Source organism: Salmo salar, chromosome ssa22 (genome assembly GCF_905237065.1).
Source record: "Salmo salar chromosome ssa22, Ssal_v3.1, whole genome shotgun sequence".
Taxonomy (NCBI): domain Eukaryota; kingdom Metazoa; phylum Chordata; class Actinopteri; order Salmoniformes; family Salmonidae; genus Salmo; species Salmo salar.
The window spans coordinates 27,088,283-27,149,230 of record NC_059463.1 but is presented as its reverse complement, the minus strand read 5'-3'; the positions used below and the strand labels follow the sequence as shown (position 1 = coordinate 27,149,230).

The following is a 60,948-nucleotide window of genomic DNA, read 5'->3' as shown; positions in this document are numbered from 1 at the left end:
AGGATCGAGGCAAAGATGAACATAGCAAAGTATAGAGAGATCCTTGATGAAAACCTGCTCCAGAGCGCTCAAGACCTCAGACCTAACCCGATCTACCATCTCTGGAGAGACCTGAAAATATGTGCAGGAACGCTCCACATCCAACTTGACAGAGCTTGAGAGGATCTGCAGAGAAGAATGGAAGAAACTCCCCAAATTCAGGTGTTCAAAGCTTGTAGTGTCATACCCAAGAAGACTCTCTGTGTTCTCTAAAGACACAGGAGACAATAATACAAGAAACAACACTTCTGTAGCTTGTCAACTATGCGTCTGTCTATCCCTGTTCTCTCCTCTCTGCACAGGCCATACAAACGCTTCACACCGCGTGGCCGCTGCCACTCTAACCTGGTGGTCCCAGCGCGCACGACCCACGTGGAGTTCCAGGTCTCCGGCAGCCTCTGGAACTGCCGGTCTGCGGCCAACAAGGCTGAGTTCATCTCAGCCTATGCTACCCTCCAGTCCCTAGACTTCCTGGCGCTGACGGAAACATGGATTACCACAGATAACACTGCTACTCCTACTGCTCTCTCTTCGTCTGCCCACGTGTTCTCGCATACCCCTAGAGCATCGAGCCAGCGGGGTGGTGGCACTGGAATCCTCATCTCTCCCAAGTGGACATTCTCTCTTTCTCCCCTGACCCATCTGTCTATCTCCTCATTTGAATTCCATGCTGTCACAGTTACCAGCCCTTTCAAGCTTAACATCCTTATCATTTATCGCCCTCCAGGTTCCCTTGGAGAGTTCATCAATGAGCTTGACGCCTTGATAAGTTCCTTTCCTGAGGATAGCTCACCTCTCACAGTTCTGGGTGACTTTAACCTCCCCACGTCTACCTTTGACTCATTCCTCTCTGCCTCCTTCTTTCCACTCCTCTCCTCTTTTGACCTCACCCTCTCACCTTCCCCCCCTACTCACAAGGCAGGCAATACGCTTGACCTCATCTTTACTAGATGCTGTTCTTCCACTAATCTCATTGCAACTCCCCTCCAAATCTCCGACCACTACCTTGTATCCTTTTCCCTCTTGCTCTCATCCAACACTTCTCACTCTGCCCCTACTCGGATGGTATTGCGCCGTCCCAACCTTCGCTCTCTCTCTCCCGCTACTCTCTCCTCTTCCATCCTATCATCTCTTCCCTCTGCTCAAACCTTCTCCAACCTATCTCCTGATTCTGCCTCCTCAACCCTCCTCTCCTCCCTTTCTGCATCCTTTGATTTTCTCTGTCCCCTATCCTCCAGGCCGGCTCGGTCCTCCCCTCCTGCTCCGTGGCTCGACGACTCACTACGAGCTCACAGAACAGGGCTCCGGGCAGCCGAGCGGAAATGGAGGAAAACTCGCCTCCCCTGCGGACCTGGCATCCTTTCACTCACTCCTCTCTACATTCTCCTCTTCTGTCTCTGCTGCTAAAGCCACTTTCTACCACTCTAAATTCCAAGCATCTGCCTCTAACCCTAGGAAGCTCTTTGCTACCTTCTCCTCCCTCCTGAATCCTCCTCCCCCTCCCCCCCTCCTCCCTCTCTGCGGATGACTTCGTCAACCATTTTGAAAAGAAGGTTGACGATATCCGATCCTCGTTTGCTAAGTCAAACGACACCGCTGGTCCTGCTCACACTGCCCTACCCTGTGCTTTGACCTCTTTCTCCCCTCTCTCTCCAGATGAAATCTCGCGTCTTGTGACGGCCGGCCGCCCAACAACCTGCCCACTTGACCCTATCCCCTCCTCTCTTCTCCAGACCATTTCCGGAGACCTTCTCCCCTTCCTCACCTCGCTCATCAACTCATCCTTGACCGCTGGCTACGTCCCTTCCGTCTTCAAGAGAGCGAGAGTTGCACCCCTTCTGAAAAAAACCTACACTCGATCCCTCCGATGTCAACAACTACAGACCAGTATCCCTTCTTTCTTTTCTCTCCAAAACTCTTGAACGTGCCGTCCTTGGCCAGCTCTCCTGCTATCTCTCTCAGAATGACCTTCTTGATCCTAATCAGTCAGGTTTCAAGACTGGGCATTCAACTGAAACTGCTCTTCTCTGTGTCACGGAGGCTCTCCGCACTGCTAAAGCTAAATCTCTCTCCTCTGCTCTCATCCTTCTAGACCTATCTGCTGCCTTTGATACTGTGAACCATCAGATCCTCCTCTCCACCCTCTCCGAGTTGGGCATCTCCGGCGCGGCCCACGCTTGGATTGCGTCCTACCTGACAGGTCGCTCCTACCAGGTGGCGTGGCGAGAATCTGTCTCAGCACCATGCGCTCTCACCACTGGTGTCCCCCAGGGCTCTGTTCTAGGCCCTCTCCTATTCTCGCTATACACCAAATCACTTGGCTCTGTCATATCCTCACATGGTCTCTCCTATCATTGCTATGCAGACGACACACAATTAATCTTCTCCTTTCCCCCTTCTGATAACCAGGCGGCGAATCGCATCTCTGCATGTCTGTCAGACATATCAGTGTGGATGACGGATCACCAGCTCAAGCTGAACCTCGGCAAGACGGAGCTGCTCTTCCTCCCGGGGAAGGACTGCCCGTTCCATGATCTCGCCATCACGGTTGACAACTCCCTTGTGTCCTCCTCCCAGAGTGCTAAGAACCTTGGCGTGATCCTTGACAACACCCTGTCGTTCTCCACTAACATCAAGGCGGTGACCCGATCCTGTAGGTTCATGCTCTACAACATTCGCAGAGTACGACCCTGCCTCACACAGGAAGCGGCGCAGGTCCTAATCCAGGCACTTGTCATCTCCCGTCTGGATTACTGCAACTCGCTGTTGGCTGGGCTCCCTGCCTGTGCCATTAAACCCCTACAACTCATCCAGAACGCCGCAGCCCGTCTGGTGTTCAACCTTCCCAAGTTCTCTCACGTCACCCCGCTCCTCCGCTCTCTCCACTGGCTTCCAGTTGAAGCTCGCATCCGCTACAAGACCATGGTGATTGCCTACGGAGCTGTGAAGGGAACGGCACCTCCATACCTTCAGGCTCTGATCAGGCCCTACACCCAAACAAGGGCACTGCGTTCATCCACCACTGGCCTGCTGGCCCCCCTACCTCTGAGGAAGCACAGTTCCCGCTCAGCCCAGTCAAAACTGTTCGCTGCTCTGGCACCCCAATGGTGGAACAAGCTCCCTCACGACGCCAGGACAGCGGAGTCAATCACCACCTTCCGGAGACACCTGAAACCCCACCTCTTTAAGGAATACCTAGGATAGGATAAAGTAATCCTTCTAACCCCCCCCCTTCAAATATTTAGATGCACTATTGTAAAGTGGTTGTTCCACTGGATATCATAAGGTGAATGCACCATTTTGTAAGTTGCTCTGGATAAGAGCGTCTGCTAAATGACTTAAATGTAAATGTAAATGTAAGACTCAATGCTCTAATCGCTGGCAAAGGTGTTTCAACAAATTACTGAGTAAAGGGTCTGAATACTTATGTTAATGTGTTAACCTGTTTTTGCTTTGTCTTTATGGGGTGTTGTGTGTAGATTGATGAGGAAAAATAATATTGAATCAATTTTAGAATAAGGCTGTAACGTAACAATATGTGGAAAAAGTCAAGGGGTCTGAATACTTTCCGAAGGCACTGTATAGACAATCCTGAATAAATCATGATGAGTGAGAAAGTTATAGACGCACAAATGTCATACCGCATCAAAAATGCTATCCTCCCCTGTTATTGTAATGGTGATAGGTTAGCATGTCTTGGGGGTATGATATTTGTGCGTGTAACTTTCTCACTGATTATCATTCTCAATTCATTCAGGATTATCCATAATCATGGTAGCATCCACATTAATGTAGAAGTGTTTAGAAAAATATGATATTCTTATTTACAATAAATGTGACTCCAAAATGACAATATATTATTTACCATTCATTTCTTCTGGGCACAAAATAATCTGAAACAACCAAAAACAAACAGCAAATGCATCCAACAAATGTGTGGAGTCACAAGCTTGATGTAGTCATTGTGTGCTATGAATGTGGGACCAAATACTAAATTTTTTACTACCTTTAATACACATACAAGTGAATTTGGCCCAATACTTTTGATCCCCTAAAATGGGCGGGGGACTATTTACAAAAGTGCTCTAATTTCTAAACGGTTCACCCAATTTGGATAAAAATACTCCCTCAAATTAAGCTGACAGTCTGCACTTAAACTTCATTGTCATTGTTTGATTTCAAATCCAAACTTGGACTATCGAGCCAAAAGAATAAAAAAAATCCTTCAGTGTCCCAATAATTATGGAGGGCACTGTAATTCATATAGGCCTAATAGGTCTGTAGAGCTGTTTTTACTTGCGCACACTATAGCTGGATTGCCCTGTCCTGCCCCTAGGGATCCACCACCCTGCAGCGCCCCAACTCAGCACACCCCACTCAGCTTTAGGATCTTAGTGAAATATTCATTACTGGATTCAGGTGTATTAGGCCAAGGCCAGAGTGACAACAAACAGTATGGCAGACTCCCAAGGCCAGGACCGAGTAGCCCAGCAGCTAGGGATTGCCTAAATAGGCATCACCCCTGATGTGGGCATGTTTTCAAAACAGACTCCTTTTGTTGTACAGTATTCCATATAAGGCATCCAGACCAGTGGAGGCTGCTGAGGGGAGAACGGCTCATAATAATGCCTGGAATGGAGTAAATGGAATGGCATCAAGCACATGGAAACCATGTATTTAATACTGTTCCACCTATTTCACTCCAGCCATTACCAAGAGCCCGTCCTCCCCAAATAAGGTGCCACCAACCTCCTGTAAATGCTAGGTTACACAGTTTCTTCTGATAAGTCTCCAGCATCAACATTTCCAAGCAAACACAAATAGGAAGAAGGGAGAATCTGTAGACATGCTGCGATAAAATAACATATAACATGTGTAACATACTCTACCAGAATTCAGCCAGCCTTCAAAAGAGCATAACATATGCAAATATGTCCCCTTTTGTGTTTTACACCTCCTGCAGAGGAATTACATTTCTGAGTCCATAATATTCATATCTTCTACGGATGGTCTTAAACTGCAGTAATTTATGTCTGAGATTATATGAACATAACTGGGCATTCAAACATATCTGTATCCATTCATTATCATCAATAGTCTCCCAGGTCTTCATCACATTTTTGTTTTACATGTTTTGTGTCATTGGGAAAAGCCTCTATCAACCCTTGATACAGTTTGGAAATCAACTTTTGTCAGACTGCCTTAAAACAGTTTCAATCTTTGAAGCTTCTGGCTTGTCCAGTGTTTTCTGCACAGAGAGAATAAAGTGTTGCTCCTGCAAAAGTTCACCTCAGCGTCGTCACAGACTGGTCTTTCCTGGTTGCCTGGCCCTGCTGTGATCTCTATCACCATCTGATCCTGCTCAGATGAGGCATGACAAAGAATTTCCTTGGTGTACATTTATACTAGCTAACGTTATCCAACTTTTGGCTAGCTCTAATGGTACATCAACAGGCTAAAATTAGTCAAGTTCATTTACTTCTGTTGAAACAGGACAAAACATTTCCATACACACAGTTGTTAGATACTGCTACCTGACATATAGCTAGAGGCTAGAGCTAAACTGGCTGTGGTAGCTACTAGCTAGCAAACTAGTTAATTCACTTCAGACAGAACTTCAGTCGAGAGGGTGTAAAACATGTAACGCATTAGCTAATGCTACATGTCAGTTACACTACTAACTCAGCACTGGGAATATTTTTTTTTCTTCTGTTATGTCAAACAGCAGTTACCTTGCCAGCTACATCAGTCAAATAAAAGTAGCCAGTTTTTGTTCTGCTTGCTTTTGCAAGTCAGAGAAAAGCACAACACACACAGACAACAGCTGCCATCCGCATGGTCTGCACAACGCATCACCGGGGGCAAACTACCTGCCCTCCAGGACACCTACAACACCCGATGTCACAGGAAGGCCAAAAAGATCATCAAGGACAACAACCACCCGAACCACTACCTGTTCACTCCGCTACCATCCAGAAGGTGAGGTCAGTACAGGTGCATCAAAGCTGGGACCGAGAGAGCGAAAAACAGATTCTATCTCAAGGCCATCAAATCAAATCAAATTCAATTAGTCACATTTCTTGTTACTTTTATTTCTTATTCTTATCCGTATTTATTTTAACTGCTTGTTGGTTAGGTAAGGATTTCACTGTAAGGACTACACCTGTTGTATTCGGCGCATGTGACTAATACAGCAGCGCCAAATACAACCTTACAGTGAAATGCTTACTTACCAGCCCCTAACCAATAAATGCAGTTTAAAAGAATACGGATAAGAATAAGAAATAAAAGTAACAGGTAATTTAAGAGAATCAGACTGTTAAACAGCCATCACTAGTGTAACCGATGTGAAATGGCTAGTTAGTTAGCGGTGGTGCACGCTAGTAGCATTTCAATCGGTGACGTCACTCGCTCTGAGACTTGAAGTAGGGTTTCCCCTTGCATCGCAAGGGCCGTGGCTTTTGTGGCGCGATGGGTAACGATGCTTCGTGGGTGTCAGTTGTTGATGTGTGCAAGGGTCCCTGGTTCGAGCCCAGGTTGGGGCGAAGAGAGGGACGGAACCTACACCGTTACACTAGCACAGAGAGGCTGCTGTCTACATACAAACTTGAAATCATTGGCCACTTTAATACTGCCCTACCAAGCAAAAAGGCAGTAACTGCTCATTTGGTCAAAAATGAATACATGCTTGATCATGTGGACAAGTATCCTGCCTCTATTGTATTGTGTTTTGGAGAAAATGGGGGTCATGTTAGCAGTAACTGCATAAAGTTAGTGTGAAACTAAGGTAAATAAAATACATTTTTCTCAGTTCCACACTATGAGCAGTTACTGCCTTTTTGCTTGGTAGGGCAGAATAAATGGAACACTAGTCACTTTAATAATGACTCTTTAATAATGTTTACATGTATTGCATTACTCATCTCATACGTATATACTGTATTCTATACTATCTATTGCATCTTAGCTTATGCCGCTCTGTCATTGCTCATCCATATATTTATATTTATATATTCTTATTCCATTCCATTCCTTATTCCATTAGGTATTTGTTGTGGAATTGTTAGATATTACTTGTTAGATATTGCTGCACTGTCGGAACTAGAAGCACAAGCATTTCGCTACACTCGCAATAACATCTGCTAACCATGTGTATGTTACCAATAAAATTTGATTTGATTTTGATTTGAATAAATACTTTTTTTCTGTTAAATCAAACAGCAGTTATCTTGCCAGATACATCAGTCAAATAATGAGTAGCCAGTTTTTTCACTGCTTGCTTTTACAAATCAGAGAAAAGCACAACACATACAGACAATAGCTGCCTCTGACCGTGTGGTCCAAGATCCAGCCGGCTGATACCGCCAAACAGCCTACCCGACTGCTCTGAGGTGGCGCATGGTCCTAAAGCACACAGATGCCGCTTTTTTTATCACAGTGAAGTGATAAAACTGGGTGGTGGAACAAAATACAATTTCAGAATGTGGTGGGGTCATGTCCCCCTTGTCCCCAGTGAAGTTGTGCCCCTGCACATGACAGCTTTGTGAAAAAGCACTTTATATCAGAGTTGTCTTGAGATGACTATGCATATTTATGACATGAGGCTAGTAGTAAGCATCTCTCTCCATCGAACGCAAGTGGTTGACGTCAACAACCACATCAAATATTTGAAATTGTATTACAATAATTAGAGGTAGCCTATCGACCATTCCAAAGAGAAAAATAGGTAGGAGCTTGACAGCCCACCGTGCTGCTTTGTGGACAACGGCTCCCATTGTTAGGGCGGAGAGACAAGTATCTTGTCAATATACCTATGATCTTTGAGGGGGTGTGGCAAATTTCAAAACTCTTCCCCGAAAGACCGCTTAACTGTGGAGGAGGATGAAACCAAGATTTGGAGGGGGCGGAGGATGGACTTTTGTCTAAAATTGAGAAAATGCCCTAGTTCCCGGCGTATTGCTCTCACCTATCCAGTCTTTTCAGATCTGTGAAGGGAAGTGAACAAGAGTCATTCCAGTTACCAAAAACCCGCACATCTTTAAAGGCCCAGTGCCGTCAAAAACGTGATTTTCCTGTGGTTTATATATATTTCCACTATGAGGTTGGTATAATAGTGTGAAATTGTGAAAATGATGATAATGGAGCATCTATTAGCAACATGGTGACATTCAACCATACATGTTTCAACCGGAATATAGCGAAGAGGATTCAAAACAAAGAGATTTAGCTAACATTAGAAGCTCAGCTACAGCTGCTGCCAGCACCAAGAGGGCAGATGACAAATATGTCATGAATGGAGTTGGGTAGTTAGTTAGCCTGGCACCTGCTAACTTGTTCGCAAACATGTGCAACATCAGCAACTGTAACTAATTTTACTAGCTAGCTATTCAACATAATTGACGAGGGTTGACATTGATTATGACCGTGGACGAATTTCAATCTCACTCAATTATAGGCATGACGCAAGATAGGATTCCCAACAGATGTAAACAACAAGTATGGCATACCTTTTTTTGCCATAAAGTAATCCAACAATATGTGCACCGCCATCGTGTCTATTTCAAGTCTTCTCACTCATTGATTGAGACAGGTCTCTGTCATCATGACATGCAGCACTTTGGGGTGGACACCCACCTGTCTCGATCAATGAGAGAAGACTTGAAATAGACAAGATGTCAGCAAAGATCTTTGGGTAAATCAAATGATCTGGTGTAACAATCAGTACCTACAGTTCTCTGCACTTGTGTGTCTCTACACCTGAGACACAATCGGACACACTGAACTACACTTTTCACATTACACTAAACAAAAATATAAACTCAACATGTAAAGTGTTGGTCCCATGTTTCATGAGCTGAAATAAAAGAACTCAGAAATGTTCCTTATGTTCAAAAAGCTAATTTCTCTCAAATTTGGTTTACATTACTGTTAGTGAACATTTCTCCTTTGCAATGATAATCCATCCACCGGACAGGTGTGGCATATCAAGATGCAGATTAAACAGCATGATCATTACACAGGTGCACCTTTTGGGGACAATAAAAGTCCACTCTAAAATGTGCAGTTTTGTCATACAACACAACGCCACAGATGTCTTAAGTTTTGAGGGAGTGTGCAATTTGCATGCGAACTGCAGGAATGTCCACCAGAGCTGTTGCCAGAGAATGTAACATTAATTTCTCTACCAATAGCCGCCTCCAACGTCGTTTTAGAGAATTTGGCAGTACGTCCAACTGGCCTCACAACCGCAGACCATGTGTATGGCGTTGTGTGAGCGTACGGTTTGCTTATGTCAACGTTGTGGAAAGAGTGCCCTATGTTGGCGGTGGGGTTATGGTATGGGCAGGCATACGCTACGGACAATGAACACAATTGTATTTTATCGGTGGCAATTTGAATGCACAGAAATACTGTGACGAGATCCTGAGACCCATTGCGAGGCCCATTTTTTTAAAGATATCTGTGACTAACAGATGCCTATCTGTATACTCAGTCATGTGAAATCCATAGATTAGGGCCATGTTGAATACCCAGTTCTCTTGAGTTAACATTAAATAATGTACACTTCCCTGTATTTTAGAATTTGATAAACAAACATTCCTTGGATATCAGAATGTATAGCATCTGTTTGATGCTACAGAACCCTGTACAGCTTACATAAATATATTCTGTGAATAGTGTAGACAAATGTTTAAGATTGACATAAAAGATCCATATTTATTTTATGGTGGTCCTAAATCATGGCTATCCAATCCTGTTCCTGGAGAGCTACCGTCCTGTAGGTTTTCACTCCAACCCAAAGCTAGCACACCAGATTCTAATTATTAGCAAGTTAGTTACAACTGGCGTTGGAGTGAAAACCCACAGGAGGGTAGCTCTCCGGGAACAGGATTGGAGAGCCCTGTTCTACAACAGGAGGTTGATGGCACCTTAATTGGGGAGGACGGGCTCATGGTAATGGCTGGAGCGGAATTTGTGGAATTGTATCTAATACATCAAAAACATTGTTTCCATGTGTTTGATTCCATTCCATTCGCTCCGGACATTATTATGAGCCGTTCTCCAGTTAGCCGCCTCCTGTGTGCTCTACATGGTCTTATGCTAAGCCATACTGGCTGCGTTTACACAGGCAGCCCAATTCTGATATTTTTTCAACTAATTGGTCTTAATAGTCAAATCAAATTTTATTAGTCACATGCGCCGAATACAACAGGTGTAGACCTTACAGTGAAATGCTTACTTACGAGCCTCTAACCAACTGCAGTTAAAAAAATATGGATAAGAATAAGAGATAAAAGTAACAAGTAATTAAAGAGCAGCAGTAAAAAATAATACATACAGTGGGCTGCCGGTACAGAGTCAATGTGCGGGAGCACCGGTTAGTTGAGGTAGTATGTACATGTAGGTAGACTTATTAAAGTGACTATGCATAGATGACAACATAGAGTGGCAGTGGTGTGGAGGGGAGGGGCAATGCAAATAGTCTGGGTAGCCATTTGACTAGATGTTCAAGAGTCTTATGGCTTGGTGGTAGAAGCTGTTCAGAAGCATCTTGGATCTAGACTTGGCGCTCCGGTACCGCTTGCCATGCGGCAGCAGAGAGAACAGTCTATGACTAGGGTGGCTGGAGTCTTTGACAATTTTTAGGGCCTTCCTCTGACACCGCCTGGTATAGAGGTCCTGGATGGCAGGAAGCTTGGCCCCAGTGAAGTACTGGGCTGTACGCACTACCCTCTGTAGTGCCTTGCGGTCGGAGGCCGAGCAGTTGCCATACCAGGCAGTGATGCAACCAGTCAGGATGCTCTTGATGGTGCAGCTGTAGAACTTTTTGAGGATCTGAGGACCCATGCCATATCTTTTCAGTCTCCTGAGGGGGGATAGGTTTTGTCGTGCCCGCTTCACTACTGTCTTGGTGTGCTTTGACCATGTTAGTTTGTTGGTGATGTGGACACCAAGGAATCTGAAGCTCTTAACCTGCTCCACTGCAGCCCCGTTGATGAGAATGGAGGCGTGCTTGGTCCTCTTTTTCCTGTAGTCCACAATCATCTCCTTTGTCTTGATCACGTTGAGGGAGAGGTTGTTGTCCTGGCACCACACGGCCAGGTCTCTGACCTCCTCCCTATAGGCTGTCTCGTTGTTGTCGGTGATCAGGCCTACCACTGTTGTGTCAACGGCAAATTGAATGATGGTGTTGGAGTCGTGCCTGGCCGTGCAGTCATGAGTGAACAGGGAGTACAGGAGGGGGCTGAGCACGTTCCCCTGAGGGACCCCTGTGTTGAGGATCAGCGTGGCGGATGTGTTGTTTCCTACCCTTACCACCTGGGGGTGGCCCGTCAGGAAGTCCCGGATCCAGTTGCAGAGGGAGGTGTTTAGTCCCAGGGTCCTTAGCTTATTGATAAGCTTTGAGGACACTATGGTGTTGAACTCTGAGCTGCAGTCAATTAATAGCATTCTCACATAGGTTTTTCCTTTTGTCCAGGTGGGAAAGGGCAGTATGGAGTGCAATAGAGACTGCATCAATAATGGATCTGTTTGGGCGGTATGCAAATTGGAGTGGGTCTAGGGTTTCTGGGATGATGGTGTTGATGTGAACCATGACCAGCCTTTCAAGTACTTCATGGCTACAGATGTGAGTGCTATGGGTCGCTAGTCATTTAGGCAGGTTACCTTAGTGTTCTTGGTTACAGGCACTATGGTGGTCGGCTTAAAACATGTTGGTATTACAGACTCGGACAGGGAGAGGTTGAAAATGTCAGTGAAGACACTTACTAGTTGGTCAGCGCATGCTCGCAGTACATGTCCTGGTAATCCGCCTGGTCCTGCGGCCTTGTGAATGTTGACCTGTCTAAAGGTCTTACTCAAATCGGCTGCGGAGAGCGTGATCACAGTCTTCCAGTACAGCTGGTGCTCTCATGCATGTTTCAGTGTTATTTGCCTCGGAGCGAGCATAGAAGTAGTTTAGCTCGTCTGGTAGGCTCGTGTCACTGAGCAGCTCTCGGCTGTGCTTCCCTTTGTAGTCTGTAGTGGTTTGCAAGCCCTGCCACATCCGACGAGCGTCGAGGACATCTACAGTATTAGGCAATTAGTATTAGGCAATACTGCCTTCTCCTCTTGTGCACCAGAGGCGTGGAATAGCCTACAATCCATGCTTCATCTAGATATGTTAAGTGCCACTGAATGAATTAAACATTTTGATGGGAGACTGTTACAGAGGAGTGTAAATGTTTTTTTTTATGTTGTTGTATTGTATTTGTTATGTATTTATATTCTAGTTTTGTGCCTTTAGGGCACCTGTAACCCCCCCTTGCTTACCTACGTTGAAATGCTTGGAATGTTCTTCCTGTGAAACGCATTAAACAATGCCCACATTAATTTCTACTCCCGTCTCATGTCCTGTCCTTATATTAGTTGTATAAGTAATACAGTGTGCTATACAACAGTATTGTTGTATGCTTTAATTCTGATCACTCCCAGACAGTCTTAGCTAAATTCTTGCTTGAGAAAAGGCTCTCTGCTAAGAAGCTATTTGTTTCGTTTTTACCATTTGAATCGAAAACATTCACAGTTAGGTACTTACTTAATTCTTACCCAGAAATAATTTGATATTGAGATAAAAATGGCTGCATGGACCTTTAAGCGAAGCATACCACCCTGCGTCCCACTGCTAGCTTGCCTCTGAATCTAAGTAGGTTTGGTCCTGGATGGGAGACCAGATGCTGCTGGAAGTGGTGTTGGAGGACCCGTTCTGTCTAAAAAAAATATCATAATGCCCCAGGGCAGTGATTAGGGACATTGCCATGGGTAGGGTGCCATCTTTCGGATGGTGCGTTAAATGGGTACCCTGACTCTCTGTGGTCACTAAAGAGCCCAAGGCACTTATCGTAAGAGTTTGGGTGTCCTGGCTAAATTCCCAATCTGGCCTTCATAACATTATGGACACTTAATAATCCTCAGCTTCCAATGGCTCATTCCTCTCCCCTCCTCTCTCCTGTAACTATTCCCCAGGTCGTTGCAGTAAATGTGTTCTCAGTCAACTTACCTGGTAAAATAAATAAAAAATAAATAATAAGATATTTTAAAATGTTCTATTCCTGATGAGGGAGGATAATGAAAGTTCACAGAATTAACAAGTAAAGGTAGACCTACCAATTAGTTAAAATGTTTTCACTGATATCAATTTGGTTCATGGATTATTAAGTGATTTAAACTTGTAATGCTGTTTTCAAATCTAATCTACACTATACAGTATATACAAAAGTATGTGGACACCTCTTCAAATTAGTGGATTCAGTTATTTCAGCCACACCGTTGCTGACAGGTGTATAAAATCGAGCACACCGCCATGCAATCTCCATAGACAAACATTTGCTGTAGAATGGCCTTACTGAAGAGCTCTGTGACTTTCAATGTGGCACCGTCATAGGATTCCACCTGTCCAACAAGTTTCTTCTTTGCCCTGCTAGAGCTGCCCCGGTCAACTGTAACTGCTGTTATTGTAAAGTGGAAACGTCTAGGTGCAACAACGGCTCAGCTGTGAAGTGGTAGGCCACACAAGCTCACCGAACAGGACCTCCGAGTGCTGAAGCGCGTGTCCTCGGTTGCAACACTCACTACCGAGTTCCGAACTGCCTCTGGAAGCAATGTCAGCACAATCACTGTTCGTCAGGAGCTTCATGAAATGGGTTTCGATGGCTGAAGAGCACACACAAGCATAAGATCACCATGCGCAATGCCAAGCGTCGGCTGGAGTGGTGTGAAGCTCGCCGCCATTGGACTCTGGAACAGTGGAAACGCATTCCCTGGAGTGATGAATCATGCTTCACGATCTGGCAGTTCGACGGCCGAATCTGGGTTTGGCGGATGCCAGGAGAACGCCACCTGCCACAATGCATAGTGCCAACCGTAAGGTTTGGTGGAGGACGGATAATGGTCTGGGGCTGTTGTTCATGGTTCGGGCTAGGCCCCTTAGTTCCAGTGAAGGGAAATCTTAACTCTAAAGCATACAATGACGTTCTAGACGATTATGTGCTTCTAACATTGTGGCAACAGTTTAGGGAAAGCCCTTTCCTGTTTCAGCATGACAATGCCCCGTGCACAAAGCGAGGCCCAGACAGAAATGGTTTGGGATTAATTGGAACACCGAATGCGAGCAAGGCCTAATCACCCAACATCAGTGCCCAACCTCACTAATGCTCTTGTGGCTGAATGGAAGTAAGTCCCAGCAGCAATGGTACAACATCTAGTGGATAGACTTCCCAGAAGAGTGGAGGCTGTTATAGCAGCAAAAGGGGGACCAACTCCATATTATTGCCCATGATTTTGGAATGATATGAATGAAATGTGATGAGATGAGATGTTCGACGAGCAGTGTCCACATACACTACATGACCAAAAGTATCTGGAACAGAATTACTGCAATTGAATTGGGTACAACGGAAAAACATAGTAGTCACAAACCACAGTACTGGGTCACCTGTTACTGTCCTCCTTTCCACTGGCATACAGTACAGTTATGTTCAGTTTATAACTGTTTACTTTCTCTTTCTTCTGTGGTCTGGTGGTCAAAGTAAAAGTGTGAAAGCAGTCTGGACAACCCCTCTCTCTCTTTCCTTCTCTCTCTTTGCCCCTCTCTCACTCTCTTCTCTCTGTCCAGTTAATGTCACCTCTCCCGGCTCTTACTGACACTTCTCCATGATCCCTCTCTTCCCATGTACTATAACCAGCATCCTCACCCACTGAGCACCAACGTCCATGATTATTGAAAAGTATTTACATTTTGGTCAGTCCGCCCTGGCCGTGATTTCGACGTCCACAGACGTTCATTTTGGTCCGGTTCAGACTGGCCTTGATTTGGCCCTAACATAGATGTCCAGAACCAAATCTGAACCAATCATAGACATCTATGTTTCACAGGTTTGGACAGCACAGTACAGTGGAGGATAGTTAATTCAGAGCAAATATATAACCAAGCTTTTGGAAAACGTCACGTGGTTGGATAAAAAACGAAGGGAGATTTTACTGTAATTCTGATACCAAACTTTGCATCTGCACAGTTCTTCAAGTAAATGCGTTTTTGTTAAAATAATATATATTTGAAATTGTTGTAAGCATAATTCCTTTCCATGGAATTGCCCTGTAGTTCAAGAATAAAGATTCACAATTATTGGACCTGTGGCTGTAGGTCAGGGTGTTGCACACATTCCATTGAGAGCCATAGATGACATCGGAACAACTAGAAGTGGCTTACTCTCCTTGTCTCCTCTTCTTTTTCTGCATAAGATAGATAAAAAGCAACATGGTGGACTCTGATTGGTTAGAGACGATCCAATCGCTGATGACTTTGTTTTTTACAACACCCCTCATTTTGACGTCCCCTCAAACGACTTCAAAAGATGGCAGTCTCAGAGTGAAGTATGTAGTGAATGATACAGTGGCGAAAGTATTCACCCCCTTGGCCTTTTTCCTACTTTGTTGCCTTACAACCTGGAATTAAAATAGTTTTTTGGTGGTTTGTATTATTTGATTTACATAACATGCCTACCACTTTGAAGATGCAAAATATTTTTTATTGTGAAACAAGACAAAAAAACTGAAAACTTGAGCGTGCATAACTATTCACCCCCTCAATGTCAATACTTTGTAGAGCCACCTTTTGCAGCAATTACAGCTGCAGGTCTCTTGGGGTATGTCTCTATAAGCTTGGCACATCTAGCCACTGGAATTTTTGCCCATTCTTCTTCAAGGCAAAACTGCTCCAGCTCCTTCAAGTTGGATTGGTTCCGCTGGTGTAAAGCAATCTTCAAGTCATACCACAGATTCTCGATTGGATTGAGGTCTGGGCTTTGACTAGGCCATTCCAAGACATTTAAATGTTTCCCCTTAAACCACTCGGGTGTTGCTTTAGCAGTACGCTTAGGGTCATTGTCCTGCTGGAAAGTGAACCACCGTCCCAGTCCCAAATCTCTGGAAGACAAACAGGTTTCCCTCAAGAATTTCCCTGTATTTAGCACCATCCATCATTCCTTCAATTCTGACCAGTTTCCCAGTCCCTACTGATGAAAAACATCCCCACAGCATGATGCTGCCACCACCATGCTTCACTGTGAGGATGGTGTTCTCGGGGTGTTGAGAGGTGTTGGGTTTGCGCCAGACATAGCGCTTTCCTTGATGGCCAAAAAGCTCAATTTTAGTCTCATCTGACCAGAGTACCTTCTTCCACATGTTTGTGGAGTCTCCCACATGCCTTTTTGCGAACACCAAACGTGTTTGCTTATTTTGTTATTTAAGAAATGGCTTTTTTCTTGCCACTCTTCCGTAAAGCCCAGCTCTGTGGAGTGTATGGCTTAAGGTGGTCCTATGGACAGATACTCCAATCTCCGCTGTGGAGCTTTGCAACTCCTTCAGGGTTGTCTTTGGTCTCTTTGTTGCCTCTCTGATTAATGCCCTCCTTGGCTGGTTCGTGAGTTTTGGTGGGCAGGCCTGTCTTGGCAGGTTTGTTGTGGTGCCATATTCTTTCAATTTTTTAATAATGGATTTAATGGTGCTCCGTGGGATGTTCAAAGTTTCGGATATTGTTTTATAACCTAACACTGATCTGTACTTCTCCACAACTTTGTCCCTGACCTGTTTGGAGAGCTCCTTGGTCTTCATAGTGCCGGTTGCTTAGTGGTGCCGGTTGCTTAGTGGTGCCGGTTGCTTAGTGGTGTTGCAGACTCTGGGGCCTTTCAGAGCAGGTGTATATATACTGAGATCATGTGACAGATCATGTTACACTTAGATTGCACACAGGTGGACTTTATTTATCTAATTATGTGACTTCTGAAGGTAATTGGTTGCACCAGATCTTATTTAGGGGCTTCATAGCAAAGGGGGTGAATACATATGCACGCACCACTTTTACATTAAAAAAAAAATGTTATTATTTGAAACAAGTTTTTTTTTTTAATTTCACTTCACCAATTTGGACTATTTTGTGTATGTCCATTACATGAAATCCAAATAAAAATCTATTTAAATGACAGGTTGTAATGCAACAAAATAGGAAAAACGCCAAGGGGGATGAATACTTTTGCAAGGCACTGTAGAGCAGCGGGTGAAATAATTCAGTTTAAGTCGTCAGGCAAGCTGAATGAACGTAGTCTATGGTATCTTTTCATTTATGTTGTGGTGGTGTTCTTCAGATTGTCCTGGATTTCACATGAAGTTTGCAATGGAGAAGGGTTACTACCGGATGCTGGTCTATGAATGGTAAAATACAGTATATGTATATATAAAATATCTCATCACACTGTTGTTTGCAGCCACAGGTGACTTCATGCTTCATTTCACAGGTTAGTGTTTCCCCCTGTAATGGTTGAGGTTTAGATTGGGGAGGGAGGGTAGCCCAACTGATCCTAGATCTGTACCTAACAGCTATTTCTACTCTGTGTGAGTTCTAGACCCATCTTAGTAAAAAGATACAGTCCATCTATAGCTCTCCACAACCCTCTCAGAATTTGAAAAGGTGAATAATTTGTCAACAAATTTGATATACTCCAAACAGTGATTCAATGTTTTGACCAATCTTAGCATTTGTTCACTCTAGTCTGTGTTTTCTGTCCAGTGCCTGAACCAGTGTCATGTGTGTAGCCTGTATTTTATCTTTCATTGAAAACCTCTGTCTACTCTCCTAGTGCCCTCAATATGGTGAACTGTACCGGTAAAACACACTCGCAGACGTACACTAACCATAACATGACTACAGTATCACATTACTTACACAGGTTGGTATTACATTACTACTAGCCTGTGTGTCTCATACAAGTTTCCTTTATTTACATTATGCTTGGTATGAGCTGACAATATACTTTGTTTGGGGCTTAGATCATTGTAATCATGAAAAATATCCACTGTATGGAAATAGCTGAATTTCAGTTCACCACTGCCACTGAAGCATCTGATCAATAGAGGTATGACACTCCAATACCACACACCAGATGCCTTCACTGTACAGAAAAGGCTGTTCTTTCATAAGGATAAGGAAAGGAGATCCATAGGTTCATAAGATCCATAGGTTCCTGAGCATGATCTATAGGGGCAACCTACAATCCATCTCGACAGTAGACACTGGTTACTCTGTCTCTGGACATGCTTTGCCCTTTGAAGACCTGATCAAACAAATGTACATTTTGTGCAAGGCTGCCACAGAGTGGTCAGATGGGGTATTTGTTGAGCAGGTTGTCCCGATTTTATTTTGACCCATCTCTGCTCTGAACAGTAGTGTCAAAAGTAGAATGTGACATAACGCACATTTACACCTGGAAAAAACATATTGGCAGACAACACATTCTAGAAGCACTAAATGTGTTTCCAGTTGTTTTAGAATAGCCGTCAGCGGTGGGTGGTTGTCGCAACATTTCTCACTCCACGTCTCCCACGCACTAATGCTTCCTGCGAGACGAGCATCAGAACCATGACAATAGAGAGTCGCTTATTTCTTAGCAAACATGCCTTTTAAATTGTAACTTGCGAAATTACATTATAGGCCTACACAATATGATTTTGGGTCAATAGCGAACTTATTTTAACTTGCAGCATCGTTTAATATATATGATTTTTGTCAAGACAGGAAGACAAATGTAACTAGCTGAAAGTAAAATTGGTTGGCGCGACGACACTTCAAACCACAGTAGCAGTCGGCGGTGACAAAAAACAATGCGCATATGGAACGCAAACAAAAAAAGGAAGTGATCTCAGCATGGTTTTAATTTCCTGTTCTTAAATATTTGCATTGTGTTTTTATCGACAAAAACGTATACGGCAATATATAGTTTTCACTTAAATGACGTAGTTACATATTTGCTTCTCGGCTTGCTGAAAATAGCAAGCTCATTTTCTGTCATGTTTTGGGACTTTTATCGACACTTCTGGACGGCTCATATTTTAAGCGAGCTATACTAGCAAGGTAAGCTACCGACGTACCGTAACTAACGCTAGCGTAGTTCGCTAGTTACAATACTGTAAACCAGCTAGCTTGGTGACAAAGGGTATGACAAATGCTAGCTAGCTAATTGCAATATGGGTAAATGCATTGTTACATCCAATCTCAGCGTTAGGCTAGCTAACAAGTGGTGGTTTTCGTGCAGCTAGCTAAATCAGCATTGGTTAACTACTAACGTTAGCGAAATGGCCATGTTGTAGCCAACAGCTAGCTGTCTGAATTAAGCTAGTTAATCTAGTAACTAAAAAAAGCTATGTCAACTATCACATTAACACCATATTTTAGTGATTTGTTATACGGTATATTGTTTTGGTGGACAAACTAAAACACCACTAACATATTGCAAGTGACATCTCACTCTTTGCTCTGTGGGTCCTAGCTGTGTCGTTACATAGTCTGATAAACCCTATTTATATATATATATATATATATGAATCTTGGCGGCCGCACTGAGTTTTGACCCCTTTTACACGGTCAGATTGTGAGTAGGGGGTGTGTCCCAGCTGGGCTGGATGAGTCAAGGCAGATTTACTTTTCTAAGCCTCTTAGATGCACAAGCATTAGGCAGGGTTGTGTACAGAACACTGCCTATCAGGCCTTCTTGCCCCATAAACCTATTTTTCCTATGCAGAGAGCAAGCAGTCAGTACCACATCAAAAATTCGGTTTATATTTTTTTTATTTAACTAGGCAAGTCAGTTAAGAACAAATTCTTATTTTCAATGACAGCCTAAGAACTGTGGGTTAACAGTGGGTTAACTGCCTTGTTCAGGGACAGAACGACATTTTTACCTTGTCAGCTCGGGGATTTGATCTTGCAACCTTTCGGTTACTAGTCCAACGCTCTAACCACTAGGCTATGCTGCCGCTGGTAGATACTGATTTCTAATCATCAATAACTTATGCAAAGAATGCCATTATGATAATGATACAGTGCATTCGGAAAGTATTCAGACCCCATGACTTACTCCACATTGTTACGTTAGGCTTATTCTAAAATTGATTCCCCTCAATCTACAAACACAATAGCCCATAATGACAAAGCGAACACAGGTTGACATTTTTGCAAATGTATTTAAAATAAACTGAAATCACATTTACATAAGTATTCAGAACCTTTACTCAGTACTTTATTCAAGCACCTTTGGCAGTGATTACAGCCTTGAGTATGATGCTACAAGCTTGGCACACCTGTATTTGGGGAGTTTCCCCCCCCCCATTCTTCTCTCCAGCTCCTCGAGCTCTGTCAAGTTGGATGGGGAGCGTCGGTGCACAGCTATATTCAGGTCTCTCGATGTTCTATCCACCCTCTAGCTGGGCCACTGAAGGACATTGAGACTTGTCCTGAAGCCACTCCTGCATTGTGTTGGCTGTATGCTTAGGGTTGTCATCTTGTTGGAAGGTGAACCTCGACCCAGTCTGAGGTCTTGAGCAGGTTTTCATCAGTACTCCGTTAATCTTTCCCTTGATCCTGACTAGTCTCCCAGTCACTGCCGCTGAAAAACATCCCAATAACATGTTGCTGCCACCATGCTTCACCGTAGGGATGGTGCCATGTTTCCTCCAGATGTGACGCTTGGCATTCAGGCCAAATAGTTCAATCCTGGTTTCATCAGACCAGAGAACCATGTTTCTCATGCTCTGAGAGTCCTTTAAGTGCCTTTTGGCAAACTCCAAGCTGGCTGTCGTGCCTTTTACTGAGGAGTGGCTTCCATCTGGCCACTCTAGTGTAATTGGTGGAGTGTAGCAGAGGTGGTTGTCCTTCTGGAAGATTCTCCTATCGCCACAGAGTAACTCTGTCAGAGTGACCATCGGGTTCTTGGTCCCCTCCCTTCTTCCCCGATTGCTCAGTTTGGTTGGGTGGACAGCTCTAGGAAGAGTCTTGGTGGTTCCAAAATTCATCCATTTAAGAACGATCGAGGCATTGTGTTCCTGGGGGACCTTCAATGCTGCAGACATTTTTTGGGTACCCTTCCCCAGATCTGTCTCGACACAATCCTGTCTCAGAGCTCTATGGACAATTCCTTCGACCTCATGGCTTGGTTTTTTCTTTGACATGCACTGTCAACTGTGGGACCTTATATAGACAGGTGTGTGTGCCTTTCAAAATCATGTCCAATCAATAGAATTTACCATAGGTGGACTCCAATCAGGTTGTAGAAACATGTTAAGGATGATCAATGGAAACAGGATGCACCTGAGCTCAATTTCAAGTCTCATAGCAAAGGGTCTGAATAGTTATGTAAACAAGGTATTTTTGTTATTTTTTTTTTAATACATTTGCAAACATTTCTAAAAACCTTTTTTCACTTTGTCGTTAGGGGGTATTGTTTGTAGATTGATGGAAAAATGTATATATTTAATCAATTTTAGAATAAGGCTGTAATGTACCAAAATGTGTGTAAAGGGAAGGGGTCTGAATGCACTGTATATTCTGAATTGGGGGAGGATGGACAAAAATCCACGTTTTTTTTTGCGGGGGGAATGTTTTGTTTTTTATAATTTATTTTCTACTGGCTTTCAATTTTCAGTAGCTCTTACACAAAGTGACTGAAAATGATATTTTCTGAATTGGGGGAGGATGGACAAATATCCACAGGTTTTTTTATTTGATTAATTTTCTTTTAGAATTTTTTTGAAAGCACCCAATCTTCAGTAACTCTTAGACAAAGCGTGCCATGACTATTGAAGTTCTCAATCGGGGAGGATGGACAAATATCCACAGGTTTTTTTTTGTTTATTTGTAGGATTTTGGTGCTTTCAATCTTCAATAGCTTTTACACAAAGCGTGCCATGACTACAGAATGAGCCCCAAAACATGCTTTATTTATTGATTTTTGATTATATAACTGACATTTTTACAATACATTTGTCATGCCTACTAAATGGAATTCAAGCAATTTAACCGACGTCGGTCAATTAGTTGTTTAATAATCGAGGGATAAAAAAAAATCTTCTGTGTAATTGCTCAGCTCTAACAGCAGCTCATCTCTGTAATGCACCACCCCTATTACACTCTCCTTTCATGCAAAATTTCAGCAGGTGTAGTTCACTCCACCCAAAAATTATCAATAACAATAAACCTTAAAGGGATGGTCTAGGCTACTTTCATGTTAAGGTAAGAAATGATCTTACCCAAGGTTGTCCTCATAGGCCAGTTGTGACACCTCCCATTGTCAGCTTGGAGAGATGCGTGTGCAGGTTGTTTTACGGACGTGACGTCACGCATTGATACTGACCCAAATATATTTGATTTCAGTATGGAGTGTGTTTCAGATATCCATTTAGAATGAATTAGATTTTTTAAAATTGTATTATTTAAATTATATAAACTATTGAAGATTAAAAGCCACAAAAAAAAAAAAAAGAATGTGTATTTTTGTCCATCCTCCCCTGATTCAAAATATATCATTTTCATATTCATGGCATGCTTTGTATAAGAGCTATTGAAGATTGAATGCCAGAAAATACAAAAATCTAAGGCATGCAGACAGGCAGTAGCCTTATTTAAATTGAGATTTTAAAATGGTGTCAGGCCCAATCTCAGTATAATATTCTTTAGGGGAAGGAGCACATATGTAGGGCTTAATAGCTTTGATGTTTAGGTTGTTTATGATTCATTTAGTGTAATTGTCTTGTTTAGCATTCATAATCAACCAACTGAAATCCGTTTTTAGCTTTACTAGCCTATTCACCTTTTTGTAATTTTAAAAACGAATGCTGTTCCTCAGTTTGAAAACAACCCACATCCTGTTTATGGCCCTATCCTTGTGGTATTTAAATGTCTGAAGGGACAGAATAGGTGTGGGCTCCACCTAGCCATTTAATGGGCCTGGACTGGAGTAGAATCCTCCTTATTTCCTCCATACGCCAGGCTCATACAGTAGAGCTCTCCTCTGAGCTCCTCTGTGTGTGTTCTCTCACTGCCGAGTTATACAGCACGAAGCTCCCTGCTCCTTTGTTGTTGTCCATGAAGTGGTGCGTGATGGGGTTATTCAGAGTTGTATGAAAGGCTGCTTTCCCGCTGCACCCCCTCTAGTTCCCCTTTAGAGAAGTCCAAACAACACCAATGTCCCCTGCAGCTTTACAATTCAGAAATATAATGTTTCTGTCTCTCTCAAAGCCTTATGAATGAATGTACAGCATTTCTAGAGAACAGGTGAAAAGGTGTTTAAAACATGTTTTCTTCATGACTGATTAAATTCAAAAACACTGTTTTTAGGACATTCAAGATGATATGCCTGACCAAGGAGCTGGGCTGTGCAGAATCACTGATTATCAAATCACCTTGAATTCCAAACAGTAACTCATTATTAGGTGATCAAGATTAGCAAATGCTGCAGCTGACATTAACATCTGATAGCCTTGGAGCCAGACTTTTTGTTGTTGCTTTTGCGTTGTTGAGTGCAGAAAAGGGCAGACACTCTAGGCTTGTTGACTGAGGCTGTAGATTCTGAATGGGGGACTTCACAAGGCTATGAGTAGGAGCAGTTCACCAGTTTGATGCAGGTGATTCAAGCGTTATGGACATAACAATTGCATGCAAAATCACAACTTTAATGTCTCACAGAATGAACAAACAAAATATAGGCAAAATGAAACTGACATTAACGTATGTGTGTCTATGGTATCCTGTGGGGGGAGTGTGTACCCCAAAATGCAGACTTTTTTTCAATGGTGGCATGTTGAAGAAATAAAGAAAATAAGAAGCGTTATGGATGTTTCATGACATTAACAAGCTTTTTGTGGAGATTGAACATATAAGCAAAAGTCTGAGGTGTACAGTGCATTCGGAAAATATTCAGACCCCTTGACTTGTTTCACATTTTGTTGCGTTACAGTCTTATTCTAAAATTGATTAAATTGTGTTTTCCCCTCATCAATCTACACACAATACCCCATAATAACAAAGCAAACACTGGTTTTCAGAAATGTTGTAAATATTACATTTACGTAAGCATTCAGACCCTTTACTAAGTACCTTGTGAAGCACCTTTGGCAGCGATTACGGCCTTGATTCTTCTTGGGTATGACGCTGCAAGCTTTTTAAAAACAAAATTAAAATCCATTTTAGAATAAGGCTGTAACGTAACAAAATGTGGAAAAAGTCAAGGGGTCTGAATTTTTTCGAATGCACTGTAAGTCTCTTATCAAAACATAGCTATCTATTTAGAAGGAAATGCTTGGCTAAGCACAAAAACATATCTTTTGATATTGTAATTTCCATTTTTACTTTAGAGAGGTACAACGGCTGTTATGGATGTTAGTCTGAAATAGACATTCAAATCTTAAAGATTTCTTGATCAAAATCTGTCAACACATTTGTTAGCATTTGGAATGTTTTAAAAATGTCAGCAAAAGGCATAGTGTTTTAGGATTGCGTAATTACCTGAATAGGGGTTGCAGGTAGCCTGGTGGTTAGAGCGTTGGACTCGTAACCGAAAGGTTGCAAGATCAAATCCCTGAGCTGACAAGGTAAAACTCTGTCGTTCTGCCCCTGAACAAGGCAGTTAACCCACTGTTCCTAGGCCGTCATTGAAAATAAGAATTTGTTCTTAAACTGACTTGCCTAGTTAAATAAAGGTTAAATAACAAAATTCTATACAAGGCCAGGTACCACACCCTAAAATGTATTTTTCTCTCTCGCTCTTCATAAATATCAGCCCCTACCAGTTGAATGTAGTCACAAAAATATCATATTTTGGGGTAATTACAATTTTTCTGAAATATTGTAACAAAATATGCAAATGAGACCATATGCATGTGCCTATACTGCCAATCTACTGTTCTGGACACTAGATGAAGTAAGTATATTTTGGAGGGCTTTCATTTGAAAGTATTCACATATATTATCTAAACAGTACTGCCATGTATGAGAAATGCATTTCAGCATATATTTTCCAAGATATTCTTAGCTTGAACCCAATTTTCAAGATATCAACAATTGCTTCAGTAAAAGTCTGAGGGATATATCTCGGAACAAGCACACAAAATCTGGTGAATGCACAAGTCTGTGAAGCTACGATTTGATAAATCAATATACATCACATTCACAACTTATCAATGTTACTGATATCATCATGCTGAAAAAGGGTATTGACAATGAAAAGAAAGGACCCATTTGTTGACCATATAAAATCCATATAAAATCTTAATGAAAGTTAGCTTTACAGACAAAGTTTAAATAATCCAATGTAAGGTCTTCCCTGTGGCTCAGTTGGTAGGGCATGGTGTTTGCAACGCCAGCATTGTGTGTGCAACGCCAGGGTTGTGGGTTCGATTCCCACGGGGGCCAGTACAACAAAAAAAAAATGTATGAAATGTATGTATTCACTACTGTAAGTCGCTCTGGATAAGAGCGTCTGCTTAATGTAAAAAATGTGTATGTTTTTTGTTGTTGTAAAAAACATTATGGATTATACATTGCCTGTCCCAGTCACTCCCCCTATATTTACAAGACTGTAGAACATGCAAACAAAACTCAAGACACTCAATTTGCTCTGTATTGCTTCATTAACATCTCATCTTCCTCATTAACATTGGGGGACAGATGTGAGTGGAAAAACAAGCTCTGTGAGCCCTTTCTAATAGCAATGAAATATCAATGACTAAAAGCCTTTATTTGAGAGTTGGCCTCCTACACTGTAATATATTTTAAAAAATCATGCAATTCCTGCTTTAACTGGTCGAATAAAACCTGAACTCCAACATATAGATATGAATAATAATTTGGAATGTGGTTTCATTTGGAAATGTAACTTTATTTTTACATGCTCAGGTTGACTTTTCCATGGAATCACCAATAACTGTCTTTTGGTGACACTGCATGTCTGGTCTGTCATCTTCATCCCCTTTCTCTCTCTCTGTAGCAGGGAGCATGGACAGCTCCGTGACCCTGTGGCAGTTCCTTCTCCAGCTCCTATTGGACCCCACCAATGATCAGCTGATCTGCTGGACCAATGAGGAGGGCGAGTTCAAGCTGCTGCAGGCGGAGGAGGTGGCCAAGCTGTGGGGCACCCGGAAGAACAAACCCAGCATGAACTACGACAAGCTCAGCAGAGCCCTAAGATACTACTACGACAAGGTACACACACACGCATGCATAGGCCCCTATAAGATCTCAATTTTTTTGGCCTAATTCCATTTGTTGTTTTTTTACAAATTCTGTTTTCTCCTTTTTTGTTTTTCAAGGTTTCTGGTTTGTCCAAAATGTTTTCAGGTTTTTGCTCTCAAGATCAGTTTTTAGTAGAAAAAATGTAACGTGATGTTCTAAGTCCACAACAATGCTTAAACCACATCAGCAGACCACTTTTGAGGTCTGGGAAAAATCAAAGATGCAAGTGCACAAAGTGTCCTTGGCTCACTTGGTAGAGCATGGTGCTTGCAACGCCAGGGTTGTGAGTTTGATTCCCATGGGGGACCAGTATGAAAATGTATGAACTCACTACAGTAAATTGCTCTGGATAAGAGTGTCTGCTAAATGACAAAAATGTAAGACCCTTGTTTGGTTAGCGCTGTTTTATGTAGTGCACATGTGATTGCAGAGTTTGCTAAACAAATACCCTCTGGAATGATGAAAATAATCATGATATCATTCTGCCAGGTAGGCATAGGCTACTTTGTAGTTAACATTTAGTTGCAAAGGTTTTTTGGAAAGCCTTCCCATCTACCAGAATACACAAACGAGCACACACGACGTGGATTCACACGTTGCCTCTTCAGAAAGTTGAAGGAAAATAAGTCACTGATGCATTTTGTTCATGTCCTATGATAATCTTGTTCATGTCCTATGATAATCTTGGGCAAGTCAATACATTTTCAAATAAGTTCATTTTTTTACATTGTTGAATCCTGTTTTAATGTCTGGATTCCATGATCTCGTCCGCGTTCTCCGCATCAGATTTTAGAGGGCCACACACACACACACAGAGACATACACGCAGCATGAATTACAACAAACTCAGCAGAATACTGAGATACTATGACAAGGTACACACACTCGAACTTACACTCCCACACAATGCATTAACTTTGACAAGGGGCCCCTTGATGAGACCTGTTGAAAATGAGTGCAGGGTTTAGTTTAATGCTGGGCTGGGTAGAGCTATGGGCAGGGAAGTTTCTGTTTTGCCATCCTGTGATGTCACCCAGAGTACTGCTGGGTTCATGTGTCGCTGTGTGTCTCGTCCACTCTGCCTGTGGTTTGGCCTAAAGACAGCCTGCCTCTGTCAGTGGGTGGGGTGGTGAGCTGTATTTAGCTTGGTACAGACAGGAAGAATGGAACAGTCCCACACAGCGGTTACTCTGTGGGTTGTTTTTGGGGGAGGAAAGAGAGAGTAGAGTGTCTGTCTTGTGTACATCTTTTTCCACATAGCGTAACATTTCTCGCTCTCCCCTACTCTCTCTTCTAGAACATCATTAAGAAGGTGAACGGGCAGAAGTTTGTGTACCGTTTCGTCTCCTACCCAGACATCCTGAAAGGGGATGCCTCTGCTCGGCCGGAAGGGGAGGGGTGTGCAGGTGGTATCCTGCCCCTGTCCGAGAGGGGGGACAACAACTCCCGAGATGGTGAAGGTGGGGACAGGGCTGGAGGTATGACAGCGACACAGGGGTCCAGTACTAAGCCGTCCAACCGTAATGACTACATCCACTCTGGCCTGTACACCTCCTTCACCCTCACCTCGCTGCAAAATGGACGCCAGCTCTTCAAGTCCATTAAGATGGAGAACCCTGCAGACAAGATGGCCGACAGGAAGTCCAATACCCAGGCTCAAGACCCACTCTCTCAGCAGCCAATGCTGTCGCCGTCAGTTATCAAGTTCGGGACCACCCCTCCCAAGAGAAGCCCTCCGGTTACAATAGAAACACCTAATCCGCCATTGTGCCCTTCCATGGGCGATGTCGTGATGACACACTCTGTCCTCCTGCCTCAGGCTGTGTGTGCGTTTGAGCAAGCCAAGCCCATGGAATCCTCGAGTCTTCGAATCCTGAATAGTTTCAGCCTATCAGAGTTGCCCACTCGGGGCCCCTCCCCCAGCATGGTGCCTGACTCCACCCAGGAGCTGGTGATTGACAGCGACATCGAGTCCATCTCCTCCCAGCCCACAGAGACGCAGATACAGGTAGTAAGGAAAACACACACGTGCACACAACCTACTGCGACATGGAGACCATCTCCGTCCAGTCCACAGAGTCGCAGATTACTAAACATGAAGATGGATTTAGCATTCATGTTTTTGCTTTCTGTGATTCAACTGCTTCCCCCCCATCTTTCAGGTGCAGAGTTTTGGCCAAGTGTCAGGTGGTGAGGTGTGTGTAGAGAACAGGGACAAGGGAGGGAATAGGGAGATGAGTTTGTCTCCGTTGTGTGTGAGTGGCCATATCACAGGGGGCAAGGCCCGCAAGCCTCCTAAAGTCCTGGAGCTGTCCACTCCTACACTGGTGGTCACCACCTCTGACCTCTCACCTATGAACCTCTACAGCCCCTCCCTTCCCACCGCATCTCTCACACCTGCATTGCTACAGGTGAGACACACACACACACATTCATTTTTACGCAATCTTATACACTCCACACTCACTCAGAATTATTGTTTAAGATGTGTTCTTGATTAGGAGAAGACACATTTACAATTAGGGACAAGGCTAAGTGAAATGTAAACACATTTCATTGCTAGTTTTCCCCCAGCAGATGGCAGCAATTTTGTAGTTTTATTGAACACCCATTCTACCAGTCTGAACAGAGTTACCATGACAATAAGATGTTGACCGTTCGACCACGTGTTCCTGTTGTGATCGTAAGATTAGATCAGCAAGACTTGACAATGGTCTCATTATTCTCTCAGATTCTTCCTCTATGGTTTAACATCTATGTTAATGTGGTCATGAGACAGCGCTGTTTGAGCCAGCCCCAGGCCAGCTTCTCTGGGTTGACTTTTCCTTGGGCTGCTGGGAAACCATCAAAGCCATTATGGATACAGAAGAGCACATCTTTTCTCTTCTGGTCTTTATCAAGTCTGCACAACTACTTGTACTTAAAGCTGGAATTCTAGTTTTGAGAACAATTTTGTGGCATAATTTGAGATATTCCCAAATGAATACTTATGTGTCCAAATCTATTGCTGACTAGCGCCTTGTTTTTGTGTGTGTGTGTGTGTGTGTGTGTGTGTGTGTGTGTGTGTGTGTGTGTATTTACAGACACCCACTCTGTTGCTGACCCCCAGTCCCCTTCTGTCTAACATCCACTTCTGGAGCACGCTCAGCCCGGTGGCTCCCCTCAGCCCGGCCACCCGGCGCCAGCAGGGCGCACACACCCTGTTCCAGGTCAGAACACACCCCCACTCTCATCACTCTATCCTCACTCATCCCTCTCAGGGAACCCTCCAATCTCCACTGCACTTCAGTCTTTCTCTTTTCCCTCTTTCTGTCCTTGTCCTCTCTGTCAGTTCAATATGTATACTAGTGTGCTCCGAGCATGGAACGGTAATCAGAGTACGAGTCCAAATCAAAGTATATGAAACGGAGCACGGATGGTTGTTCGCAGATGCATACTTCGTTTGTACACATTTCTCAGTATTAATCGACTCAAGCTTCAATTGAAATATTCGTAGGATTGTTGGTGTAATATGACGAGCCAAGTAAAAAAACTACTCAACATTTCTTGAAAACAATGTCTGCTGGTTTTGAGCTGAAGTGAGAGAAAATTAACTCAGACTTTGGAATGAAAAGTTGCCCAATCACATCTCGTGTTGCCTTGATACGTTAAAAATAAATACATACTGTGTTAATTATGAAATGTTTAACTGCCTAGAATAGCCACTGTGGTGTGCATAGACCGCAGGCTAACTGGTAGCTAACGTTGGCCATCTACATTACCTTTTCATTACATTCGTTTTAGGTAGATTTTTACATGTAAAACTAGCTGGCTGGCTAGATTAATACTTTTTACATATAGGTGGCTGATAATTATGAAGTTACATGCTTGCATTTACTTTATGTAGTTGTTTTGTCTGTATTGGTCAAAGGTAATGCAGTAGCAGGGGAATGCTTCTCAAAATGTACATTTTTATGCATTCTCCACACTCTAGCGTCCTCGGAGAACGAACTCTGAGCATGAGTGTGGAGCACGGTAGTATGCATATTGAGAAACACCCTGTGTTTCTACTCCTTACTGTGTCGTCTGTTTCTGTCCTCTATTCTATGGACCCAAATTCTGTTCTTTATGACCCATTTGAAGCAGTTCTGTGTTCTCATGTGTTCTCTTATGTGTTCTCTTCCAGTTCCCCTCGGTGCTCACCCCTCATTTCCATATCCCCACACACAACCTGGATGGGACCAACACCCCTGGACCCCTCACCCCAGACCCTCATAAGACATAAGAGACCTTATCATTGGAACCTGTGGAGCCCCCAGACACTGAGGCCCTACTTCAGCTCCTTCCACACCTCCCAAACAGACACAAGACACGGTGGTTCACAACTCCCCTAAAGAGGGCTTAGCCAGACTTTTTAGGAATTGCCATAGTAACGGGTGCTGCAAAGTTCACGGATTGGATGCTGAGCAGTCACAAATGTGCATCTCTACCTGGAACAGGCAATTGTGTCTCCGTTCTTGAGACCAATGGTATTACAGAGATTTTTTTTTTATATGTGAACATTCATATTATTTCCTTCTTCTATTCTGTTTGATGCTGTGTTGTCAATTCCAACTCAGTTTTTAGATGTTTTCATTGATAATGTTCCTGCTATTTGTTGTATGTTTTAAACCGGTCAATCACGAGATACCAGTAACTCGTAGACCACCTATGAGTAGCTCGCAAAACAATTCTGAAAGTACATGCAATTTTCACGTGTTTCACTGCAAACTGTCATAAACAAATCTCACAAGTATCGGACACCGCAAGCCCCCAGCTACTATCAAACCAACGCAACATTGACATTATCCCACCCCTGGTTAGCCACTATTGACTTAAAAAGCCAAACCTAACACAATATCTGCCAATGAATTTCCAGCAATATTGCCCCTTTCTGTCTGTGTAATGCGGGCGTTTGTCTTACTCCGTGTGTAGCCACTAGTGATGGGTCGTTCGCGAACCCATCACTTCATTTGGCTCCCTGATTTGCATACTTTTACTATTGCTTTTGAGCTCCAGACATCGATTATCTGAAGATAAATTATAAAAACATTCTCTGAAGATGCTAATTCTTCAGTGCAGGAACAATATAGTGAGGAGAGAGCGTCATTAAGTCCATGTAATAATTTTGTCACAGTCTGACATAATAATAGGCAACGTTTTAGGATTTAAATTAGAGATTGACTTTTCTTTCATGGTTTTAGGTCAATTTCTAAGCATTACAGAGCAAAGAGCCGTTTGGGAGCCAAATTAACGGCTATTTCTGGTGAACGGCGCTAAATGATCTGGCTCACAGAAAAGACTCGGAATGACTAGTAGGCAGTTCATGTGATAACTGTCTTGTGGGTTGACAGATACTTTCCCCAAGACCTTCTCAATTAAATGCTAACTGCAAAATGGGCTTACCTGGCAGAAGTATATCATGAGTAAGTATGTCATTTGTATCGATTATTTATTATTTGCAAACTGCGTGAAATGAGCACCATCGCTAGACCGGTACATTAGACGGCACACTGGAAGCGCATTTAAATATAAAAAATGGGAATTTCACTCAAATCTAAATGTTCGTTCTTTTTAAGTATTGACATTGATTCAGAACATCCAGTTTGGTTGTTTCTCTGTGAACAATTGTAATTTTTGAGAGCGATAAACAAAAAAATCTAAAACCAGGAAAAATAAAACGGAGAAAACAGAATTTGGGAAAATATTAAACCAAATTTGGGTATTTTTATTTTATTTTTATAGGGCCCTCCTTAGTTTTTTAAAAACCATTATTTTACATGGAATATTGACAGAAAACAGTGCACTACTTTCTCTTGTACACTAAGGATCCGTAGAGGAGAGGAGAATAATGTATATATTTGAAAGCTAGAAAATAGTTTGTAGCTCGTGACATGTTTAATTTGTTAAAAGTTGGAGACCACCTCAGATGGGAAATGCTTCAACTGGCCTCTGCTTGCCAACACCAGCTCTACCCTTACCATAACCCTCATCTGAAACTTTACCCTCACATCAATCCCAAACCTCAATCCCCTCTTCTACATGCTATTATATATGAAGCAGTGTGAGGTCTGTCAGAAACATGCCCCTGCTCTCGGAAGTGTGTAACTGTTGCCATAACAGATGAAGTCCTTACTGTAACGCCCTCACTTAGGCCAGTAGGGAGGCCACATCAGAACAAAACCAAAACACCTCACACCCACCATTTATACCAGAGACAAATGGGCATATGTGACCTATGGGTTGATAATGCTTGAATTTGTGTGAAAAAGCCCCTATCCCTCTGTGGGTCCATTTATGAGAAGCCATAACCCTTACCTTTATCCCAACCTTAAACCTAGCCTTAACCATATTCCTAACATACAAAGGAAATCTAAACCAACCTGTGGCCTCAGGTAGTACAATGGACCATTATTATCACCTCCTTTGACAAATAGCCACTAACCTTGTGGAGATTGAGCAAATAATGATCCTCACCCTAAACTAACCCTAAGGCTATGCACTTCTGTTGATATAAAGCCATAAGAAAAACATTAAATGTGTGAAGCAAAATCACATCCTGACTCCGAATATAGAATTGAAGTGAGGAGTACTTTCGCTGGTGCTAGTGTTGGATGGCATATTGTCACTCTAACCTGCAGCATTGCTCCATAAGACTCAGCCATTCTAATGTGGTGCCTTAACCCCCAAGCCAAACATGAAGAGGAGGAACAACCATCCCTCCTCTCCACCCTATCCTATTCCCTCTGCCCTGGTCTCCAGTGCCTATACGCTCTCCCTGGGAGCAAACCTCAGCTTCTACAGAGCACTAACAGTATTTGGTTTATAACGTGAATTGATAAAGTAATAGACTACATAATGTAAGTATTATAGATTTCTACTGGTCCTTTACTCGTCTGTAAAGTCGGCTCTCCTATGTGTTTTTTTTCCCAGGTGTGGGTAAAATGACCCTTGTGTGTAAAACGACCCTTGCCATGACATGGCCAGTGAATAGCCTGGGGGGTGCCAGTCTGTTTCTGCGTTGCAAACATGTCACCTTGTCAAGGCTGTTTAGAAAGGGCAATGATGTGACACGGTTGAAGGCAGAAGCAGGCTGCTGTCAGAATACCCACACAGGGTGTTCACAAAGCCTGTCACAATAGCGTTTTTTACGTATTCTCATGACGTTGTAATGTGACATTTACATTTTGCTTTGTATGGTTCATGTTTTAGAACAGGTTTGCATAGGTATTGGGATTTGAATGACAGTCATCTTAAGTATGGCATATCGTCACCCACATTTGCAAGTCCTGTGAATGAGGAACATGAGCTTTTAATGTACCACAAATCATTTTTAGGGAGATTCTGCTCAACTCGATTTTGCACGAGCTAAAACATGTACAGTACACATGTATATGATTTATCAGTACACCATCAAACCTGTCTTAATCCCTCTCTTCTTTCCCTCTCTTTGTGTCTGTTATCTGCTTATGAGGTGTCAGATACAATCATATGACAGAGAAAATAGTGATGTGAACTTCAGCTGACATGTATTTTCAATGAATTCTGTCTACCCCTCCCCATCACCCTAACAATCTGAATTGTAATCTGTGGTTTTGTTACATGACCAGATGCGAGGCTCCATGCTGTTCTATAGTCTGTTTTTAATGGTGATGTCTTTGGTTTTTACACGGTTTTCTATACTCATTGGACTAATGGCATTGACTATTTGAGCATCGAAGCCTTAAGGAGTGAAACTTAAATCCATGTCTTTGTTAAGTATTTTGATATTGTTAATATTGTCTGTGTAGGTGTGTGTCTTAATGTTGGCATTTAGAACAATGGGGTGCCTGTAGTATGAGATTTTACAGCATCGCTTTTCTGTGTTTCAAATTAGACTTTTTCCCCAGTGTTCTTTCAAAAAGCTATATTGATCTAATTATAGCTGTAAATGAATATTGTGTACATTTCTATTTCCAAATCAACAGCAAAACTATGCACAAACTACTTTATAATGCAAATCTAAGGATTAAATCTTAAATATTTATATTCTAAGGAAGTGTGTCTAAGAGGCATGACTTTAAATAAAACAGAGTCCCTATGTTTAGTTTGGCCTTATAATAGATGTGTATTTCCTCTAAACTAAAGAGTTAGATTTATTAACATGATACAGTAGTCATAAACAGAATTCTATATACATACTATAGTTCTGATAAAGACAACCTCTGAATACGAAGCCATATTAAGGATTTTGATTCATGTTGCACAAAACATTACACCTAGTACATATTTCAGAAAAATTTGTATTTTACATTAAACCCTCTAGGGTCGATTGATGCACCTGTTCGTCAATCTAAGTTACATAACAAAAAAATCCCCATCAAAATCTGTCAAGCTAGAGAGAGGTTTTTTTGTTGTTGCATTGGACACGTCTCAATCCACCGCATCCGCCAGTGTGACACTTCTACATCTGAGGTGAAAGGTGGCAGAGCTAGACCGGTGTTTGTCAGATCATGAGACATCCCAAAAATCGGTCTTCACATAAACGTCTATCGTCTGAAGGGTTTGACCTACATTGTGGAAAGGGAAGATTCTCACGAACACGATGGTGTTCTCCGTTTTGCTCTAGGACCCCCACAAGTGTTACGTCTAAACGTAACCCATACCTGTAAAAAAAAAAAATGTATGAAGGTAGTTTTGTGCCTACCCCAAAAAGGGGTTAAATAAAGAAAAATATATATTTCCTGAGTTTTTAAAATATTTTCTAGATTTAAGATGGACACTTCAAAGCCTTGTTTCTTGTAATGTATTTTTTGACTGTCCCTTTTGCCATTTATGAATGTGTTATTCAATGTGTTTCTATGGGCTTTAGTAGTAATGGCCGAAATCAATATTTAATATATTTTTTTGATACCTAAAGTGGTCCTAAAATTAAAAATCTAATAGGAAAATGATCCATAGTATGACCATTTTAAAACAATGCCATATGACAGCTTAGCACCCCCCTCCTAAAGAATTAAACCACGTTTTTCCTTGAATCACAATTCAATTATGAAACCGGTACTTTTGCAGTTTAAAATCATTGTCTATTGGCGCACCTGTAACATATTTAAAAAAATCCCCATCAAAATCTGTCAGTTTAAGCTAAAGATATATTTTTTTTGTTGCATGAGCTGCGTCTCAATCCACCTCCTCCGCCTATGTCGGGCATCTGGAAGGTGTTTGTCAGACGAAAATGTATGTTGTGTCTGAACGGTTTGGCCTACACACTGTTGACAACTCTATGGAAAGGGGAGACTCACGAATACGATTGTGTTCTGCTCTAGGACCCCCCACAAGTGTCATGAGAATCTGGAATCTGAAAACAAATGGAAGTATGGAGGTATTGTGCCAACAAAGTAAGGAGTTAAATGTGTGTAAAAATATATATATATTTCCTGACCTTATATCTCCTAGATATAGGACAGACACGTCAAAACCTTATTATCTATGACAGATTTTTTTTTTTTTCCTTTTTTGTCATTGCGTATGGGAAATGAAAAAAATAAGAGGGAGTGAAAAAGTAGTAGAGAAAAATGTTGTAACCAATACTGCGCTCATTACGTATGCACACACACACGCTCTCTTACTTTGGGCTGCCTCCTGTCCTGTGATAAATAGTGTGTGCCCTCCGCCCTGCTTGGCCACCGTTGAAATTGTTGCATGTTGAGTTTATATTTTCGTTCAGTATGGCCACCCCAGAGATGAGTAGTGCTAGGATCCGCCCCGATCCTAAAGGAGAAGCACCTGGCAGGGATACACACAGTAAACAGTATTATTGTCCCCCATGATGAAATCGGGGAAGGGACTGTGGATCGGTCTCCGTCTGTCTGTCTGTACCTCCTTGGTGGGTGACATGTTTACTGTTTCTTGTCAAATACAAAAATTAGGCTATCAACCAAATGTACCATTTTCTTGTGCTTGTGGGCTGACTGAATTAAAATGCATAACTACAGGAAGAATCTTCAAGGGGTGAAAAAACCCTAACCTACATATTACATAACTCCCACACTGCTGCCCACAAACAGGTTGGGGAGGTTTACTTAAGTTGGGTTTTACACTGAATCTTCTGAGCCAAAAAGACCAGTGGTTATACTTCCCAGACAGGTGCAATGGCTTCTGCAACAAAAATTATATTAAAACCAGTTAGTCTAATTCTTTCAGGTGGGAGGTAACAGAGCTAGCTATGGGAGCCCTGCCCTAGAAAAAAATGATTGGGGAAACAGTGCTTCTTGCAGGTGGGCCCATCTGTGAGAGTCGGCATTCTTCTTCACCAGATCCAGGACTTCCTTGGTGTTCCCCACCTCACTGTCAGTGAACAAGTAGAGCTGAGGATGACAGCGAGGGTATGTTCATCAGGGGTCAAAGTTAAATAATGTATGTGCAACCCTGAAGTATTCCTCAGTAATCTGTCCCAGTAAGCAAGGTGTGGTACTATACATACCACACACTCAAAATACACTATTTGGTTGGGTGTAATTGTAACTAAACATGCAATTGGTTGGGTGTAACTGAACGTACCATTGGTTGGGTGTAACTGTCTAAACATGCCATTGGTTGGGTGTAACTGTCTAAATATGCCATTGGTTAGGTGTAACTAAACATGCCATTGGTTGCATGTAACTGTAACTAAACATGCCATTGGTTGGGTGTAACTCTGTGTAACTAAACATGTAATTGTAGCGAACATGTTGTACATGTGATTGAAGTCATGGAATGGTCTGAGGAGTTTGAGTTGTTTCAGGTGGAACCTGTGTGAATTACAGTGTGTGTGTTTGTTTGTTTGTTTGTGTATAAGCCGTATGAGTAAGCTGTGTTAGCTACCTGTCTAGGCTGGTCGGGAAGGCAGGGATGGCTGTAGATATTCCTTAAAAGCTGAACGATCTTTGTACATCCTAGGTCAGCCCTCATTCCCTTCTGCAGTCTCATCCATTGTCTTCTGGCTGTAATCCACAACCTTACTGATGTCCAGAAAGACACAAGCACAAGGTCAATCGTCATCATCACCACAACATATTACATATTGTTTAGGGGGTAGATCAGGTTTAATATTTCAGATAGATTGTAGCTTCCATCAATGTAATCATTTCCAATCCCCCCCCGTAAATATATATATTATATATATACTGAACAAAAATATAAATTCAACATGTAACAATTTCAACGATTTTACTAAGTTACAGTTCATATAAGGAAATCAGTGAATTTAATCAAATTAATTAGTCCCTAATCTAAGGATTTCACATGACTGGGCAGGGGGGTGTTCTATTGGATTTGCCCTTTGTATTCAAGACAGAAAGTGAAATGCTTTGGCACATTTTTTGCAGTATTACTTTAGTGTCTTGTAGCAAACAGGATGCATGTTTTGGAATATTTTTATTCTGCACAGGCTTCCTTCTTTTCACTCTGTCAAATAGGCTAGTATTGTGGAATAACTACAATGTTGTTGATCCTTCCTCAGTTTTGTCCTATCACAGCCATTAAACTCTGTAACTGGTTTAAAGTCACCATTGGCCCCATGGTGAAATCCCTTAGCTGTTTCCTTTCTCTCCGGCAACTGAGTTAGTATTTTATTTTTTATTTAACCTTTATTTAACTAGGCAAGTCAGTTAAGAACAAATTCTTATTTACAATGATGGCCTATCGGGGAACAGGGGGTTAACTGCCTTGTTCAGGGGCAGAACGACACATTTTTACCTTGTCAGCCCAACGCTCTAACCCCTAGGCTACCTGCCGCCCCCTTGGCTACCTGTCACCCCCTAGTAAGGACACCTGTATCTTTGTAGTGACTGGGTGTATTGATACACCATCCAAAGTATAATTTATAACTTCACCATGCTCAAAGGGTTATTCAATGTCTGCTTCTTTTTATTTCATCTACCAATAGGTGCCCTTCTTTGCGAAACATTGGAAAACCTCCCTGGTCTTTGTGGTTGAATATGTGTTTGAAATTCACTGCTTGACTGAAAGACCTTACAGATAATTGTAAGTGTGGGGTAAAGAGATAAGGTAGTCATTCAAAAGTCATGTTAAACACAACTATTGCACACAGAGTGAGTCCATGCAACTTATAGAGTATCACAGTATGAGTCATAACCATAAAACCTAGCGGTCAAACAGGAAAATGGTTCCAATCGTTTTTCCACCTTTCATTTTTCTCATAGGGCATTTCAGAAACACTTAAAGGGCTGTGTTTCATGATGTTTCCGTGGCGTGACATTTTGATTACCATGTAAATCTCTCTAGGACAAGGTGACTTTTATGAATATATTTGCCTGTATTTACCCCCCCCCCCCCATTGTTTTATTAATGAAATGCTAATTAGCTGCTAATGTAGCTATCATAAAGAACTAAAAATGCCATGATGATCTGGACGAGACTGCCGAATCGGGGAAAAGGTAAGAATCTCTGGATTAACTCTCTAATGTTAGTTAAATGTAGTAATTAATACATTGCATACATTTCTTTAAATGGACCATTCTGTGAACTGTCTTGTGCAAGTTTTAAATTGACACAATACCTGTTAGCAAAGATGTCAACTAGAGATGACATGTAGGAGCTTGCAGGAACTTACAGCCTTATTCTAAAATTGATTAAATTGTTGTTTTTCGTCATCTACACACAATACCTAATAACGACTAAGTAAAAACAGGTTTTTAGAAATGTTTGCAAGTTTATTAAAATAAAAACAGATCACATTTACATAACTATTCACACCCTTTACTCAGTACTTTGTTGAAGAACCTTTGGCAGCAATTACAGCCTCGAGTCTTCTTGGGTATGACGCTACAAGCTTGGCACACCTGTATTTGAGGAGTTTCTCACATTCTTCTCTGCAGATCCTCTCAAGCTTTGTCAGGTTGGATGGGGAGCGTTGCTGCACAGCTATTTTCAGGTCTCTCCAAAGCTGTTAGATAGGGTTCAAGTCTGGGCTCTGGCTGGACCTCTCAAGAACATTTAACCACTCCTGCGTTGTCTTGGCTGTGTGCTGTGTGCTTAGGGTTGTTGTTCTGTTGGAAAGTGAACCGTCACCCTAATCTGAGATCCTGAGCACTCTGGAGCAGGTTTTCATCAAGGATCTCTGTACTTTGCTCTGTTCATCTTTGCCTCGATCCTGACTAGTCTCCCAGTCCCTGCCTCTGAAAAACATCCCCACAGCATGATGCTGCCATCACCATAGTTCACCGTAGGGATGGTGCCAGGTTTCCTCCAGACATGACACTTGGCATTCAGGCCAAAGAGTTCAGTCTTGGATTCATCAGACCAGAGAATCTTGTTTCACACGGTCTGAGAATCTTTAGGTGCCTTTTGGCTAAATCCAAGCTAGTTGTCATCTGCCTTTTACTGACGAATGTCTTCCGTCTGGCCACTCTACCATAAAGGCCTGATTGGTGGAGTGCTACAGAGATGCTTGTCCTTCTGGAAGGTTCTCCCATCTCTACAGAGGAAATATAGAGCTCTGTCAGAGTGACCATTGGGTTCTTGGTCAACTCCCTGACCAAGGCCCTTCTCCCCCGATTGCTCAGTTTGGCCGGGCGGCCAGCTCTAGGAAGAGTCTTTGTAGTTCCAAACTTCTTCCATTTCAGAATGATGGAGGCTACTGTGTTCTTGGGGACCTTAAATGCTGCAGACATTTTTTGGTACCCTTCCCCAGATCTGTGCCTCGACACAATGCTGTCTTGGAGCTCTACAGACCATTCCTTCGACCTCATGGCTTGGTTTTTGCTCTGCCATGCACTGTCAACTGTAGGACCTTATATAGACAGATGTGTACCTTTCCAAATCATGTCCAATCAATTGAATTTACCACAGGTGGACTCCAATCAAATTGTAGAAACATCTCAAGGATGATCAATGGAAACAGGATGCACATGAGCTCAATTTTGAGTCTCATAGCAAAGGGTCCGTAATAAGGTATTTCTGTTCTTTATTTTTCATAAATTTGCAAACATTTTAAAAACCTATTTTCGCTTTGTCATTATGGGATATTGTGTGTAAATTGCAGAGTTTTTATTTTATTTAATCCATTTTAAAATAAGTATTGTAACAAAATGTGGAAAAGGTCAATGGGTCTGAATACTTTCCAAAGGCACTTTATATGGATATCACAACATCATGCCAGAGTAAGCCTACTTGCATGCCAGAGTAAGCCTAGTAAGCCTATTTCTGAGTTTCTAAAATCCCCTATGGGAAAAAAATTATGTTGGAACCATTTTCCTGTTTGACTGCTAGGTTTTATGGCTATTATGACACCTCTTCTGTGGGGCTCTATTATGTGACTTGTTAAGCAAATCTTTACTCCTGAACTTATTGTCAGAACAAGGGGGTTGAATACTTATTTCAGCTTTTCAGTTTTAATTCATTTGTAAATAGTTCAAAAAACAGTGTGTGTAGGCCAGTGACAACAAATCTCAGTTTAATCAATTTTAAATTCAGGCTGTAACACAACAAAATGTGGGAGAAGGGTGACGTGTCTAAGCTGGGTTATCACTAGACCAGGGGCTCTGCATGACTTGCATTAATTAATATTAAGTATATGTTTTGGAACTAGCTGGCCGGACCTATTTTGCTGGCCGGACCTACCTGGCCGGTCAGTTAGTAGGTCAGGCCGGCAAGATAGATCCAGCCAGTTGGCCAGCTAGTTCCAGCCAGCCGGCCAGGTAGGTCTGCCAGATAAGTCCGGCCAGGTAGGTCCGGCTGGCCAGCCAGCGAGCTAGGTAGGTTAGATTGGTCCGACCAACCTATGTTTGCATAATATAGGATACTGGCAATGTTACCAGAGCCACATTCAGTTGCAAAACGTTCTTGAATGTTGCAGATAGAAATTCATGAATAGAGCCAACTTTATTCCTTATTCAACATGTCTATGTTCCACATAGAATATTTCAATCTGAACGTTCCAAAACATTGCGTCCTGCTGAATGCACCCCAGGTTGTTAGCTGTAGCTAGCTAATGAGGTAACATGACTGAACAAGGTGGTTAACGGTGCGGTCTGCAAGTAGCCTGGTTATGCTTTGTGAATGTAAAATGCGACCCACCAATGCACGATAGAAAGAAAAAAAGTAGCACCGGTATTATGGGTCATATCTTTTGAACGGTAATGGCTAAAATCACACCGTTTCCTCAGAGGAAAAGAGGGAGACTTGGCTGGTTCATTGGTTACAGAACCTGGCTATGACAAGCAGTGGGGAAAGTGCAAGGGTTGATAGAGACTACACATTTTTAAATGTTTCTACACTCAAGGGACAGAAGCATAGCTAGACTGTTGTTTTACTCTTAAACTTAATGCTGCTATTGTTTTTAATTTCGTAAAACAGCTTGTGTTTCTTAACCAGGCTGCTGGTGACTGGTTAGCTACAGGTGAAGCAAGAGAGTTGCCTAAGTGATGTGTATAATAGGAGGCGGAGCCTGTCTGCACACGCTCATCGCTTGCTCCCCAGCAGCTCACAAGCTGATATAGGCTAGGCTGTGTGTGCCGCGTCCTTCCCACTGCTGAACGGAACTGTGTTGCGCATCTGTGCTGCAAATAATAATTGTGCTTATCACTGGAAAGCTCTCAATCTCGCCAAAAACTATTGTCCTGTCCACTCAGTAGTTAGATTTTAGTCACAGATAATTTAGTCTCCTCCTGTTTTAGTCAAATGAAAGGTTTTTCTGGGTTTATTTAGTCAGTTATAGTCTCCTCAATTACTGCTGAAAAATAGGTGTTTGACAAATATTTTTGTCACTATTATGTTTACAAAATGAACACTGCCCATAGACCTGGGCATAGTCATATGACACGCCATCATCCTGGGCATGGGGCTGCCACACAACACTGTGAGAAAGAAGGGAAAAAAACATTTGTTACAAAAAAAAGGTACATAACTGTCACGTCCTGACCAGCAGATGGAGCTGCTGTAGTAGTTTTGGGGTCAGGACGTGGCAGTCTTGTGTGTGTGTGTGTGTGATTGTTCTGTGTTGGTCTTGTGACTCCTGATCAGGAACAGCTGGGGATCGTTGTTCCTGATTGGGAGTCATATATGTAGGAGTATGTTTGTCACTTGGTTTTGTGGGTAGTTGTTTTTGCACTGCGTTGGTGAGCCTGCAAAACTGTTTAGTGTTGTGGGTATCATTTATTGTTTTGTCAAGTGGATGCTTTACTCTTTTTTTGTTAATTGAAATATGAGTATCCACAACTCCGCTGCATTTTGGTCTTCCCTGCAACACAACAAAGGATTTTGTGACAGAACTACCCACCACCAAAGGACCAAGCAGCGGAGAAGAGGACAGAGGCAAGTGAGGGAGGAATGTTGGAAGCAGCGCGCTCGGGAGGTGATGGATTCCTGGTCGCTGGAGGTGTTGACGGAGAGGATTGACTGGACATGGGAGCAGTTGCGGGTCCACTGTGACAACCTGCCTGGGAGGCAAGTAGAACCCGAGAGGCAGCCCCAATAATTTTTTAGGAGGGGCACAAGGGCTATTTGGCGAGGCGAGATTACAGCCCCAGGCCAGCTCCCCGTACCCTTGTAGGGCAGACTGGACAGGTCCCGTGCTTTGGGGTTGGGGCTGTGGTGAGGCCTGGGATTTTCAGGCCGGTAGGCAAGGTACCAGCGCCCCGCATGTGCCAGGGGCGAAGTAGGCATCGAGCCGGAAGGGGTGATGCCAACCCTGCGCTCAAGACCGCCAGTGCGCCCTTTCGGTCCGGTGTTTCCCGCTAGACGCACTAGCATGGAGGTGCGTGTCTCCAGGCTGGCACGTCCAGTACCAGCCCCACGCATCAGGAGTCTAGTGCGTCAGCCCAGCCTCGCCAGTCAACAGTCGTCGGAGCTGCCCGCCAGTCAACAGTCGCCGGAGCTGCCGCCAGTCAACAGCGCTGCCCGCGTCAACTGCCGGAGCTGCCGCCAGTCAAAGGGCTGCCCCCTCCGCCCAGCTGCGGAGTGGCCATACTGTCCTCCGGCCCAGCCCGAGAGGCCCTCCTGTCCTCCGGCCCAGCCCGAGGGGCCCTCCTGTCCTCCGGCCCAGCCCGAGGGGCCCGTCTGCCTGGCGCAGCTATCGGCGCCACCGACGTGGGCGACGCCGAGGGTGGAGCAAGGTCCACGTCCTGCACCTGAGCCACCTCCAGGATAGGTGGGTTGGGGAGGGAGGGTGTAGCACAGTGCCGTCGTTGACGGCAGCCACCCTCCCTTCCCTCCCTTATTGTTTAGGGGTTATTGTTTATGGGTTTTGTTGGGGATTTTGTTTGTTGGTGTTTTTTTGTTCAATCAAATGTATTTATAAATCCCTTTTTACATCAGCTGATGTCACAAAGTGCTATACAGAAACCCAGCCTAAAACCCCAAACAGCAAGCAATGCATATGTAGAAGCACGGTGGCTAGGAAAAACTCCCTGGAAAGGCAGGAACCCAGGAAGAAACCTAGAGAGGAACCAGGCTCTAAGGGGTGGCCAGTCCTCTTCTGGCTGTGCCAGGTAGAAATTATAACAGTACATGGCCAAGATGTTCAAATGTTCATAGATGACCAGCAGGGTCAAATAATAATAATCACAGTAATTGTAGAGGGTGCAACAGGTCAGCACCTCAGGAGTAAATGTCAGTTGGCTTTTCATAGCCGATCATTCAGAGTTTGAGACTGCAGGTGCGGTAGAGAAAGGACCGGGACAAGGTAGCAGGTCCTGTGAACAGGTCAGGGATCCATAGTCGCAGGCAGAACAGTTGAAACTGGAGCAGCAGCATGACCAGGTGGACTGGGGACAGCAAGGAGTCATCAGGCCAGGTAGTCCTGAGGCATGGTCCTAGGGCTAAGATCCTCCGAGATAAGGGAAAGAGAGAGAGAGGCGCCAACCCGGACAGGAAGATCACGTCAGAGACTCAACCCACTCAAGTGACGCACCCCTCCTAGGGACGGAATGGAAGAGCAACAGTAAGCCAGTGACTCAGCCCCCGTAATAGGGTTAGAGGCAGAGAATCCCAGTGGAGAGAGGGGAACCGGCCAGGCAGAGACAGCAAGGATGGTTCGTCGCGCCAGTGCCTTTCCGTTCACCTTCACACCCCTAGGCCAGACTACACTCAATCATAGGACCTACTGAAGAGATAAGTCTTCAATAAAGACTTAAAGGTCGAGACAGAGTCTGCGTCTCTCACATGGATAGGCAGACCATTCCATAAAAATGGAGCTCTATAGGAGAAAGCCCTGCCTCCAGCTGTTTGCTTAGAAATTCTAGGGACAATAAGGAAGCCTGCGTCGTGACCATAGCGTACGTGTAGGTATGTACGGCAGGACCAAATTGGAAAGATAGATAGGAGCAAGCCCATATCATGTTTTGTAGGTTAGCAGTAAAACCTTGATATCAGCCCTAGCCTCAACAGGAAGCTAGCACTGGAGAAATATGATCACATTTTTGGGTTCTAGTCAAGATTCTAGCAGCCGTGTTTAGCACTAACTGAAGTTTATTTTGGGCTTTATCCGGGTAGTCAGAATGTAGAGCATTGCAGTAGTCTAATCTAGAAGTGACAAAAGCATGGTATTATTTTTTCTGCATCATTTTTAGACAGAAAGTTACTCATTTTTGCAATGTTATGTAGATGGAAAAAAGCTGTCCTTGAAACAGTCTTGACGTGTTCGTCAAAAGAGAGATCAGGGTCCAGAGTAACGCCATGTTCCTTTACAGTTTTATTTGAGACGACTGTACAACCATCAAGATTAATTGTCAGATCCAGATCCAACCGGTGGTTGTCTTGCAAATAGGTTAGGCCTTAATAGTGTCCTTTGGGGCACTCTTTTTAGAACATTGGGGCAGCAGCGTAGCCTGGTGGTTAGAGCGTTGGACTAGTAACCAAAAGGTTGCAAGATCGAATCCCTGAGCTGACAAGGTACAGAATCTGTCGTTCTGCCCCTGAACAAGGCAGTTAACCCACTGTTCCTAGGCTGTCATTGAAAATAATAATTTTTTCTTAACTGACTTGCCTAGGTAAAACGGAACAAAAAACTGATGACATGCTGTATGTCAACAATATTAACGCTGGAGGGGATAGCTGTCATTTTACAGGCTCCTGACTAAGTGTGGTATTTTGTGTTTTTTCACATTGATTTTAACTCTTTTTGTACATAATGTTTTCTGCCATTGTTGCCTATGACCAAAAATATCTTCTGGACATCAGAACAGCAAGTACTCACCTCAATCTGGACAAGGATTTTTTCTTCAATGAGTCAGATGCAAAGAACATACTGCTCTTCCCGGACCAGGCCCAAATCCCCATCATTAGTAAGAAGAGGCCGGCGAGCGGGATACATGACGAGTGATAATCTGACTTTCTCTAATATTAGGGAAGTCTCAAGGTTTTGCTCGCTTGAGCTAGAGTACCTCATTAAAGGCAGTAGACAACACTATTTCCCAAGAGAGTTTTCATCTATATTTTTTGTAACTGTCTATTTACCAACACATACCGATGCTGGCACTAAGACTGCACACAACGAGCTGTATATGGCCATAAGCAAATAATAAAAGGGATGTTAATGCAGGAAAACTGAAATCTGTTTGACCTCATTTCTACCAGTGTGCAACTAGAGGGAAAAAAACTCGAAATCCACTTTACACAGAGACGCATTTGTAGAATAATAGTGAAGACATCAAAACTATGAAATAACACATATGGAATCATGTAGTAACCCAAAAAGTGGTAAGCAAATAAAAATATTTTATATTTAAGATTCTTCAAAGTAGCCACGCTTTGCCTTGATGACAGCTTTGCACACTCTTCGCATTCTCTCAACCAGCTTCATGAGGTAGTCACCTGGAATGCTTTTCCAACAGTCTTGAAGGATTTCCCACATATACTGAGCACTTGTTGGCTGCTTTTCTTTCACTCTACAGTCCAACTCATGCAAAACCATCTCAATTGGGTTGAGGTCGGGGGATTGTGGACGCCGGGTCATCTGATGCAGCACTCCATCACTCTCCCTCTTGGTCAAATAGCCCTTACACAGCCTGGAGGTGTGTTTTGGGTCATTGTCCCTCCCCTTCCTTTTATAGGTTAAATGACAAACTGACCGTTTGCTTCTACACTTTTGTTCTTGTTTTGTTCACTTCTGTAAATTGTTTTAGTTCAACATGCTTTTTACAGGTTTACATGCTACTTATCTTGGAGTGGTGCAGCCGTGTGTGTATGTTTGAGAAGTAGGAAGCGTTTATAATGTGAGACACTAAAATAAAACAAATATCTCTAGTCGCCTTGTCTGTGTTTCCTTAGCCCTGGAAAACTAAGCTTCTCACAAGTCAACACGGGCTGGGTCCGTGACACAAGTGTTTGAGGTAACAGGGCCTGCCCTAGCCTTTTGGGGGCCCTAAGCAAGATTTGGTTGGCTAATTGAGTGACTGACATAAGAGAAAACGCTGATGCACAACTATATTTCAAAATTGCACCTTGTGTATTCATTTTACTAATCTAACTCAACAGTAAATTGAGACCCTGACGGAGTTCAGCCAAAAAATTCACTTTTTATCTAGCGATGAGGAATAACCCCCACACCTTGCTCACAGAGCAACACCATCTGTCCTCATGTCATTGCTCCACCTGAGTCACACAGGTCATTGTCTACATTAAAGCTCTTTATAAGACACTGGGAGCAGTCAAGGATCCAGCAGGATACCAGCTGACGTGAGTTTATAGAAGCAGCATGTCAATGGAGGAGGCTTTGGTCTCAGCATGTTCATGGCTTTACACTGTGTCATGGTCAGACAGCATTTAGAAAGACAAAGACATGAACAAGCACTGATTTGTCAATACACAAACAAGCAAAGTTAACATCTACTCTCCAACTCCTAGTTTATGAATGCCACAGTCATTCAGACAGCTACTGTCAAACATTTCCCAGTTCTAACATACAAAAATAAATGTTAAATTCATAATTCCAAACAGCTGATTTCTGGGTGCATAGACTATTGTAAGTATCTAAAGCCAGCTAAATCTGAATCAACCGTCTGAGTTTGTGTTTGATCTGAGGGTGGATACTGGGTAAGAAGGGATTGTCTTTGGGTTGAACTTGACTGTCTCTGGGTGTTGACGAGAGGAGGAGAAAGTCTGGATCAATTCCAGTGGTTGCTGCCTGTCCTCCAGGCATTTTAAAAAGTTGGGTCATTGCTGTGTTTCCCTTTACTCTGTCTTTTAAAAATACAATTATCAGTCTTCATCTCTCTGTCCCTTGTTTCATCCTCACGGCCTCCATCACTCGCTTGAAGGCTTCTCTGTCATGGCGATTTCCTTACTAGCACCTTTGGCTGTAGAGAGAAATACATGAGACCGTTTTAGTTTACAAAAATAATTTCCTCATAACCTGTGTGTGTGTGTGTGTGTACCTGCTAGTAGGCCGAGGAACACAGTGAATCCGATGCAGGATGAGATCATACTAACCAACAGGAAACTATGACTGCCTTTACTGTGGATCAACTGAAGAGAGAAACACATTACAACTACAGTGTACACCAGGGTTCCCCAACTAGCGGCCCGCGGGCCAAATTTGGCCTGCATGTGGTTGTATTTGGCCCCCAAGATTTCAATTATTATTGAACATAAAAGACTAAAACCAACAGGAAATCAGCTCTGAGTGATTTTAATTTTGGAAACCTGTTCCTAAGTATTCCCACACCTAATAGAGAAACAAGTGATTGTATTCAAAATGTAAGAAACGTTTGAAAATATTGTTTTAGTAAAATATTATATCTGTTTGGGCTTCTTGCGGTCAATTTGCAATCTACAAATTATTTGTCATTATGTTCTGGCCCCCCGACCATCCGCTCAATAAAGAATCATCCCGTGACGGAATCTAGTCGATGATCCCTGGTATACACAGTCTATTCATAAAAAGCAGTCACACACACACCCTCCTGTGTTCCTTACCTGTCCTGTGAGAAGCTGCAGAACCATCTCTCCTGTACCAGCACTGGTCACCAGGACTGTATTGACACAACCTGAGGCAGGGAGAGGAGACTATCTATATAATCTCAAATACAAACATTCTTACTGTGTGTGTACCTTTATAGTTGACCATATCTTCTGTGAGGGCCACCATGCAGGGGAACACACTGCTGATGAAGAGGCCTAACACACACATCCCCATAAAGATGAACACATGGCTGGAGTACAGGATCAACAGCAGACACTGCACCACTATCACCCCCACTTGAAATAGAGGGAAGGGCAGGAGAGAGGTACGGATATTTACTTTGGTTATCATATGTTCATGCCCTTCTCTCTAAATACAGTTGTAAGGAGGACATCAGAATATTTACCATGTGTAATCTACCTCTAAATGCTTGTTTTTGCTGTAGCATACCTGGACTTTGAATAACATTCTACTGCATTTATTTATGACTTTATTTGAATTCAAACTGGGTTTCGTGCTTTTCACATTGTATGTGTGTGTGTTGTACGTGTGTGCAATAAAAACCTCTATGTAACCACCTGACTGTTTTAAAATATACACCAATCTCAAATATCTGATCATCTCTCCAATAATGTCTTTCTCAGACGCATCATATAAAGCCGTTTCACTTCTCACTTCAACACTCACACACTACTAGTTTACAAAAACAGAAGTGTGTCTGTACCAGGCTGACATTGATTAGTCATTGTTGTGTTTATCTGTATGACAGATATATAGATGCCAGTCTGCCCGCGGTGACAGATGCCCAGAACACACTGGTCAAATAGCCAGCCATCTTGTGTGGCAGAGAGAGGGGAGGAGGCTGCGTAGGTATAAATGAATCCTGTGTAGAAACCCTGGGTTAAACAAACATGAATTAGTAGTTTGACAGTGAGCAGTCGTGTGTGTGTGTGGCAAAGTTCAGTCTCACAATGATGCGGTCGGTGATGAAGAGCACGGCTCCACCCAGAATGTAGAGGAAGTAAGAGGCGGGGCAATCCTTCATATTATCATAGTTATAGCAGCCAAGCAAACCCCCGTGACCTGGATTTATAGTACAGAATGACATGTTTAGTTCAGGGTTCTTCAACCTCAGGCCCGGACAGCTACAGAGTGTTCAGGCTTTTATTCCAGCCCAGCACTAGCCATGTTTTAGTTGGTGAGACATTTGGAGTTGGGGCTGTAGTGTCTATGGGGTTCTACCCTGGTAGCTGTTGTGGATATTTAAGGGGGGGGGGGGGTCTTACATTGGGTTGGGTGAATGTGTGAGGTGTCTTACCCTGTGGTGGTGTGAGGGGAGTATTGTTAGACTTACCCCTGGGTTGGGTGAGGGAGTATTGTTAGACTTACCCCTGGGTTGGGTGAGGGGAGTATTGTTAGACTTACCCCTGGGTTGGGTGAAGGGAGTATTGTTAGACTTACCCCTGGGTTGGGTGAGGGGAGTATTGTTAGACTTACCCCTGGGTTGGGTGAGGGGAGTATTGTTAGACTTACCCCTGGGTTGGGTGAGGGGAGTATTGTTAGACTTACCCCTGGGTTGGGTGAAGGGAGTATTGTTAGACTTACCCCTGGGTTGGGTGAAGGGAGTATTGTTAGACTTACCCCTGGGTTGGGTGAGGGGAGTATTGTTAGACTTACCCCTGGGTTGGGTGAGGGAAGTATTGTTAGACTTACCCCTGGGTTGGGTGAGAGGTGTCTTACCCTGGATGTTGTGGTCCTGTTGGTTCTTCTCCTTGTCCAGCAGACGAGGGCTTTGGTTGGAGCAGGGAAACAGCCGCTCACGGTACATCAACAAATACACTGCTACAGCTACAGGCAGCTAGAGAAAGAACATACACAATTGAAAATATTAAATAAAAAAAGCTCTGTGACTCGCTGGTTATTGTCTATTTAAAAGAGCCATCTATCGCAGTGATCTATAGGAAGCTTTCCCCGCGGTACAATCTCCCTTTGTTTTGTTATTCAAATCAACCAGCCACTACTGCTAACCTGCAGCTACTGTATCAACCACAGCTACAACAACATTCTAACTGCTAACAAAGTGCTTATACACTTACATCAATAAAAAGACATGATCCAGAATGCGTAGGAGATGTTGGTGGTGATGATGATGCCCTGTGTGTGGAGATGGTAGTGGTGGGATACATTGTGCAGTGGGGTTGTCCCTTTGCCTGCCAGGGAGCTGCGAAGGTGATGGAGGTCAGTGGAGGAGTTGGCTGTCATGTTTCCCCCCCCAGAACACAACTCCCTTCAGACAGGAAAGGGTCTGCTACCAGGGGACTCACCAACACACCCAGCCCTATGAAGAATTGTAGGACCTGAGGAGGAGATAGGAGGGGAGAATCATTATGGTGCAATTTGTGATTAAAATACCCCCTCCCCCTCTCACTTTCTCCTCCCCTCCATCCCCCCTCCCCCTCTCTGACCTGTAGGAACACTGCTGAATCTTTCTGGTAGAGTTTCACCAGCTGCTGGTTGGCAATGGTGTCAATCACCCCCATCGCCATGCCAGATATTGCCATGGCAACGGCAAGCATCAGCACATGGTGGCATAGTGGGATTATGGCAAAAACCACAGAGATGACAAGACTAGAGATGAAGAGAGCAGAGAGGGCGCAGCGGAGCCTGGGAAGAGGAGGTCGAGAAGGGGAGAGAGATATTAGAGCACTCTTTTGGGTAACAGGGTAACAGTGGCTTTGGGAAAGAGAAATTAAAACAGTTAATAATTTATAGCTCCCTCTGTTTAAGTTTGTCATGACTGTCCTGTGAGGATCAGACTGGGCCAGATCAGCTTGGCAATGGCTGACAGTAACCAGACCTTCTCTTACCCACAGGAGAAGGGAGGAGGGAACTGGTGTGGGGGTTTTGACACCTCACGCCCTGTTGTAAGTTTAAGTAGAAGAGGATTCTCTTTTCCCCTCCAGTATTGGTGAAAGGAATGTCCTTTGTTAACCTGTTAGGGCTAGGGGGCAGTATTGACACGGCTGGATAAAAAACATACCCGATTTAATCTGGTTTCCACTCCTACCCAGTAACTAGAATATGCATATACTTATTACATATGGATAGAAAACACCCTAAATGTTCTAAAACTGTTTGAATGGTGTCTGTGAGTATAACAGAACTCAAATGGCAGGTCAAAACCTGAGAGATTCCTTTACAGGAAGTGGCCTGTCTGACCATTTGTTGAACTTCTTTTCCATCTCTATCATTTACTAAGGATCTCTGCTCTAACGTGACACTTCCCACGTCGTCCATAGGCGCTCAGAGCCCGGGAAAAAACAGAATGTCGTCATTCCAGCCCCAGGCTGAAACACATTATCGCCTTTCTCAAGTGGTCGATCAAGGGACACTGGCTTATGCGCGTGACCCCGACCGCCCCCGCCTTTGGGATTTTTTCCTCTGTTTGCCGAAAAGGAGATTCCCTGTCGGAATATTATCGCTTTTCTACGAGAAAAATGTCGTAAAAATTGATTTTAAACAGCGGTTGACATGCTTCGAAGTACGGTAATGGAATACTTAGAATTTTATTGTCACGAATTGCGCCATGCGCGTGACACTTCTTTACTATTTCGGATAGTGTCTGGAACGCATCGAACAAAACGCCGCTATTCGGATATAACGATGGATTATTTTGGACCAAACCAACATTTGTTATTGAAGTAGCAGTCCTGGGTGTGTATTCTGACGAAGACAACAAAAGGTAATGAAACTTTTATAATAGTAAATATGATTATGGTGAGTGCTAAACTTGCCGGGTGTCTAAATAGCGAGCCCGTGATGCCTGGGCTATGTACTTAGAATATTGCAAAATGTGCTTTCACCAAAAAGCTATTTTAAAATCGGACATATCGAGTGCATAGAGGAGGTCTGTATCTATAATTCTTAAAATAATTGTTATGCTTTTTGTGAACGTTTATCGTGAGTAATTTAGTCAAATGTTAGCGAATTCCCCGGAAGTTTGCGGGGGTATGCTAGTTCTGAACGTCACATGCTAATGTAAAAAGCTGGTTTTTGATATAAATATGAACTTGATTGAACAAAACATGCATGTATTGTATAACATAATGTCCTAGGGTTGTCATCTGATGAAGATCATCAAAGGTGAGTGCTGCATTTAGCTGTCTTCTGGGTTTTGGTGACATTATATGCTGGCTTGAAAAATGGGTGTCTGATTATTTCTGGCTTGGTACTCTGCTGACATAATCTAATGTTTTGCTTTCGTTGTAAAGCCTTTTTGAAATCGGACAGTGTGGTTAGATTAACGAGAGTCTTGTCTTTAAATGGCTGTAAAATAGTCATATGTTTGAGAAATTGAAGTAATAGGATTTTTAAGGTTTTGAAAATCGCGCCACAGGATAGCAGTGGCTGTTACGTAGGTGGGACGAATTCGTCCCGCCTAGCCTAGAGAGGTTAACAGACTGTTTCCCGCCAAAACTCTAACACGTTCAAAAAAGTGAATGGTCAGTGGGGAACTATTGACTGTTTTATAGCTGTTATAGGTAAAGACCTTATAGAATTTAATTCGGGAGATGGTAACTCTTTAAACAACCTCTTCCGTGGTGCCCCAAATTCCTAATGAGTTAATTGTTACATCATTAATAAAAATGTTTAAAAAATAATAATAAAAAATTAAAATTAAAAAAAGAATTGGGTAACAATTAAACATAGTTAGTGGATTAAATAAATAAACAGTCATCAGATTAATGAAAGTAAAGTTCCGACAAGGTAATTGAGCCCCCTTGCTGGCCCTCTCTCTCTCCACTTCTAGTCACATCTGGTCTCCCATCCAGGAAGTGACTGTGCCCAGGCCTGCTTAGCTCTCCCTCTCTGGCCTTAACCCAGGGCTAGAGGTAGGGTAGCTGAGTGGCTGTTTCTCCAGCTCTACTAGCGTGGGCAGTACTGTAGCAGGAATATCACCTTTACCCAATCCCCACTGATAAATGCTACGCTCGTATTTACCCTGTTTGTCAGAGTTTCAGACCCCCTGAGGCACCTAGTGTACAGCAAGCCCCGCCTTATCTCCACCTCTGCCCTGCCAACTTTCCACTCTCTCGCTCTGTGAGCTGGTTTGAGAACTAACATTCCATTAGACTGGGTCCCTAATAAACACAGCAAGTTGCAGTTAACACCAGAATATGTACATCTCTCTTTTTCCTCTCTCCCCCCCAACACCAGAATATGTTACATCTCTTTTTCTCTCTCTCACTACCTCTCAATCGCTCTCTTCCCATCGCTCACTCTCTCTCCCTTCCTGTTTCTCTCTACTCCCCTTCTCCCTCACTCCCTCTGTTTTTATGTTTTCTCTTCAGTGCTCAGCTCTGATACAGGTGTATGTGTAATTAAACCCCAGTCATGTGGCAGTGGCACTAACTCAGAAAACGTATTAGAGCAGAACGATTGGACTGGAGATCTGTGAATGTCACACAAGGATAGACAGACAGATTTGGTTCAAACAAACTTTATTGGTATGGGAACAATATTGGCAGTTCTTAGAGTGCAGTCATTTGTTATGTTCTGGGGTGGTGACAGAAGCAAAATACTCAGCTTCCCAATTCATGAGCATCACAGAGACAAATTCACACTCAGCCTCCACAAGGCATTGTTAGCATCTTGGCAACCCCTCCCATATCCTGAACACTAAATACACCCCAATGCCATCCAGTCAGCGCTTTCCCTAATGCAAGAACCAACAGAGCACTCAATTTGTGCCAAGGACTATCACACTTTTAAACAAAAGCAAAGCACTTTAAGCCTTGGCTGGTCTATCAAGTCTGTGGTATAATTGTAAATTCTTGACTTGGGCAATTCCAAGCCAGCAGAATTTTTGGGGGCATCTCAGATTGCTCTGGTAATTCTCATATAGGAACGTCATTGGTAGGAAAGAGTTTAAACAACTTCCACTGCATTTCAGCCCTGCCACAAAAGGACCAGCTGACATCATGTCAGTGATTCTCTCGTTAACACAGGTGTGAGTGTTGACGAGGACAAGGCTGGAGATCACTCTGTCATGCTGATTGAGTTCAAATAACAGACTGGAAGCCTCAAAAGGAGGGTGGTGCTTGGAGTCTCTTTTCTCTGATGAATCCCCTTTCCGATTGTTTGGGGCATCCGGAAAAAAGCTTGTCCAGAGAAAACAAGGTGAGCGCTACCATCAGTCCTGTGTCATGCCAACAGTAAAGCATCCTGAGACCATTCATGTGTGGGGTTGCTTCTCAGCCAAGGCAGTGGGCTCACTCACAATTTTGCCTAAGAACACAGCCATGAATAAAGAATGGTACCAACACATCCTCCGAGAGCAACTTCTCCCAACCATCCAGGAACAGTTTGGTGATGAACAATGCCTTTTCCAACACCTTGCCATTAGGCAAAAGTGATAACCAAGTGGCTCGGGGAACAAAACATCGATATTTTGGGTTCATGGCCAGGAAACTCCCCAGACCTTAATTTTACATTTACATTTAAGTCATTTAGCAGACGCTCTTATCCAGAGCGACTTAATCCCATTGAGAACTTGTGGTCAATCCTCAAGAGGCGGGTGGACAAACAAAAACCCACAAATTCTGACAAACTCCACGCATTGATTATGCAAGAATGGGCTGCCATCAGTCAGATGTGGCCCAGAAGTTAATTGACAGCATGCCAGGGTGGATTGCAGAGGTCTTGAAAAAGAAGGGTCAATACTGCAAATATTGTCTCTTTGCATCAACTTCATGTAATTGTCAATAAAAGCCTTTGACACTTATGAAATGCTTGTAATTATACTTCATTATCCATATTAACATCTGACAAAAATATCTAAAGACACTGAAGCAGCAAACTTAGTGAAAATTAATATTTGTGTCATTCTCAAAACTTTTGGCCACAACTGTACATGACATGTTGGTGTCATTATACTCCTTATAGTGTTCTCTCAAATATGGAGTATGCCTAGATTCTGAAAAATACATTTTCACAGTCATTTATTCAACATAAAACAATTCAACATATTTATATGCACATTTTTCTGTGGTGTGTTTCCACCATACTGACTTGTTGCGGATAAAAATCAGTGAGTGATGGCATAGTGGACACAAAATGTACATTTTCGCTTAAGTTGTGTTTCCATCGCATTTTTAACTCTACCGATAGTTGTCACAAATAAATAGAAAATGTGCCTTCTCTGGTCTTGGAAAGTGCGCTCTAGCCAACAGCTTGCAGATACAGTGCGGGTAGGCTAGTCAATATGATGATTATTGTGGATAAGAGCCAGAATATTTGTATTTGTCAAACGGCAGTCAGGCATCGACAATCATGTCACCAGAATAAGACCCTTGATATTTATTGGAAAGGAGCGTCAAGATCACCATCCTGTTTAGTTCATCATAACTTATTTCATCTGTAGCCTAATAAACTTCATGGTTTCCCGAGTCGTAGAGGGAGGACCACACACCATATTATGACTCCAAGTCTATTTCGATATGATGGATATTATATCAATATTTGCGCATAAAGGAGTTTTCATGATGATTTCTTGCATAATTCATAATACAGAAACAAAAAAATCCCAGGACCTTGTCTAGTGTATTTTGTTTTGTCGACATTTGGAAAGTTTACAGAAAAAGTCACTGTTTCCATCAGGCCTGTCATGACATTTCTTTTTATCAGACTTGTGGTTGGTTGCACAACCTGTTCCCCGAGCATTTCGTATTATTCGGTACTTATATCTGAGACACTCCATTTCGTATGCTGCGTATTAATTTGTGGCTGTCCATCACCCATTTCATATGATATGTTATGAATTACAATTAGTTTTATATGTTACGAATATGCGAAACATACAATATGTTACGAATTTGCAAAATGTATGATTTATTATGAATTCTAGCCAGGTGGCTAATGTTAGCTAGGCTAGCGGTTAGGAGTTAGGTTTAGGTTAGGGGAAAGGTTAGGTAAAAGGGTTGAGGTTAGCGTTAGGTGAAGGGTTAGCTAAAGGGTGAAGGTTCGGGTTAGGAAATGGGTTAGCTAACATGCTAAGTAGATGTAAAGTAGCAAGTAGTTGGAAAGTTGCGAATTAGCTAAAATGATCCGTGGTGAGATTAGAACTCGCTACCTTTGGGTTGCTAGACCTTCATGTTATACACCTACCCAACCACCCTACTTTAGATTTTACCTTAAGTAACCATCTGTTTTATGTAACGATACCAAACGTAAGATAATGTATCATACTAAATGGAGTGTCTCGATTCACGTACAGAATAACATGAAATGCTCTGAGACCAGGTAGGTACTTTACACTCATAGAAATGTTGGATGGAAACCAAGAGTTTAGCACAACTGTCTTACCCTATATCATAAACCACAATATAAAAAGTGTTGCCAATCCCTCTGCTGCACACCAAAACTAGTGGAGGGACTGCTGTTAATTGCTGTTGCTGAAAAACAAATCCCAGGTTATAGTTTCAAAATCACTTGAAACTAAATTTACTCCAACCCTGGCTGGTACACATTGGCCACACCAGTAGCCAGACATCTGACACACACGTCTTCTTGAAGAGTCCTTCCAGGGCGCTCCCCAGCAAGAGGGAGAGCTGTTGGGCGAAGAAGACCCAGGTGATCTCCTGCAGAGTGGACTGGGTCTGACACCTCAGGTCCAGGATCGTCGGCCCCAGGAACGCAATACACAGCCCGAAACTAAAGAACACACTCCAGTAGGTCAGGGTGTGCTGCCAGTGGCGCTTGAACAAAGCCCAGACCAGATCATCTACTAACATCTCGTTGTTGCTGTGACGAGCACTGGAGCTGTTAAAGAGAGGGAAACCATCTAATTGAATTGAGACGAAGGTTATAAGGAGACCTTGACGTGCGCCATCAACAAAACCCCTGAAGTTATTTAAATTTGGCTGGCGAAGTTGGGATGCCTGCACATCATTAGTAAATTGAGTTAATAAACTGTTGTTTGTCTTCCAGTTACGTCACACTTCTAGACCTGTCAAACTCGCAGTGCCCTCCCCTGGCGACTGATGTCCATCACTGAACTCAACTGTGCTGCTCGGTAGGAGAGAAGGGCATCTTCCACGCTAGATTTGACTGTTTAGCAATAATCCATGTTATGTGAAGTGCCATTGTCGTTATTTTCCGTGTAATGCATTTTTATGGAATAGTTTTACGCTTGCTGGGTCTGTCTTTTGACTAGTGGTCTGTGTTGCGCCTCCTGTCGGTCTTCCTCAATCGCATTATTATCACGAGATTCATGATCTTACAGTTTTTCTCAATTGTTTACACACAAATACTGGTACTTGAGACACAATGACCACAACATGTAACTCATGCACCAACCCCCTGAACCAATTCTGCTAAACTACAAGCACAATTCCTGCTTTACACTGAAATTGCAGTTCTAAAACACACTTTTTTCAAAACACTACACACAATTCTTTGCATTTGGCACAATTTTCATGCAGAAAATCTCTTGTTTTCACAATGAACACACTGCCATTCAAATATGCACACTGACTCATCACATGGGCAAACACTCGTCACACAGTGTTACAATTAGCAATCAGACCTTTAGCATAAAAGGGCAACAGGTGAGCTCTTCTGTTTTGGAGCAATGGATGCCAATATTGGAAACAGAGGCAGAGCCAGAGGAATGAGAGTAAGAGGAGGACGGGGAGGACGAGGAAGGCCAAGGACTGTAATCTCTGATGAGATCCGAGCCACTTTGGTTGATCATGTGGTCAACCATGGTCTAACAATGAGGGAGGCTGGGCAAAGAGTACAGCTACATTTGAGCCGGTACACTGTAGCATCCATCATCCGGACATTCCGAAATGAGAATAGGTAAGACATCTACTCTCACTAGAAAATTGCAGTACTGCATATCAATACAGTACTCAATGAGTACAGTAGTACAGTATTGCCTGTGGACTGTTCTGTAGGACTGTAAAAATAAAGTATGTTTCAAGTATTTGGGAAATGTATTCCTACTTTGTATTTACAGTATTTGACTATTTGTTTGGCAGAACTGAAAGATTACCAACACAAGGTGGTCAGGAACGTGTTCTGTCTCCTGAACAGGAAACTGAAATCATGAACATGGTCCTAGAAAATAACGCCATAACATTACGGCAAATACAAAGAAAAACAATAGAAAACAATGAGATATTTCAAAATATTGATAGGGTAAGCTTATCAACACTGGATCGTGTCTTGCGCAGAAATAATCTCAGGATGAAGCAGGTCTACAGGGTGCCATTTGAATGCAATTCAGAGAGTCAAAGAATTGCGATATAACTATGTGCAAGTGAGTCTTATACAATCCCACAATTGATGCATACTCTCAACACTGTATAAATTATACATATTTCAGTATTGTAATCATAATGATTGTGCTTCACAATAGTGACCACTCCATGTCTATTTCTGATATTGTCATGTGTGTTTCAGAGAGTCCTTGAGTTAGAGGTGGCTGCAGTGGAGCACCAGTTCATCTTCATTGATGAGGTTGGATTCAACCTCAGAAAAAGACGAAAGAGGGGAAGGAATATCATCGGCCAGCGTGCCATTGTTCAAGTCCCTGGCCAGCGTGGAGGGAACATCACAATGTGTGCAGCGATTACCCACCACGGCGTCATCCATCACCTTGGCCCATACAACACCGCCCATCTGATCACATTCCTGGACACCCTACACAACACATTCATTCCACCAGATCTGGTAGATGGCCCAGAGGAGCTCAGGTACGTTGTCATTTGGGACAAGGTAAGTTTCCACAGGGCTGCTCTGGTTCGTAACTGGTTCACTGCCCACCCACGCTTTTGAGTTGTTTATCCTCTCTAGGGTAGGTGGCACCAAATCGTCCCACCTACGTAACAGCCAGTGTAATCCCGTGGCGCGTTATTCAAAAACCTCAGAAATGCAAAAACTTCAATTTTTCAAACATATGACTATTTTACACCATTTTAAAGACAAGACTCTCGTTAATCTAACCACACTGTCCGATTTCAAAAAGGCTTTACCACGAAAGCAAAACATTAGATTATGTCAGCAGAGTACCCAGCCAGAAATAATCAGACACCCATTTTTCAAGCTAGCATATAATGTCACATAAACCCAAACCACAGCTAAATGCAGCACTAACCTTTGATGATCTTCATCAGATGACAACCCTAGGACATTATGTTATACAATACATGCATGTTTTGTTCAATCAAGTTCATATTTATATCAAAAAACAGCTTTTTACATTAGCATGTGACTAGCATGTGACTAGCATTCCCACCGAACACTGCCGGTGAATTTACTAAATTACTCACGATAAACGTTCACAAAAAGCATAACAATTATTTTAAGAATTATAGATACAGAACTCCTCTATGCACTCGATATGTCCGATTTTAAAATAGCTTTTCGGTGAAAGCACATTTTGCAATATTCTCAGTAGATAGCCCGGCATCACAGGGCTAGCTATTTAGACACCCAGCAAGTTTAGCACTCAGAAAAGTCACATTTACTATAAGAAAAATGTTATTACCTTTGCTGTTCTTCGTCAGAATGCACTCCCAGGACTTCTACTTCAATAACAAATGTTGGTTTGGTTCAAAATAATCCATAGTTATATCCAAACAGCGGCGTTTTGTTCGTGCGTTCAAGACACTATCCGAAAGGGTAAATAAGGGTGACGAGCATGGCGCAATTCGTGACAAAAAAAAATCTAAATATTCCATTACCGTACTTCGAAGCATGTCAACCGCTGTTTAAAATAAATTTTTATGCCATTTTTCTCATAAAAAAGCGATAATATTCAGACCGGGAATCTGCGTTTAGGTAAACAGACGAAAGAAAATAAAGCATTCGGTCGACTCGGGCACGCGCCTAAGCCCATAGTACTCTGATCGGCCACTTGCCAAAAGCGATAAAGTGTTTCAGCCAGAGGCTGCCTCGATATCGTTCAGCTTTTTCCCAGGCTCTGAGGGCCTATGGGAGCCGTAGGAAGTGTCACGTTAGAGCAAAGATCCTCAGTCTTCAATAAAAAGAGCCAAGATAAAACACAACTTGTCAGACAGGCCACTTCCTGCATGGAATCTTCTCAGGTTTTGGCCTGCCATTTGAGTTCTGTTATACTCACAGACACCATTCAAACAGTTTTCGAAACTTTAGGGTGTTTTCTATCCAAAGCCAATAATTATATGCATATTCTAGTTACTGGGCAGGAGTAGTAACCAGATTAAATCGGGTACGTTTTTTATCCGGCCGTGTCAATACTGCCCCCTAGCCCTAACAGGTTAACTCCCTCCATATTCTCCATTCCTCAATCCTATTGAGGAATTTTTTTCTGCCTGGAGATGGAAAGTGTATGACCGAATTCCACAAACGCGTATACCTCTTCTCCAAGCTATGGAAGACGCATGTGGAGATATAGCAGCTGATGCTTTTCATGGCTGGAATCGCCATGCTAGGCGATATTTCCCCCGCTGCTTGGCCAGGGAAAACATTGCTTGTGATGTGGATGAGGTGCTGTGGCCAGACCGCAACAGAAGAGAGGATGCAGCATAGTTTATTTTTTTACTGTAACTGTATACATTAAATTCTTCTGTTTTGTATGTAGACCTCTGTATGTGCAACTTTGTGTTGGTTGGGAATGGGATGTACACTGTGTACATTGTTTTTGAGGGAAAAAGAAAATATATTTGTTACTGTGTATTTGTGTGTTCTGAGTATAAAGACAATATTCTCAAATATTTTACAACACACTTATGTATGTACTGTCTGTAGTAATGGCAACACTGAACCAAAAAAAGGCCTAAGTCATTATGATGAATGGAGAAGAAGTGTTTTCCATTCATCATAGTGTTTTACATTGAGCACATCAGTGTTCAACTGGTTCTTATAAATGTCT

At 42.8% G+C, this 60,948-nt stretch overlaps 1 protein-coding gene and 1 pseudogene across 2 annotated transcripts; one reads left to right on the top strand and one right to left on the bottom strand.

The window, feature by feature from the left end:
- Positions 1–18,475: 18,475 nt before the first annotated feature.
- On the top strand, positions 18,476–34,871 carry LOC106583110 (ETS domain-containing protein Elk-4). Of its 2 annotated transcripts, none has more exons than XM_014166938.2 (6): positions 18,476–18,982; positions 25,887–26,101; positions 27,429–28,139; positions 28,294–28,542; positions 29,215–29,340; positions 30,297–34,871. In XM_014166938.2, exons 2-6 carry the CDS (start codon positions 25,895–25,897, stop codon positions 30,393–30,395), a joined length of 1,392 nt encoding a protein of 463 aa, XP_014022413.1. In that variant the 5' UTR covers positions 18,476–18,982; positions 25,887–25,894; the 3' UTR covers positions 30,396–34,871. The 2 variants fall into 2 exon arrangements, with proteins under 2 accessions (XP_014022413.1, XP_014022412.1); XM_014166937.2 differs by having other exon boundaries at positions 27,429–28,142.
- Positions 34,872–47,371: 12,500 nt separating this feature from the next.
- LOC106583059 (major facilitator superfamily domain-containing protein 4A-like) lies at positions 47,372–56,821 on the bottom strand (annotated as a pseudogene).
- Positions 56,822–60,948: the final 4,127 nt, after the last annotated feature.

Excerpts from the sequence above, each read along its gene's own strand:
- LOC106583110 (XM_014166937.2), top strand. The coding sequence starts at position 25,895 with ATGGACAGCTCCGTGACCCTGTGGCAGTTCCTTCTCCAGCTCCTATTG. Across the intron at positions 26,102-27,428 it reads TAAGATACTACTACGACAAG|AACATCATTAAGAAGGTGAA; the intron begins GTACACACACAC and ends TCTCTCTTCTAG. Across the intron at positions 28,543-29,214 it reads TCACACCTGCATTGCTACAG|ACACCCACTCTGTTGCTGAC; the intron begins GTGAGACACACA and ends GTGTATTTACAG.